The sequence below is a fragment of the Vitis riparia genome, chromosome 7 (genome assembly GCF_004353265.1).
Source record: "Vitis riparia cultivar Riparia Gloire de Montpellier isolate 1030 chromosome 7, EGFV_Vit.rip_1.0, whole genome shotgun sequence".
NCBI lineage: Eukaryota > Viridiplantae > Streptophyta > Magnoliopsida > Vitales > Vitaceae > Vitis > Vitis riparia.
In genome coordinates this window covers 18,163,721-18,235,809 of record NC_048437.1, presented here as the reverse complement: position 1 = coordinate 18,235,809, position 72,089 = coordinate 18,163,721, and the positions used below count along the sequence as shown (strand labels likewise).

Genomic DNA, 72,089 nt, shown 5'->3' with positions numbered 1-72,089 from the left:
TTTGCAAAAAATGAATGAATTTTTACAATTTTATTTACAAAAGTATTTCAATTTGTTTTCATTTAAGAAAAGTGATTTATACAAATTATTATATATATATATATATATATATATATATATATAACTTTATTTGCAAAAGAATTTTTAATTAAAAAAATTAATTTTTGGGATATTTTTATTTACAAAACAATTTTTGGATAACTTTTATTAAACAAAGAAATTTTTGGACAATTATTATTAAAAAAATTCAAATTCTATTAAAAACAATTTTTTTTTTCTCAAATCATTTTTCTGAATTTTTATTAATAAAAAAACTTTCTTTTATTAAGAAGAATATTTTAAAATTATTATTTTATTAAAACATATTTACTGAATTATTCCTCTTATTTAAACAAAATTTCTGATTTGTTCGATATCCAATTCTGTACACACTCAATAAATATATACAAACGAATATTTACAAAACTAATAATAATAAAACCAAATAAAAGTAGGAAATAAATATGTATCCAAATAAACTTACAATAGGTTCAATGTCTTCCTACAGCTTTTCGAGTCTCACTTTCTTCTATGAAATTTCGTACTCCATGTGTCATAAATTCGTACTCAACCAATATAATTGCAAAATAGGTCCATGCAAAAACAAAAATAGTACAAATATAAATATCCAAAAATATGTAGAGTCCAAAATAATTATTCAAGCCCAAATTCAAACCTCAAATTAATCCAATAAATTTTAGCAATTAAAAATGGACCCAAATTGACAAATATAACCCAACAAAAATATCTCCATGCCAATAGCCATAGTGCAAAAATTTTCAATTAATTACCAAAATACAAGCAAAATTAGTCAAGTCCAAATACAATAAATCAAAATAAATCCAATTAGGCCTAAATTTAATATCTCATAATTCAAACCTAATTTAATAAACAAACCCAAATTCACAACCAAAATTAAGCCCAATTTAATATCCAATAAATATACAAGCCCAAAACACAAAGATCAGCCCAAATCATAATCAAAACCAAACTCAATTTAATAAATAAATAATAACAATAATAATAATAATAATGGAAAATGATTGTGAGGAGAAAGTGAGGGAATGAGAGAAAAGGGGAGGGGATCATCGGCAATGGTCATCGGTGGCGACTAATCGGTGATCCTACCCTATCGACAATAGTGAGGGTTGATGGGTTTGTGGAATAATAATAATAATAATAATAATAATAATTTAAAAAAATAAAGTAAAAAAAAATGGAGAATGAGAGGAAGAAGATGAGATAAAAGGAGAGAAGGAAGGGTTCGAGTCTCTTTGGAAGTCGGGTATGGTGGAGGAAGAGAAAGGGAAAAAAATGGAGGGAAAAAAATGGAGGGAAAATGAGTAGGAGAAGAAGAAAAAAATTGGGGAAGAAGTGGGGGGTTCCCGGTTGTCCACAATGGGTGTTGGGAGAGGGAAAAAACAAAAGGGAGGGAATGTGAGGAAGAGAGAATGGGGCCGACTGTGTGTGTGTGGGAGTTGGGGAAAGAAAAAAACTAAAAAAAAATGAGAAAAATGATAAGAGAGAGAAGATGGAAGAGATGAGAGAAAGGGGAGGTCATGTGGAGGTATGGGTGAGAGAGAGAGAGAGTGGGTGGGGGTAGTTGGGGGAAGGTAGGAAGAGAGATGAGAGATGAGAGATGAGAAAGAAAAAAAAATGAAAAAAAAAGAAAAAGAATAAAATAAAAATATAATAATAATAATAAAAGTAATAATAATAATAATAAAATAAAATGATATAATATATAAAATAAAATTAAAAAACTAATAATTAAATGGTAAGTGGGCAAAAACAAAACATATGTAATCGAGATTTAATTTTAAGAGTAAAATTGGGTTAAAAATTAACGTAAAAATAAAAATAGAACAAATTTTGGGATCTATAAATATACCTCTTTTCAGTAAAGTTCACGAGTAAAGTGAGTGTATACACAAACGAAACGAAGTGGGCTATGCTGAAGAAAAAGAAAGACCATCAAATTTGTCATAGTATGACACGAACTCTCTTAAACCAAAACAAGAACAAAGAGGCTCTAAAAACCTACAAAAAAAGTCGATAACAAAAACTCCTAAAGTGCCTTTAAAGTTACCCTATAGACCTAGACTACTCCTGAAAAATCTCCAAAAATGACTCAAAAATTGATATCGAAGTTGAGTAGTAGTCGAACCAACGAAAAGCATAGGAATGAGTACAAAGGGAAAAACCATACGTGTACCATACGAGGACACAAGACATAGAGTATCTAACAATACAATCAAAACACATACTACGAGCTCACAGAGCTACTTCCTGCACAAAAGATGAGAAGAAACTTTAGAATATCATAATGAAATGAGAAACACATATGCAACAAAGAGATAAGTAAGGTGGAATGTGAAACTATGATAACAAAACATGTAATGCTAGTAATAATGAATATCAAGAGTTGTGACTCTGAATGACAAGACTGACTCTAAACACTAAATTGAGAAAAGAAAGGCTTTGGAAGCCAAACAAAAAAGCTAACTCTAAACACTAAATCAGAAAGCCTACAGGTGAAGTCCTACGGTGGTGATACAACTGAAATGTCCATAGATGTCAATCTATGGTGGTGAAACTCTTAAAGGCCCAAAGATAAAAATCTATGGTGGTGATAATCTCAAAGGCCCAATGATGAAAATCCGTGGTGGTGAAAACTGATCAAGACCCATAAATGAAAATCTATGGTGGTGAAAACTGAAATGTTCATAGATGTCTGATCTATGGTGGTGAAAACTGATCAAGGCCTATAGATGAAAATCTATGGCGGTGAAAACTAATCAAGGCCCATAGATAATAATCTTTAGTGGTGAATCTGAAATGCCCATAAATGTCTAATCTATGGTGGTGAAAACTGATCAAGGCCCATAGATGAAAATCTATGGTGGTGAATCTAAAAAACCCATAGATATCCAATCTGTAGTGGTGAAACTGAAATACTCATAGATGAAAATCTATGGTGGTGAAAACTGAAATGCCTATAGATGTCTGATCTATGGTGTTGAAAACTGATCAAGGTCCATAGATGAAAATCTATGGTGGTGAAAACTGAAATGCCCATAGATGTCTGATCTATGGTGGTGAAAATTGAAACAAATGCTCATAGATGAAAATATATGATGATTTAGGATTTTATGGTGATTGAAAACAATTTGTGAAATATAGTAGGAATTTGTTGAAAACTTCTATTTTAATGTAAAAATAAAATAATTAAATTAGTTTATTTATTAATTTTAATTTTTAATATTTGAGTGTGTATTACGGTCAATTCAAAAACCCTGTAAATATATGACTACATGGCCGAAGTTTACTAATGATGGTCAATGGAAGCACCTACCACCCGAATTCCTTATTAGGATATTAAAATGGATACAACCCTTTTTTAATTAAATAGCCGTCGTCCACCAATTTCTACGAGAAAATGGCGAAAATTTCAGAAAATATCACGGATAATTGAAATCGAATATATATTTTTCTACGAATTCCCAAAAAAAAAAATCGAGGATAATTGGAAATAAATCTGATCTGCCCGATTTTCTCGAATTCCCGAATTATATATATATATATTACATAAAATACCTATCTCCCACCGATTTTCAAAAAAAAAAAAAAAGGCTGCCAAAATTCCTGAAAAAATGGGAGATAAATTTGATATATCTTTTTCTAAGTAACTGCTTTTTTTTAAAATATTTATTGATTTTCATGGGAAAATTGGGGAAATTTGATGATAATTTTCATAATTATTATATATATTTTTAGAAAAGTGATATGAAAAAAAAATTATCATAAAATAAGAATTGAGTTTATAAAATATAAATTTTAAATACTAATTTAAAAATAATTAATATTTTATATATTTTTTTAATTAAAAGTATTATCTTTAATCATTCAAATACTATTTTTAATGATCTATCTACTATCTTTAATATATATGCTATCTTGAATTATGAGTCCATAAAACTTTAATTATTTTTAAAGATTTTCTATTTTATAAGTATTTTGAGATGTGTGTGTGTGAAAATACGTTTTTCGATGTTTTATACATGCCCATGATAACAATCAAATTAAGTATACCAATGTCAAAATTAGAAAGATGGAGTGGATGAAGTATATCATCCGTTAAAAAAAATATTTTAACAAGATTACTTTCAAAAACAAGATGCACCCATGGTATTAATATTGTAAGATTTGAGGAGGGGAGGCCAAGTAGGAATAAACAAAACTATGGGTCAAAAGGAAAGAAATAAGGGAGAGATGAGGTGCATGTGACGTGGGGTGTGGTGGGTGACAAGCCAACTCCGCCTCACCAAACCCCTCGACCAATTAAATATCCCACCTGACCTACCAACCCAACACCCCACCACCACACTCCTCATTTCGCCCTCTTCACCTTCAAACTCTCCCCTATTCTTTCATCCTATAGTCATAACACCAGCATCCTACCCCTTTCTTTTCATCTTTCACTCTCATTGCCAGTAATGGGTGAAGGGAAGGTCTATACTTTGGCTGAGGTCTCTGAGCACAACACCCCCAAGGACTGTTGGCTTATCATCGATGGGAAGGTATATTTTCTTGTCTGAATCTAGTGGTTTTTTTTTTTGGATTTGGTTAAACCCCATAAGGTTGGATGATTTTGGAACAGATTGGATCTGGGTTTGGGTCTCTTGTTGTTGGTCTTGAGATCTTTGGATGGTCCAGGGAATGTTCTTCTGAATATTTCTTTTGTTGGTCTGATGTTGGGTTGTTTTTTTTTATTTTTTAATTGGATTTCTGGGTTTTTGTTTTCATGGGTGTTTTTTGTTTGATTAGTGTGTAATTGTGGTTTCTTTTTCATTCAGTATATTCTGATGAACTTTGATCTTCCCTTTCTCTCAGTTTTAATGTTTGTGTATGTGGTGGGACTCAGGATTTTGATTAGTTTAAAATGGGAAAATCTTGAATCTTAGTACTCAGATCTGTGTAAACATCTTGTTCTTTGCTTGTATAAGATCAGGTCCCTATAGTTGGTTGGTCCAAACTCTATATGGTGGAAAGGAAAGATGCTGATATTGATTTTATCTCGTTGATCTTTTGCACTGTATCACTTTTTCAAAGTGCCTTTTGTTTTGTCTTTTTGGTCCATTGCAAGTGTTGAAAGGCAATTAATATTTTATTTTTTCCTTTTGTGAGATTGAAATTTTCTAAGTTAGGACTGTTGGTAGACCTTGCATTACTTAAGATACAATGCAGGCCCAATCATGGTGCTCAAAAACACAAATCATGAATCTGCATTTCAGATGCAAGGTTCCTGATAGTGGGAAATATGAAATATGGAATCTTGTCCAACCATTGGATCTCCTTCTTAAAGACTCAGTCAGGAAGTCTTTGTTTCAGATAAAAAATTGCCAAACCTTTGACTATTGGGATTCATAAGGACTTCCATCAGTGGGAAATTATGAAATGTAGAATCTTGTTAAACATTGACTATGGTGCTCAAAGACCCTTTGGGATTTCATCAAAGTTAGGGGACTGTTAACCGTCGGGAATCTCCCAATTGTGGAAATAATGAATATAGAATCTTGTAAAACCATTAGGCGATTTGCAAATGAGAATTATCTAGTTTTGTCCTTTGCGTTTTTCACATAATTAGACCGATGAGGATGCATCTATTTATTTATTGTGAAAACCATTTTCAATCTAGATGGGTATTGTTATTTCTGATATTGGTGTTTGGGATATTAGAATATTAGGGTGAAATGTCTCTTCAATTTAATCGGTATGGGAAAAATTTGATGAAATGTTGTATTTATGTTTATATAACTTCGTAATATGCCATTGCTTGCCAAAATGTTTTTTTAGGCTATAAAAAACTCCTTACCATTCCATCGGATGCTCATTAAAAAGCTAGAGGATAGCTTTTGCAGTAGAATTGGAAGAACCTAGTTAGAAATAGTGTTTGGCATGGTGTTAGTAAAATAATTATTTGATATCTCCATTCAATTTTTTAAATTAAATAGTAGCACGAAAAACCATTAATTAAGCGAAAATGCTATTCAAATTCTTACGATAAACCATTAATTGTTATTGACTAAGGAAAAAATGCTAGTTTTTAGGGGATGGGAACTATTAGATAAAATGATTTAGTTGGCTTCCCATTTTTCTCTTCATTGGAACAAACATTTTACTTGGATTATCGTTATTCTCATCATTGCTACAGACATTAAATTAAAATTGGTTAGATTAGATTATCCATAATTTTACTTGGACCCTGGACAGCTAGTTCCAATTAAAATTGCATTTTTGGTAGGACATGATTCAAATTATAAATCATTAGGTTATTAATAAATTATAGGATTCTTCTCATAAAGGGCTTGCAACCTAGAATTCAAAAGTGTTTGAAAACAGGCCTGCCTGCTTGATGTTCTAGTTAAGGCTGGTCCCGAAAATCTTATTGTGCTGCTGATTAGGTAGTTTCTGGAATCATGTGCTTTGGATTTAATTATGATCTGCCTGTTATATTGCTCTTTGTTAAATGAGTCAAGTTCTAGAGACAAACTGAATTATTTGAATTAGTTGTTTTGATGATTGTTCTAGTGTTTCCTATTTCTCAAGCTCACTAAGTTGAAGTACATCTTAAGGGTGCTTTTGGCCGTCCCATAAAAACTGAATTGCCTTGTTATGATTTGTTTTAAAATTTGACATTCATAGCCAGCCAAATAGCAGAGGTGACGAGGAAATGACAGTCATCAAGAAAAATGATTGTAAAAATTTAATAGTGCAGTCTATGAAATCTTGTAAATAATCCCATTCCAACATTCTTGGTAGTGGCTCCAAGTTTTCTAATGGCCTCCTAGCTGATGCTTTAATCCACTTCTCATCCCTACTTGGATAGAGGGGGCACACAAACAAGGAAGGAGTTCAATGCTTTAACGAGAGTAGCATGGCCCCTTTGCATAGTTTTAAAAGGCGTATTTTGAGCGTGCCTAGGCCCAAGGCGCAACCACTCCCTAGTTATAATGCCTTGCTTGTCAAGACATGCCTCTTATTGAAAAGGCATGCCTTGTCTACTTTTCCTTTTTAAACACGTTTATTTTTTAAATTTATAATTGTATATTAAGTTTATATAATTTCCTCCCTTTTTTTGTTGAATGCTTTTAAATGTTTGAAATGTTAAATTTTTTATTGATTGGATTAGATTTTGGATCATATTTCATAAAATTGATATGCATCCTAAGTCAGGTTTCATGTCACTCAGGTGCCCGCCTTGTATTGCACCTAAGCTATAGGAGACTTTTGTGTCTTAGGTGCACCTTATGCCTTTAAAAACTATGCCCTAACACGAGTCTTTATTACCTACCGCTCTTCCTATGGCTTTTTAGTAGAGGGATGAGCCCAGGAAGAGGTGCTAGTCACCTTGACATAGAGGAATATTTTTTTTTTTTTGTATAACCGAGGAACCTTCCATCGCCAAGCCCTTAGGACTCTCCATGGAGGCCAAACCTCGAGGTGCTGACCGCCCCGCAACAACCAGTACCGAGTAAATTTAGGATATCATTAGTGGTAGGATTCGAACCCAGGACTATGTGTCACTTACTGGAATCACATTTCCCAATGTTCGCGTTGATCAAATGGGCTACCCTAGTGGGTCCTCAACATAGAGGAATATAGGTCAGGGATGGATAGAAAATGAGAGGTAGACAACCCCTTTATTCTAGACTTTTGGAAGATGTGCTAGTCACCTTGGCATAGAGGAATATTTTTTTTTTTTTTGATAACCGAGGAACCTTCCATGGTCAAGCCCTTTGGACTCTCCATGGAGGCCCAAACCTCGGGGTGCTGACCGCCCTGCAACTACCAGTACCGAGTAAATTCAGGATATCATCAGTGGTAGGATTCAAACCCAGGACTATGTGCCACTTACTGGAATCACGCTTCCTAGTGTTCGCCTTAACCAACTGGGCTATCCTGGCGGGTCCTCAACATAGAGGAATATAGGTCAGGGATGGATAGCAAATGAGAGGTAGGCAACCCCTTTACTCGAGACTTTTGGAAGTTTGGGTTTAACTTCTATACTATTCTAGATACCATGACTTTTTTTATGAGTTTTGCTACCATTTTTTTTTCTTATTCCCTATTTCCAATTCTTGTATGCAGTCTCATAGTTCTGAACCTATAGGTCATCGTATTTATTTTCTTTCTAGAAGTGCAGTAAATGATCTAATAATAATGTAATGGCTACTTATTTTACTTTCACAATTTCTAAGATTCCCTCTCTACAATAGTTCAATATGCATCTTATTGAAAAAATAGGCAATAATTACTTGTAGGATTGACACTATCACTTTGATATGACGGATGAGACTGTTAGTCCAAGTAGTGATGATGTTTTCAGGGTAGGACTTTTTTTAACCTTTTGTCAACTTCAAGGTAAATATTAAAACGGGGATCACTTTGTCTCCTCTGCATGAGGAGTTCTGAACCAGTTAACTGTACCTCATCTTTTTTAGATCTTGAATGTTGTATTTGATATCAAATGTTCAGAGTTTATGAGAACGGTTTTGAGCTATGTTGAAGCACCCACAAGGTCCTGTACTCTGAAGGTCTGCCAACCCAAATATGGAGGGTGATTAACTTGAAGTTAGGAGGTTCAATTGTGCTACCTGTGTTTACCATGTTAAAAGTTTGGCTGCGTGTTGTCTTTTTCATTTTCAATAATGACAAAATCTGTGTCTTAATGTGTCGGAACAGGTATATGATGTGACAAAGTTCCTGGAGGACCATCCTGGTGGTGATGATGTTTTGTTGTCAGCTACAGGTATAATATAATACAATCTTCAATGTTTTCTCATAAAACTTCTTGTTTATAATAAAATGGTTGGGTTGGGTTCAGATTTCATCAAGTTTGTGACTGGAAATGAAATTGTAGATCCCATACAACACCTCACCTCAAATGTTGATCCATAGGCAGTGCCTGATACCTTGCAATTCAAAACTAGGAAAAAAGAAACACTTCTGATATTTTCAATATTTAGTGGACCCAGAACCATCACAAGTATTGACTGTGTCCATCACTTTTGGACCCGCAAATAATATGAATTGGCAACCCTGTTTTATTGATGTGCCTTATGTGATGTATGGTTTGCAGGGAAGGATGCGACAGATGATTTTGAGGATGTTGGCCACAGCAGTAGTGCAAGAGCGATGATGGACGAGTTCCATGTTGGTGATATTGATACTGCAACCATTCCCAGCAAGGTCAACTACACTCCACCCAAGCAACCCCACTACAACCAGGACAAGACATCAGAGTTTGTTATCAAGCTTCTCCAATTCCTAGTTCCCTTGATAATCTTGGGAGTGGCTGTTGGCATCCGCTTCTATACCAAATCAGCTTAAGGATTGAGAGCTCATGCTGAGATGGAGAAGAGATCAACAATAAGGTTTATTATATTAGTGAACAATGACCTCTTGTTATTTCTTTTCATCTGGAACTGTTACATATCAAGGGGTGTTAGGACATTTGACTTGTCTCTGGTAACGAGTATGCGCTTGTTCCCTTGCCAATATTTTTTTCATTGTGAGATCTGAATTACCTTTCTTCATCCTCAATATGCCATTGATAAAAGAACTTCCTTATTATAAGTTGGTGCTTCTTGGTGATTTGATTTGCCTTCATCACAAGGACCTTAGACCTATGACAATTAATCAAGAAATGGCATGCAGCCACATAAGTAATTAACGGCTGCTTATATGCTTGGGGTTTGCTTGTGAGATCACTGTTTCTTTTTGGGGGCTTACCTCTTATGTTTTGCTTGTTTGCTTCTGTTATTGAAATCACATGGTATATTAGTTATTAGATGGTGTAGTTTGAAACAATAGCCCCAAGCTTGATTTGTTGTCTAGCTCACATGAGCTTGACTTTATTTGTGACCCTGAAAAAGGGTTGATGTAGATGATTCAAAACAGCTGGAAAGTGGTTGTTTCTTGAGTGTGAGTGAGTTCATTACAGATTTCTGTAGCTGTGTCTCGGGTTTATTTTGATTAACATATAATTGCTTTAGGCAAGGTTTAAGTACATAATAATGTGTAACTGCAGCTGGAGATGAAAACTGTTTCTTTTATTGAAAAAGGGGATTCCAATAACAGTTTTTGGAGAAGGGCTTTTAAGTTAGATAGCACCCTAAAAAATGTGTACTACTTTCAAGCATCTTATAGTTGAAATGGTAAAAGTTCTTTAGGCATTTATAGAAATTGTATATTATTTGTCTTTAGCATTTGTTTCTTCTAGTGAAATCTTCTGACCATGATCCAAATAGAAACAATTAAATAATAGTGTGGATGATTCACATAAAGTTAAATAATAGTGTGCATGTATCACATTGTTGAAAGGGTTACATCAAGGTGCTTATTTTCTAGAGATTATCTATTTGTCATTGTTGAAACAATGGAACCCAATATTGTTGAGATGGTTTGACTTTGATTATTGCCTCTCCAAATTTAATTTCTTTAAGGGGTGATCCTTATCCATGGATCATCTTCTTTATTTTCAAATGTTTGATTTTGATTATTAATATACTTTTGATCAAGTTAAACCCATATTTAAATCCCTTGCTTGTTTATTGTTTGTTTTTTTCCTTCTCAAGCCCCAATTTTGATAAGAATCTTTAAAGTTCTGTATTCAATCAAAGACTCAGGAAACCTAGAAAAAAAGACTTGGAAAAGGATGCCAGAATGGAAAGGGAGTGAATACAATCATACAAGACACGATTATGATGGTTAGCATTACTAAAACCAAGCAAGAGCTTTGGTAGCAACTATGGATATTCAAAAGCAGTAATCTCTTCTGCTTGGCCTTATGGTTGTGCTGCTCTCATTTTCTTAAGGATTTGTTGGCATGGTCACAACTTTTGATGGAAGTGTTTTCTAAAACCATTTCTATGAATGTGAGATTTCTATCTAACATGTAAAAATAAATAAATTTAGGCTTTTATTTGAGAGGTTTTTAAAAACAATTGTGAAAAGTAGTTTTTTAGAATTATTTTTAAAAATTATTTTTAATGTTTTATTGAATAAAAATATGTTCAGGAATTTAAAATGTTTTTAATTTGTTTTTTATATTCTTTAATTTATTTTAAAATTAACTTTTATTTTTAATCCTTCTTCATATTGTACAATTACTTTTTAAAACAATCTTTAGAAAACAGCTGGACTATGCTCTTAGAAAATACCTTATTTTATGTTTTTGAGTACAAAAAACTACTTTCTTTTAAGCTTTCAAAAATGTTTTTTTTTCTAAAAAATAAAATAATGTTTTTGAAAACAGCTTCTGCAAAATCATGAATTTTAAGCTTGAATCTCTTCTGCTTTGATCTAAGAGTTGAAATGAGTTTTTAAGCATTCCAAAAAAATCCCAATATAATAGTTAAAAGGTTCATCCTAAATCATTCCAAATATCTGATGGACATGCACCTATGCAGTGTAGCTCCAAATGTTACTTGAAATATACAATATTCTAACATTATTAACATAAGATAAGAATAAGAGCCTTCAGCCAATGCCCAAGGCTATAACCAAGTGCAAATCCACATCCAGAACTTGAAAAAAGACAAAGTTTGAACAAGATTTTAAACTAGAGAATTCTTAGAATAAAGACAACACCTTCTCCAAAGATCCTTTCATGGAGTTCATCACCTTTTTGTCACTGTGTGACACAAGGGGCTTATAAGATAGGGAAATAGCCTGCTTGATATTCCTCCACCATTCGACTCTATTCTATAGTAGATGTGAGAAAGAAACTGAAGTTTGATAATGGAGGACAGGATGAAGGAGAAAGGTGTACTGAAATTGGTGCACCCGGGTAGGTTTGTGGAGATTCACACAGAACCCATAACTGCTGCGGAAGTCCTTAGGAAGAACCCCAGGCACAGCATTACTCGCCCTGATGTGTTCAGGAATCCATGGGTTGTGGTTCAGCCTGAGGCTGTTTTGATGCCAGGAAGAGTGTTCTTTATTGTCCCTAATCAAACAATTTATCGTTTGTTAAAAGCCAGTGGGCACTGCAAGCAATCAGCTCCCTTGCCACAATATGATTCTCCAAAAGCCACCCATGATCTGTGCTGGTTTCCCAAACAAATTTCACCACTCAGGGCATGGGCTGGGATAACTCCCAAGCACCAAACCCCCAAGCAGATCCTTCAGCATCAGGTTCGAACCATGCCTAGGAATGGGGTGATGAGTTCCTGGGACCAAGACTCTGATAAGAACCTCAGAGGACATTCTCTAGTTGAACCATGGGGCAGGGAATTTGGTAAGCACAGACATTCCCACCAAGAATTTGAACGGGAACCTCTGTTAGAATCAATGGGTGAGATCACATCTTACCATGCTGAAGAAAATAGTTCCATGATCAATAACTGCAATGTATCACAGCCTAAAACCAAAGAAGGTGAACTCAAGTATAGACGTCGTGAACAGGCTACTATGTTGAAATCTTGTTTAAGGAAACAGGATAGTGTTCGAAAGGCACTTAGTCCAAGGGTAACATTTGTCTTGCCAAACAAGGATGATAAGAAATGTAGGAAAGATACCCTGTTTCCAAAAGAATTTGTGTTCTTCATTGCTTCTGATAACTGAAGATCAGTGGATTCTTTCATTACCTTGTCACTATGTTGCACACCTGTTCATGTGCCTATATCTGATAATGTGGTTACTCCTTGGAAGATGTTCTTATCTTCAGTTGTTTGTCCTAGGGCAAAAGCGAATCCTTAGGTTGTCATAAGGGTTGGATTGTTTCTTTAATCTAATGTTTTGATATTTGGATGTTCTTACTTGTGGCCAACTCCAAGGGAAAAATGCAGCCCCACACACACACACGCACACACGAGTAACGAAGCTTTTGGTCTACTTATTGTACTGTGTACTTTCTTCATAAACACTACTTATTGTATTGTGTACTTTCTTCACACACACACAACTTATTGTACTATGTACTTTCTTCCCTATGTACTTTTTTCACACACTACTTATTGTACTATATAGTTTTTTCACACATGTAGGCACATACGCACGAGTGATGAAGCTTCTAGTCTACTTACACTTTCTTTTGTACATGTGAGCATTGTGATTTTCTTACAAACACATACACACACACAAGTGATGAAGCTTCTAGTCCACTTACACTTTCTTTTGTACATGTGACCATTGTGATTTTCTTACAAACTTCTATTAGAGTTTTTGCAGTCAAGTTTTTTAGCGATATCTTCTGAACAATTCTTGAAACCACACATAGGTCTACTTACACTTTTTTTTGTACATGTGAGCAACACACACACACACAGGTCTACTTACACTTTCTTTTGTACATGTGAGCATTGTGATTTTCTTACAAACACACACACACACACATGAGTGAAGAAACTTTTGGTCTACTTACACTTTCTTTTGTACATGTGAGCATTGTGATTTCCTTACAAACACACACACACACACACACACGAGTGATGAAGCTTCTGGTCTACTTACACTTTCTTTTGTACATGTGAGCATTGTGATTTTCTTACAAACTTCTGTTAGGGTTTTTGCAGTCAATTTTTTTAGCTATATCTTCTGAACAATTCTTGAAACCACACACACACACACGGGTGATGAAGCTTTTAGTCTACTTACACTTTCTTTTGTACATGTGAGCATTGTGATTTTCTTACAAACACACACACACACACACGAGTGATGAAGCTTCTGGTCTACTTGCACTTTCTTTTGTACATGTGAGCATTGTGATTTTCTTACAAACTTTTGTTAGGGTTTTTGCAGTCAATTTTTTTAGCGATATCTTCTAAACAATTCTTGAAACTACACACACACACACACAAGCGATGAAGCTTCTGGTCTACTTACACTTTCTTTTGTACATGTGAGCATTGTGATTTTCTTACAAACTTTTGTTAGGGTTTTTGCAGTCAATTTTTTTAGCGATATCTTCTAAACAATTCTTGAAACTACACACACACACACAAGCGATGAAGCTTCTGGTCTACTTACACTTTCTTTTGTATATGTGAGCATTGTGATTTCCTTACAAACTTCAGTTAGGGTTTTTGGATTCAATTTTTTTAGCGATATCTTCTTAACAATTCTTGAAACTATAATAGGAGCTCGATTACCCTCCAAATATCATATTTTTTGGTCTGTGACAAGGAGAAGATTGATAATAAAGTATAGCTCAGTTAATAGTGTCATTGACCATCTGCCTTGAGAACAATGACTATGTTACAGTGGGAGAATGTACATGCCATTACATTCTCGATCTGGAGGATAAAACCATGGGAAACAAAAGTAACTTTCGTTATTTTCCTTAGGGTTCTATTTCTATGTAATTGACAGGCTAACAGCCCAAAGGGATTTTAATGTTGAACTTCGATTTGAAGTTTCAACAATATTTTCTAGGACAGTTATGGCCACAGTGATGACCCTGGAATTCAGAAAATCTTCAGCTATCAGGACAATTTGGAATCTGGCAACCTAGGAAGTGAGTGGGAACACAAAGTTCAGCACTAGCGGATAATTTGAACAAGTATTAAAAAATGGACCAGACTGTAAGGATAAACGCATGTTAAGAGAAGGAAAGTATGAATTGTCAACCAGGAACTAGTTGGGAAATTGGGATTTCAGTAATCATTTGGATGTCATTTACAAGACCCAACTTTCAAATCACTGAAAGTTGAGTGATACAACCTGGTTATATAAGATCAGTTTTATGGGTTGATACCAGAGCCAAATTGAAAGTTGTTTCAGTAAAACAACTGTAAACAAGCTTTTCTTGCATATTAACGTTGAAAGATTTCATTCTGACTATGTGGAATATAAACAATATCAAAGTTAAACTCACCAAAATCAATCACTTCCAACAAAAAGACCCTACGGTTGGTAACTCAAAGCACCATAACTCATATACAAGGTGGGAAAAAGAAATGAAAAATGGCGAAAAGGAAAAAAAGGTCATCAAAAGCAGGACTTCCAATTACTCAACAGATATAGAGAAAAGAACCTGGGTTGTGTAAATTACCTAAACCATGGTTATTCAAGTTCTCTCAATAACCTTAGAATCTGTTCTTTGTGAATGCTTCGAGGGAGAACTCGATCCTCTTGAAGAACTATGTCCAAAAAAGTTCAGCTTACCAATCTTCCTTGAAAAGGAACTCATGAAGTTAAGAGAATGAGATTTCTCCATATCCCTCTTCATATGAACATGCTCTTTCTCCAGATCATTTAATCTCATTCGTAACCGAGCTAGCTCAAGTTTTAGCTCTCGGTTTTCTCTCCTTAATGATGCATAGTTGTCTCTTGGTGACATTGCTGCACTGAGAGCACCACTGCTGATCCGCCATGACTGGTGCACTGGCTTCTGGTCCTCATCTGCATAAGATGTGCATAAGGCATTTCTGAGCCGTAACTGCTCAAAATAGAGGACTTGGACTATAGATTGGAGAGGGAGGCGCTCGTTTTGTGCAGCATGTGCGCCAGCTTCTTGTGAGAGCTTTTGGAAATCAATCAGTTTGGAGAGCTTCTTCTTGTCTGGATCAGATAAACCTTGATGGGCCTGAAATATGTATTCATAAAAGAAAAGAAATTAAAAGACTGAAATCTAATAACTAGGATATAAGGACCATTTTCTGTCCTAGTAAAATATAAAGGAAAACCTAAGTGCAGGAATTTGTTTCTTTCATCAACTTTTTTCACCTTCAATCCCTCCCTAACAAAGCTAATCCCAAACAGGAGGGAAAAAAAAAAAACTAATTAATGTTAAGCTACCAACTTCATAAAAGCTTAAGCTCTCGATATTTCGGGATTATAACTTTGATACTATGTTAAGCAACTAACATTTTTTAAGACTCAAGTTATTAGGATATGGCTAATATGGCCTAATAACATATACCAGTCTAACAATAAATATGTACGTACTTTTAGGTAGATATCAATGGCTCGATATAAACCATCATGAACAGTACGTGCATGTGCTGGTAAAGTCTCTGCAATGACCATGAACTTTGAAAGCTTGAGGTTTGCATCAGGGGCAATTTCAGCAAGGTAATTATCCACTAGTTTTGAAACTTTGAACAATGCTGTTTGGGAGGGTGAAGGAGGACTTTCAGATTCAAAAACAGAGGCATCGTCCATATCTTCTTCACTGTCATCTTGCTGAGAGAAATTTACTAAAATTCTATGCACTGTGTCAACATCAAATAAGGTATCACCAGCATGCCGGAATGATGGGATCAAAAGATCGTCCAGAGTAGCAATATCCAATTGGGACCCGATTCTCCTTTCAAGATCAAGCCTACTAGCAACTGAGCAATCAAGCATCACGGCGCTTCGTAAAATCCCAAATAGAAAACTAATGGGAACAGCAAGTTTTTCAACTGGCAGAAGGCTGACAATTGTCTCAACCACGAGTCGCTCGTGCACACTTGAACCAGCAACCAACTCAACTTTCTGCTGGCCAGATGGATTCCATAAACTGGATTTCTTTGTCAGTTCCTTCTGGGCATAGTTCACAAGTGACGCACCAATGCTTTCAGGGCGGACTCCACGGCACTTCATGGCTGTTATGACTTTCTGATACAAGTCAATGCGAAGAGCAGAAAGATCTTCTATCCACCAGTCCCCATCACATTTGGCCTGCCGGTTCATGTGAAGCCTCCCAGAGCTGCTATACTCCAAGCGCGAGAAACTTGAAGCAATTTGCTCTACACATGCTTTGGAGGCTATTGCATCTATACATCGGCCAACTATCTTCAGCTCATCGGCAAGAGGGAGTAGGTTTTCACATTGTTGCAAAACTTCCACGCACATTTCAAGGTTCTTGCAGACAACACTTTCAAGATACTCTTCAGCACGGGAACCAAGATTATCTTTTGAAAATTCCTCAGTCATCTCGAGGTAATCTGAAACACAACATAGCTGTGCAACATTTGCAGAGGTGATTTCGAAATTAACACCATAGCAGAATTTTGCTGCCAACTCAAATGACTCGGCACCTCCAGGTAGACTGAGAAGCTCAATCCTAGAATTTTCAGAATCCCTGCGTTCTGCTACTAATTTCCGTATTCGTCCACTTCGAGAGACGAGAGGGAACTGCATCAAACAATAAGATAATCATGAATTTTTATTGCAACCAAGACTCTGGATATCTCAGTGGAAAGAACAAATCAACAAATATCTGCTAACCATTGACAACCAAATCAGGACATGCGATAAATTTTAATATTTTGGAAGAGTATGGTATCAAAGGGACTGAATATTCGATACTTTTGCCTAAGATCATCAATTCCCCAAACCAAAAAATTAAGGAAGGGGGTGGCAGAAAGAAAGAAAAGAAAAGAAAAGAAAAAGAAAAGGCAACCAGTGACAGCAAATGGTCAACACTTTTTTAGCAATGATCATGTAGTTCTTGTCCCTAGTTACTTATCCATGGACCATTAGTTCTAATTATCCTCTCTTCCAAATCATTTCTAGAACAGTTAATCAAGCACTCCACATTAAATCATAACCAAAAGGAGTACAAGACTGGTTTTTGAAAGTTCTATCCCAAGTAAACTAAAAGATTTCCAAATGCTCCATTTGGTTGCTAAAAAGAACTGAAGTAGAAGGGGGAAAAAACAGCAATCTTAAAACCATCTCAAGCTGGAAGGTTGTTTTAAGATATCTATTATCTTCCTTTTTCTTCTTGGTGTCTACAGAAAAAAGAGCAGAATGAAAATCTGCTAGTAAATTGCAATCTCATATTGGTTTATACTTGACCTTGAAGGTCTCTCAGAACTTCGGATAATAGTAAATATATCCGAAGATACCTACTACAAATATGAATATGAAGCAGAACAAATATAAGCATATTGGAGAAAGCTGAATATGAACGACAATTGGGAAATAATATCTTTCTTGTGTTTTAGTCATCCCTAGTGAAGAAAACCGCCAACAGTAGAAGCAAGAGCATCATGAAATCAAAAGGTTGCGCCACGTACATGGGTATAGGTTTTTGGAACTCAAGAAATTAGAGAAAGCAGAAATACAAAGTATATTACAATTCCAAAGTAACAGAACTTCATAGGGTTTGTTTTAATTTATGATGAAAGAAAACTAAGGTTTTGAGGAAAAACTTCAAATTTTTTATAGAAAGAGTATGCACAACCTTTCACTAAGTGTACCCCAATTTAAATTGTTCAGGCTTCTATAATCTGACAACCATTCATGAAGAATACAGATATTGTAAAAAACTTCTGAATATTTGCAGGATTCTCAAACTATTATGAATAATACCAGAATGAAATAATTCTCCTTTTCGTTTTTCTTTTCATAACATGCATCTCATTTTCTCCACTTGAATATATTGTATGGATTTCCCAACTTGTTTCCAAGTTTTTCCCCAGTATTCTAACTAACAGGAACGAAAAGGAGTACAATTATGATGAAGTGAACATGAAAGGAAAGTAATAGGAACAGAAGCCATAACAAAGTTACAAAAAGTAGTTTTGTCTATTTAAGAAGGAAGGTCACCAATCAGATAGGGAAGGTATGAAAAGATTCATCATAGAACCATGCAGAAACTCACCTTATGTAGTGCAAACATCCCTCCACTCACTTCTATTGTAATATCACTTGGAACATCCCGAAAAATCCTACAGAAGATAAACAACCAATTACCGACAAAAAAGGTATTTGTGAAAAATGATTATCATGTAAACTTCAAGATCAGCAGAATAGTGTCACTTGGCTTCTGCAGGATACACTACACCTAACAGCCAACAAATAAAAAGAGATCCATACAAGAAAGATCTGAAGACAACTTGTATGCATATTAAATCATGGTAGAATGTCATCGTCAACTAAAACAGTGCTTATGGAATTTGTGGTGTTGAACACACTGTTATCTACATCTCAGAATTAAAAAAAATGATTAAAAAAATACACAACAGAATATAAAAAAGGGTGAGTAGAGATCACTATGGCATGCCTTGTGCCTTCTAAATTTTTTTAGACTAATGAACTCTTACAAAAATCTATTCACCAATAGAAAAACAGGAGAGGCATCTAAATGGTGTGTTCAATCATGGTAGAATGTCATCTTCAGCTAAAACAGTGCTTATGGAATTTGTGGTGTTGAACACACCTTTATCTACATCATCAGAATTCCAATAATTATTAAAAAAAAAAAATGCACAACAGAATATAAAAAAGGTTGAGTAAGATCACTATGGCATGCATTTTTTTAAAACTTTTTTTAGACTAATGAACTCATCTGAAAATCTATTTACCAATAGAAAAACAGGAGAGGCATCTAAATGGAAGAGAGCATGGTGTGCCATTAGAAAGATATCACTGCAGCATATTTGAAGAATCCTATTGCTGGTGTTACAGAGTTTTGAACATTCGAAGGATCTGAGAAGATGTAGGGACTCATTTACTAATCCAAACAAGAAGCACAAGACAGGGATTAGGGAAGCAGAGCAAAGAAATCTTCATTCACAGTGGGGCACTTCTAGCTATGGTGAAGCAAGAATATAATATTGGATGAAGATGTGACTTCTCTCTGGTTATATCAGAATTAGCTTATATTTAGTGAGAACATCCGAGGCAGTAAAACTCAAAATCAATCATAGGTGCATGGGTTTAATAATGGATTAAACAAAGTCAAGGCTTCCGACATCATTGAGTGAGATAGAGACAAAATGCAAAAGGGTATTCAATGATATCGCCGAATGAATTGAAAATACTTCACATGGTGTCAAAACGAGGCTAGGGTGGACTCTATCATCACAGACATTTTGCAGTTACTAAACATACAAACACACCATGGACAAGAAATATGTTTGGAAGCTCAACTGTTCTACTCAATAAAAGGGTTGATCCCCACTACTGGGGGGTTGGCCAAGAAGTACATTTGAAAAAAGGAAAAAAGGAAAAGAAAAAGGAAAAGGAAAGAAAAAGAAAAATAAAGGAAGGGAAGGGCCACAAACTTTAAGCTCAATAAGAAATAAGATCTGTATGCAAAGCCTTTTAACTTGGATCAACCAGAAAACCATGGAAGTTCCCACTACCCGCTCGATCTTGCAACAGAAGTCCAGAATTGGATTCATCAATATGCATCAATAAAAGCTAATTACATAACTCAATATCCCTGTCCCATCAGCATCCTGACAACATAATATATCGATAAATAAATACAAACTGTAGACAAAATGCAGAGCATAACACCTCTTTTTCCTTAATGTTAGAGCCCTCAAGCACAAATAGCACAGCTCATCAAGAATATGCAAATACTCATATTTGAAAAGAAAAGAAGAAAAATCTTCTGGTTAACCAGCAGGAACCAGTTACACAAACATCCAGGAACAACACCACCACAAGACAGAACAAAAAAACACCCCGTAGACCAATAAGAAAAAGATTCGAAGTTCAATTGAATCCGAGCTCAAAACATCAAAACCAAGCAATAAAATGACTAGAGAACCAAACTTTTTTTATAAGAAAAAAAAAAAAAGGAGAAAGAAAAAATTACCCAGAAGGCCAACAACAAGAACATCAAAAATTGAAGTGAACTACAACATCAAAACATAAAAATGGTGACAAACAAAAACATTACTCTAACAGTAGTGAGACGTGAGAAGTGAGAACTAATCATAAAACCAGTGTAAGAAATCAAGAATCCTTAGAACATCATAACAGAAAAAGACTAAAAACCAAACAAAGAAACAAACCATTCGTTGCATCGCTGACGTGAACACTTGGCCAAGGACAGCTGCTGCTGCTGGTGGTGCTGGTGGTGGTGGAGGTGGTTGTTCTTGTCCATGGGGAGAAGAGAAACCAAAGGGGGAGAAAAATGGTATTTTTAGAAAGAGAAAAGAAGGGTGGTGGGGTTAAGAGAAGGAAGAGAGAAGAGAGACAAAGACCCAGTTGGAGATGTTGCTGTTGGTGAAGCTCTTTGGCCATTTTCGTCAAACAAGTGATGTTCAAACCATGGATTGCAACTGTCCAAAGCAATGGGTCTCATTGGTGGGTCATGCTTTGCCTTTTCTTTTTGATATATCAACAAGACTACAACACACACGCCTGAGTTGCCCATCCATCTGCTTCATCTACTACTACTGATACTACATTTTCCTTTTTGCTTTGTTTAATCTTGTAAAGACCCAGGAAAACAGGACTGGGCTTGTAAGTTGTAACTTTGCTCATGAAAAAGTCAAGAAACCTCTCATCAGCAACAGGAAAAGAGCAAGAAAAAAGGGAGGGAAAAAAGGCAGTTTATTTAGTTTGACATATTTTACGCTTTGTCCCCAAGACTTATAATTACAATTCCTTCCTTTTTTCACGAAATTGACATTTCCACTCAAAAAGTTCTCACATTTCTATCATGCCTAATTATTTGCATTCTCCCCTTTCTTGGGATCTGCGATTGCCATTTGGGTGTCCAAACCTCTTGATTTTCCCACTCTCTCTCTATCCCCCCCTGTCTCTCTCTCCCCTCAGTTGCTGGTTCTTCCATACCTTGATTTCCAAGGAAAATTATTCTTCCTGTTTTTTTTTGTCAAATCTTTCGTTGATTTGTCTCTCTCTAATACATAATTTAATGCCTTATTTTACAATCCTTTACATTATGATTAGATTGAAACCAATTCTGATAAAAATATTTTTGATTTATAATTAGAATTTGGATGCAATAAAAAATTACTTTACAGGTGTCTAAAAAGAAAAAACCTGTTTTCATACACTTATATAAAAAATGAAAATTTGGGAATCGAAGTTTATAAAATATAAATTTTAAATAATTACTTAAAAATAATTAGCATTTAAATATTATTTTTAACTATTCAGATACTATAGGTACTATTTTTAACCAATAAAAAATTCATATTTTATAATTATTTTTATGCGAATGTGTGAAAATACAATTTTTTGCAATAAAAAATATCAAAGAAATAAAAAACACTAGTAAAAAAAATATTGGTTTTACCATAAAAATATACAAAAAAAAATTAAATATAATTAGAATTAATTAAAAATTATATAGTAGCATGTAAAAAATAAAAATAATTTATTAATTTTCTTATACTTTTCCTCATTCTACTAAATACTAAATAATAGGGTTAAAATATAACTCCAAGCACTTAATAAAACATTGGACATGACAAATCTCAAAGGAATCAAACTTAAAGAAGTGAAGAATACTTGGAAATGGGAGTGGAATATATAAAATAAATGAGTAATTATATGGTGGTTTGATGGGTGTTGATGGTGGTGTCCACTTTGATCAAAAATGGGAAGTAGCATCCAACACTTGGACACAACAACCCAACTACTCATCCTGCTCTCACCCTTATAATTTCATATCATATCATAAACTTTATATATATGTATATATGTATGCCCACATAGCACTAGAAGACATGTGAAGAGCTATTATTAATTTCTTGGCTTCTTTTTTCTCATGGCTGAAATTTTTTATTGCACTAGTGGACCAGCAGACCAGTAGGTGATACTTTAAATTAAAATTTTATTTTAAATGAATTTTATTTTTGCTAAGGTTTAGTCATTTTATTTAAAAATTAATTGCTTGTTAGTAAGATCGAGTTAATCCTCTAAAAGCCATTTGAGGTTACATCAAATTGTATAACTAATGCAATCCAATCCGAGATAATTACAAAGACTAATGTCAAATTCCAAACCTAACAAGATTGCAAACCGATACTATCGTAATGTCAATGCTAAAAAGTGGGATTGTCAACTCAAAATACGAGGACTTTCTCTTAGTTTTTGCTTTCCAATATTGAAGTTGTATTTGGTTCTTGAAAAACTTTAAAAAAAAATTAGTGAAAGAAAATAAATGTGAAATTAATAAATTATTTTATATATTTTTCTAAACTATCACTCAATCATAGCCCACCTCCTCTTATTAACTAATTTTAATTATATTTAATTTCTTTTTTATTTTTTCTATGATAATTCAAATTAAAAAAATATTCCTTGATTTTTTTTTCCTTAAGATGTGGTACAACATATTATCTTTATTTTGTTAAGAAATGCCCCCCAACTTGATGACCTATAAGGCTATAACTAGCATGATTGTGGTTGTAAGATCACCTTTTGGTTAGAAAATATTTAATTGATGAAAAAAAAACAAATTAATTAAATGTGAATGTCAAAAGAGTAGTCAAAACTCCCACTTTAGATCTCCTTGTGTTTGACATTGCAATTGCAAATGTGAGACATCTTTGTCACTTCTTCACACAAAACATTATGTCCTATAAGGTTTGATAAATTTTACTTTCAATTTACCATTTTTCATTGGAAATATTGCCATTTTATTTCTATTATTATTATTATTTTATTTTCTTTCCTATGATTTTTTTATATATATATATAAATTTTTCAAGAACCAAAGACTAATTATTCATAAAGGGAATTATTTTATAGAAAGATTCATGGGATTTGACCATACAAACTTTTGCCCACATTGAATTTAAGGTTTTTCTTTTTAACAAAAGAATAGGAATGTGTGGTTTTGTTCATACCAATGACTTCCCAAAGCATGCAGCATAAAAGCAAGGGAAAAGGAAATATTAGCTTTAGGTGTTTCAGATATGGTGGGGCTGCAAATCCCTTTTCTTTCTTTTTGAAGTTGATGGGTTGGGTTGTAATTACTATTAATAACCCATTCATTATTTTTTGGGTTACAAAATTAAGAAGCTAATTAACAATAAGTTTTTTTTATTATTTAATTTTCAATGAATTGAGAGGGGGGTTTTTTTTTCTAAATTTTGAAAATAATTTTTATTTCTTATATTTTTTATACAATCAACAAGAAATTACAACAATTGAGGATCTTGTGAATAGGGATGATAAAAATAATAAATCCAAGAAAAATGTTAAAAGATTATAAACATCATGCTTCCAAAAAATACAAAAAATTTAAGTTAAATGAAGCATAAATTAAAATTAATTAGTTTATGAAACTTTATGCTACCATCCACTTTGCCTCCATTACTTTATTTTTAATGGATTTGTGGAGGTATTGGTCTTCTTATCCCATAGCATAAGTTTGGTTAGGGAAAAAATTCCACTAGTGATCTTCCACTATAATTCAGCTATACATAAAATAATTAGCCTAGTCTAAAGAGAATGATTACTCAAATTAGAGACTTTTCCCCCTAATTTTAATTTCCACATAAAAATTTAGAACCTAGGATGTAGCTAAAAGGATTGAATCTTAGGCACCTAACTCCAATAATTCAAAAAATTAGGGGAACATTTGTGGATTACAAGTTTTTAGTACTCCAATGAAGTGATTTTATCCCTTTTTTTTTTTTTTTTTTTTTTTTTTGCTTTCGTATTTTTATCACTTTTCCCACTAGAAAGAAAACAAACAAGGAAAAGGTCAAAAAGGAAAAAGGGGAAAAAGAAAGACTCAAAAACTAAGATATGGGGGAGAGTGGGTGTGACCACTTTTTGATAATTTTATATGATTACCCACCACCCTCTAGCAGGCCATGTTGGGTGATTATAGGTGGGCGCTCATGCTTGGATCCACCACCCACATAATTACATTCTTATCATATCATATCATTTCCTATCATATCTTCCACTATCTCCACCGTTCCTTTCATGTAAATGGGAACAAAAAATATTTTGGGTTTCAAGTCAAACTTCTTGGCATCTAAGGATATGGAAGGGCTACTTGTATATTGATATATATATATATGCATGGAGGAGGGTCCCCCTATGAGATGGGGAAGTGTTGATAGGTCATGGGTCATGGCAAGTGAAGCTTTATAGATTTCCACTTCTTTGACTAGCTGGATTGAGTTCATATTACTTAATGTAGGATTACAATTTTGATTTGAAAGCCCTGATGTCCAAGTTCTTTGATCTCATCTCCCTTTTTTATGCCAATTTTTATTTTTATTTTTATTTTTATTTATTATTTTTTTTTTTTTGTGATCTAGATGGAGATGGGATGGGGAAATGTTTAACTTTTTTTCTTTTCACCATTTGGGATGATAACTGGTTTATTTTAAGAATTTTTTTTGGACATTTTTTTTAATGATATTTTTGTTAGAAATGTCCTTAAGAAAAATGAATTGCTGTTTGAATTTAAATAAAATAAAATAAAATAAATAAAAAAAAAAGGATTGTTTGGTTGAGTGTTACACAATAATGAAGTGGTTTTCAAGAATTTTTTCAAATGGTTTTCTAGGGTTTTAGAAATAATTTTAAAAGCTTATTGAATATCTAATATTTATAAGAAAGTAATTTTAGACTATAGAAAAGTTTATAACTCTCTCAAAATCACCATCAAAACAAGTTAGGGGAATAAATATGCATGGCAAGAGAAAATTGATGAGTCAATAGAGGGGCAAGAGACAAAGGGACTCTCACATTAGGGAGAGGGACTAAATAAACACTCTTGATCTTTAAAATAATAAAGAAACTAGGAACTATTAATCATTAGATTGTTCTTGTGACACAAAATGAACCTTTCTTAGTAGGGGAAAGGAATAGTGATGGATTTCTATGGTGTTGGATTATTTCAAATTAATCTGAACAATCAACAGATTGAACGTTTGACACGAAAACTATTGTATGTTAACGTTTTAGTTTGATTTCTAGTGACATATTGAAAGGAAAGATGTTATATGTGATACTTTGAATCTAGATGATTGCTTAGAGCCCCTCACCTGCATGATTTGATCTCTTTCTCATTTGTCGAGTCAAACTATAATATATACCGAAACTTTAACAACTCTTTTACTTTATTTTGGATGAGTTTAATTTCACTATTTTCTTCTCTTACTGGTATATGAAAAGAATGCATTTGATGGATGCTCAGGTATTGAGAAGGAAGGAAGCTTTCAGAGGTGTATATAAAGGTGGAGATTAAAATTATTATTAAAGTGATAAATATTAGTATAATAAAATTTTTATTAAACTAGAAATAATTTTAAGAAAAAATTTCATATTCCTAACTTTCACATTAAGGGTTTTTTTTTTTTTTTTTTTTTTAAGGTTATAAACTTTTTTAATTAAATTAGTCAAATAGGTATAAAAACTTATATTGAACTTAAGAAAAAGCTTTGGCTTGTAATTAAATATAAATTTCAAATTATATATATATATATATATATATATATATATATATATATATATATATATAAAGATGCCTTTTATATTTTTTTCTCACCTTGGATGCCCTCCAAGTAATTGTTCACTGTATTCTTTTCGGACATGGTTTGTGAAAATACTTGAATAAGGATAGGGATATTCCTTTTGTGTTTTTTTTTTTTTTAAATAAACAATATTATAAAAAGATTTTTTTTTTAAATCTAAATTATAAGCAAGGCAAGTGGTAAAATCATCAAATAATAATATTATTTGAAACTTCTAAGTATTTTTTAACCCAACATCAATCTATTTAAATTCTTTATATTATACCAATTTATCCCCATAAGTTTTTTCTCAAAATTGTACCCTCAATTGGAAACACATTAACCTTAAATTTAATTTTAAAAAAGTTTAAGTTTTACGCAATTTGAGAATTGAAACACAATCATACGTGGTAATTATTATTTCTAGTACGCTTCCGAGATAGTCATCCTATATATATTAACTTGAACAACATCTTATGATATTAGTCTTTCAATGCTAGTACCTAGTCTTTATCGAACCTCGCTTTCAAGGTCCCATCAAAGTTCTTTTCCTACTCCTACATTAGTACTTTTCATTACCGACTATTTGTCTTGACTGATTCATCGTTACCTTTATTGTCCCATAGTTCATTTCCCCTCACATATTCGATCATCTTGAAAATAACCAACTAACTATTAGATGCTAATTAGGTCGTCAATTTATTATCATGTCTGTTGTTTCACAATCCATGTCTCTCTCGTCTTTGACCAACTTGAGCTTAACCATCCTCTGCTAATAAATGTTGGTCTCGAGGGCCATATGCTAAACCCCACCAAACTAAATAAATAATATTATATATGCACATATTAAAGATTTTTTTGTTAAAAAAAAAATTAACTATATTATTATTATTAAACCTAGTAAATAACATGTCAAGAGAAGTCTAAAGTGATGTTATCAAAATGCATATGACCCTTAAAATTTCCAAACAGCTAGTTGTTATCATTGAAGATGTATTTTTGATATTAAATGTAACTAAAAGTTGCAAAAAATACATTTTAATATATGAAGAAAGTCATTTTCAAGAGGGGTGGAAAATGTCAAAAATGAATTCTTCCTAAGAATGCAACATTCCAATGTGCAAGCTGTAACCATTGAAAATGTAGCATGATCAATGTTGAGTCACAACTGACAAGGGCACTTGCCTTTACCCTAGATGTCGACATTTTTTTTTTTTTCCATTTCTTGATAAATATTCTAAAACTTCATCACATGCATCCATGTTAAAACATTATACTCAAATTTGATCCAACGTACTATGATAGATACTTTTTACTTGTTTGTTTTTCTTTTCCATAATAAGTGGGGTTGATGGTATTATGAGATTTTTTTTTTGGTATTCACGCGTGCCTAATTGAATGGGTTTGGAAAAAGTCTAAAAGTACGTGTTTGAAATATAAATATATATATATATTAAGTTTGAGATAGATTCAAAAATTACCTTCTAGTTCCATCCGATTACATATATAATTAAATAAAAATAATTTAATTTATTTTTTATTTTTCAATTTATTTTAAGATATATAAAATAAAAATAATTGATTCCTGGTAAAAATATAATATAATATTTATTTATTTACAAATTATATTTAAACTTTTTTATTAAATAAAAAAAAGGTTAAATGGGGTAAGAGATGTGGGACCTATCTCTTAGTGATAATAAGCAAGTGTTTAGTAAAACTTAATATTTATTATTTAATTATTTAAATTGACTTTAAATTAAATTATTTTTTATTTTTTAATTTAAAACTTATTACTTAATTCTCATTTTAAGTATTAAAATTAACTTAAAACATATTTTGAATAATTAAATTGATATATTTATCCTTATAAATTGTTATTAGGGTAAAAAAAAGTTGAGTAATAATAGAGATCATGAAATAGTAAAAGAGATTATGGAGATAATTAAGGTAAATGAGGGTAAAAAAGTCAAATAAAGATGTGAACTTAATAAGTTAATTGTTTTTACTTAAAGTTACTTTTTACTTTAACTCGTACTATTAAGTTATTTTACTAAGCATATTTAATTTACTTAATAAGTTAGATTAAGTTATTAAATTATTAAGTTGGTTTACCAAACATCGGATGTAACTGAAAATTTATTTTTTAGTTTCTTTCAAATTTTTTCTTTCTTTTATTTTCTTGTCCTCACATTTACCTTCAAAATTTTCAAAAATCAAAATAGGGTAAAATTCAAACTTCGATGAAATCTACATTATTATAGAAGTAATTTCAATCAAAAATGAAAAATTAACCTCATACTTAAAACCTTAATACTATATTTGGTTCTAGAAAGTTTGAGGGAAAATATAAAAGAAAGAAAATAGAAAAAAAAAATAGAGGAAAAGAAAAAATGAAGAAAAATAAAAAAAAATAAGTTTAAAGTCAATAAATTAGTTTTATATATTATTTCAAACTCATTTAACTTATTTAACTCTTTTATATAAAAATTAAATAATTTAAAAATATATAAATTTTTTACTAAACCTAATTATATTTTACTTTCTTTGATAAAATTAAACATGATAAAATCATTTTTCACAATTTTTTTTCTATTTTTAGTATTTTTAAATAACCAAACATGCCCTAAACAATTTTTTTTTTTTTTTTTAAAAAAAAAGGTACCCGTGATGAATAAATAGGGAAAGGAAGAAGGCAAATCTAAAACTAAAATCAAAAGGCAAGTGAGTTGAGGAGTGAGTAGGGAACAAAAACAGTGGAAACACAAAGGGTAATGGAAACAAGAGTTGACATGACATTCAATGTGAAAATAAATCATTAAAAAAAGTAAGTGTATGAGGGGTGGGGATGGTCCATTCCCTTGTGGATGTGGTCATGCATTGAAGCTTAGTCCAAATCAATCCCTTTGCATGCAAATTTATTTATTTTTATTTTTATTTAATTTTATTGGTGGGAACATAAAGTCATATTCTCTCTAAAAAAAAGGTCACTTGTTGGGCTCACATCCACTTCTCTAATGCCATTGGCACGTGATCTCAATTGCCCAATGGACCCCTCTAGATAATGCCTTTGTTTGGTTGCAACCCCCAATAATACAACTACATTTCTATTCTCTTTTTATTGACAAGATGTATTTATTATTATTATGAAAATGTGACAATTGAATATGAATGTTTCTTAGTTTCCTTTTTTATGTCACCACCGACATTGTGAACACGTTTATGACTGTAGTTACTTTTTGTTAGGTGGGAAAGGAAATGAGAAGTGGAAAGAAATGACTATTTATATATACATATCTATATATATTTTATCTACTAATTCATAAAATAAATAATTTTGAAGAAGTCCTTTGATTCCATTTATAGTTCTCGAGTCCACTAAGGTGTTGAATCATAAACAAGATGACAAAGAAATAAATAGAAAATAAAATTTGAAGCAAAAGAAAATTTCTAAGTATCTAAAAAGGGTTCATTGTTAAGATGATTCACTACTACGCATTTTATTTATATGACAAGGAGGATACATTTGTATTTTTATACCACGATAATCATGTATAATAAAGTTTTTATACATATTTAATAAGCAACAAGCTACAATGGACAAGTGGTATTGTTGGCTGATGATGTGGAAGTGTTGGTATATATCATGTCTTATAGTCCTCCTTAAGCGACTGGAGGACACTATTGCAATGAATTTGGACCTCAAATACTAATATCAAGTGATAGCCAAGACTTTAGTTAAACAATCTACAAGATGACACATCTCGGATTTCTAAATTCGAATCTCTTAAGGCTTCATTCTTACATGATATACCTTATTTGTAGCCATAGAACCATCACTTATTTTATCGCACTAAATTAGTATATAGGTAGGAAGAGGAACTTTTAAGAGGGATCATAACCAAGTTAATTCAATCGCTTCAAGGGCAAAGGCTCTATACTAAGACTATGTTGGATCGAAACACCACATGCTACTTTTTGGATGACCATGAAATCAATCAATCTCAAAGATAAGAACAACAACTGTTAACCGACTTTCGATCACATGGATAGGAGCCTTGATTAGCATTTGAATATGCGGTTGCCTTTGACGTGGTTTAAGGGCAATACCATAGTCTATGGTTCCTTTAAGGTACCACAAAGCTCTTTTATCTACATGTCAATCAAGCATAATTAGACTCTGCATATGTTGACTAAGCTTGGTCACATAGTATGAAATGTCTGGCCTAGTTAAGAACAAGTATTGTAGGGTACTGACCGATCTACTCTGTTGTCCAAAATACTAAGCCTTTTACGTAGCAACTCTAATTAAGAAAAACTGGAAAAAGAGTCACTATGACTTTTGTAGTGCTCTTGGTATCGTCCTTAGGAATCGGCTTATGCAAATTATCAATATTAGGATAAATGAATTGTTTTTATTTGAATCCTAAAGTGAAAAACAATATGTGAAATAACTTTTATGAAGTGAAACTAAGTAAAAGAAACTAAATTAATAACAAAATGAATATTGATTTTTAATTCAATTGATTCAAGTTTGGGGTTTTCCACAATCTAACTTAAGGTATAGAAATAGAGATAACAATGGTTTCTTAAGTAAAGTGATCTTAGGGTTTTAGAATCCTTAGTCGTTCGAGATCAATCTTGAGTTCTATAACTCAAAACTACATCCAAAACCTAATATTTTATTTTTAAAATAAATTTCTAAAATAATCAAATGAATGATATTCATTATTGGTTTAAGGTTTGGCTTTTTAACCCTTTCTACTTCTTATAACTTTGTTTTGGGGCAAATAACAATAGGGAAGACCAGGATAACTAATGACCAAGAGTTACCAAGAATCACTAGTATCAAGTAATAACCTACCGTATCATTCTATAAACTAACTCACAAAGATAGGATAAAAAATTGATAACTTGTAATTCAACCAATAATTAATCACGTTGTTATAATGATTTACCCATTGTCCCTATAGGTTTTCATGTTTTAAGCCCCAAGTTGCCTTTTTAGTCTCTCATGGGGGTAATGTCACGTTCACTATTCATAATAGGGTAAAAGTCCATAATTTGAATCAAAAGAAACTAAAAACAGTATATTCAATAAAGAAGAAAAGAAAGCAAACCAAAGTTCTTGTCTTCTTCCCCACAATGTTGTCAAACTCTTAAAAGATGATCCAAGATTCCTAAAAACTAGAACTAAGAGAGTTTATATAATATCATTAATTACCAAACATGTACCACACTCTCATTCGCCACTTATTATAAAATAATTACCTAAAAATGACTAAAAATTAATAAAATGGTGATTTCTAATTGTGTGAGACCTACTTAGGCGAATGGAGTGTCGTAGATGTAATTCCTGAGGTAGAGGAGGTGAAACATCAAAGTGAAAATGGGTGAGTTCGAAATTGAGGTCATTTCTAATTGGATTTCAAATTCATAAGTTGGATTTCAAATTCACAAGTTGGATTTCGAATTCACAAGTTGAATTTCGAAATCATTTCGAAATGGTCCTTCATCTTTGTACAATTGTCTTCAAATGGCCATAACTTTTTCATTTTAGCTTCGATTTATACACCGTTTAAAGCATTGGACTCTTGACTTCCCAAGCTTAACGACATATAGTATGTCTAAAATGGACTCCAAGAAATAATCCAAATTTATCCTCAAATATAGAGTATATGTTGCCACTAGATTTTGAGTTCTAAATTTCCATACAACTTGATGAATCTTGCTTCATGCCTCATTTTCCATGTTTGCTTGCCTTATTTCTTACTCCATAATAGTCATTTCTCATCTTCCAAACTCATGATATCCTAGTCTTGCCTTTCCTCATGGTCCGTAAGCCTTGACTCACTTATTTCCTCATTTAACCCTTTCTTGATCTTTCAAAATTTAAAATGATTCAACTTGCACCCTCTTATTCCCTTGAACTTGAGATAAATCTCCAAAATACAAATTAAACTCATGGCTAGGGTCTTAGCATCAATTTAGGTTAAGTTGAGTGATTTAAGTGTCCTTCGGTGCACAAATCATATCGAATATGTGCCATTAGAGCACATATTTTGGCTCCATTTAGGCATCAATCACGCTTATGAAAGTAGTAGAATTTTTCATATTTTATTTTTCTTTTCCTTTACTATGGCTTGATGGTTTCTTTCTAATTGTCATTAATGTTGGACAAGATTTTACATTTTCTATTTGTGTTTCTCAAAGAGATTAGTCACATACTTGGATTGAGTGAGATATAAACTTGTTACATCATGATGGGCTTCAATGCCCGTAAAATATTGAATTCCTTGGTTTTTTAGAGCAAACTCTTTATTCACAAATTAGTTTATTAAACATTTCATCATTCCTTATCAATAGGATGTCATTACATAGATCAAAAGATAAATAAAATTGTCATTTTAATTGAAAATAGAGATAAAAGTATCAAACCTTGAATTTTTAAACCTCATTGTATTATCTATATTGGGATAGATCCCTTAAAATCAAGACATGATGTAACAAAGTTAGACATGAGTTTCCACTTTTCTATTCATCATTTGCATTTATATTGATTTGAGCATTCAAACTCATATCACTTGCATCGTCCATGACTTGGGTGCATTAAGAGTTGCACAAAAGATACAAGTGATGAGTTCCTTACAAGATGATAAATAGTTCATATTTGGTTCATAGATTTAGGCAATCTAGTAGAAATTGTAGTACACTACCTCGTAATTGGAGGAATGACTTGTCTTGACCATTGGGACAGGTTTCCTATGATGAGTGCACTAGTGTTATACAATGGACAAGACCTACAATGAATCATGGCGTAAGGCTATCGGGTTGTCATGATTCACCAAGCTATTATGTTGCATGAACTCTCAACCTTGAGAGGATATTAAGTTTGTGTTGAAATCAACAAGAAGCTTTAACCCATTGGTAAGAATGCGGTCATATTGCAAACCTTCCATTTTGTCCTCTTGGCACATGTTATCCAAAGTTTACCCTTATTCGTCTTATGTTACCTTATTGTACACTTAGGATCTTTTTACACGCTTTTATTGAGTCTCCATCGATGGTCCACTGTTACTCAATTGATTACTATTTTTAGATCTCTTTTGGAGTTATATCTTGGAGGACTTTTTAAGGATTTCTAGTGTGATTGCTCAATGACCTTTGATTTTGGTTTAGGATTTTGTTTGATTTTGATTGTTTTTTTAGTGCATTTAGATTTGACTTTGTTTTTCCATTGCATGATTTTAAAATATTAGATGAGTTTTGGATTGATTTTTTATTTTTGATTTTATGTGTTGGCTATTTTGATATTTGATTGCATGTGATGGATATTTTAATTTTTAATTGTATGAAATTGATTTTTTATTTTTGTGTACATGAGTTTGAATTTAAATTTTTAATTATATGATTTTGATTTTTGATTTTTAGTTAGATGAAAATGATTTTTAATTTTGGATTGCATGTGAGTGTTTTTTTATTTTATTTTGCATGAGGTCACTTTTGATTTAGATGGCATATAATTTGCATTTGGATATTGATGCATGATTTTTCTTTGTGAGATCATGAAAGAGTAGAGACTTGAAGTAAGTTTTGGAAAATCATTTTAAAAGGGAATAGGAACAAGTTTTACATGAGGGTATTCACTTAAAAGGCAAGGTTTGGTTAGATGAGAAGTGTGTGAGTTGTTAGGAGAGTTCTCGAAGGTGATATACAGCTAGGAGAATAGAATTCTCTAGAAGGTGGGGTGCATCTGAGAGTGTGTGAGCGGAGTGAACTGCAATGGAACTTATCACATGTTCTCTATGTTATTTTGGGGGAAGGATCACTAGGTAACAAGTAATTGACACTATCACTATGGATCAAGGGAGTTTCCATAATTCCATCAAGCATTTTTTCTCGAGTTCTAGAAGACTCTGCTAGCAAGGCATCATCCGGAGGAAAATCACCATGAGCAAAGCATCTTATCATCACGCACCAGTTGAGGAACTCCATTTTTGGGTGTGCATCATCTTATCATTAAAAAGCTTTTCTTTTTTTTTTTTCTATTCTAGACAAGGTTGTAGGATAGGATCACATCAAGCTTATAGCCTCTACTAGATTGCCTCAATCCATGAACTGATTATGAATAACTTATTTACTTACAAGGAACCCATAACTTGTATCCTTTGTGCAACTCCTAATGTACTTAAGTCATGTACAATGTAAGAGATATAGATTGAATGTTCAAGTCAAAGTCATTACACTAAAGGGATAACAAGGGATAGTTGAGTCTAACTTTGTTACATCATATCTTGCTTTTAGGGGCTCAATCTCAACATAAGGAACCCATGACTTATATCCTCTATGCAACTCCTAATGCACCCAAGTCATGTATAATGTAAGAGATATGAAGGTATATGCTCATATAACCAATTAACACATGGGAAACTAAGAAACACATATAAATAACTTTATAAATGAATTTCAATCCATTACATTATGTCATACTTTCTAGGGCTCAATCCTAACACTTAGGACACACACATCATTTCTAGTGCCTTCTATGTCTTATGAGTTATTGGGAGGCCCATAACTTCAAGCAAACTACTCTTTAAATAGAGGACAACAACCAACACAATAGTCTTTAGTCTATCCCAACCCATTTAAGATAGGTTAGGTTAATATTGAATCTAGTTTCATTAGTCTTTTCAGTTGCAAGGATTGTTTTTTTTTTTTCTTTTTTTTAAACAAGTTATGTCCTAAATAGGTAATCATCCAAGTCATGCCCTTTCTCTTGGGAAAACCTAGATTGCTCTATTCCTAACCCTATATCAATAAGGTGCATGTAAAAAACTTTCCATGGCTCTCTAGATCCATGCACAACAAAGACTATTGCATTTAAAAACCTTGACCTGTAGACAAGATGCTTTACCTGTGATTTGGACATTCCCAGATCAATTTTAATTTGATTAAAAAGCTTCATAGATGTCATAGATCTTGTAAACCTAACAATATTTTGCCCAATAGCCCTCTTTCTTGGATTTAAGCACTAAAGGTAGTGGAATCCTCTTTGGAAGAATAGAGGCTAGGGTTTCTTTTTAGAGCTTGAATAGTAAGAGTATAGAATGAAGCCTTTGTAGGTAAGGAAAATGCAAATCTTCCTAGGCTTTCTCTAAATCCTATGCACAACGAAAACAAGCATATTTTTATAGAAAGATTTAGATTAAGTGCTATAGAATACAATACCTCAAATTTGAATGTTCCCAAATCTATTTCTTTCAATGTAGATGAAGATCAAATCCTCTACAAGTCTCATACACCTAAGATATTCCATTTGAGTTCTCCTTTGATCTTGGCATACCAAAGATGAGTGTTTGGAAAGGTGGAGGCTATGACTCACTCTTCTCTCTAGATGGTGGAAGATGACTAACTTGAAAAACCTAACCCCTAAGAGGGTATTTATAGGGTCCTTTAATTGAGATTAAGTGACTTGAGCCTACCAATGGTTTGAGTCACTTAATCTAGCCTAAAATGAGTCCTAATTGATTAATTAACCTCACATGGTCATTTAATTAATTAGTTAGCTTAATCTATAGAGTCAATCGAATCCTTATAAACTATGCCAGTAAGGTATATGATCTCAAACAAGGACCATTGAAACCCATGGGACAGTACCAGCTCCCTTAAAATCCAATTCTAAAGTTGATTTAACATCCCACTAAAGAGAATCAATTGCATTCCAATATCCTATATAAATAACAATAAGACATTAAGTGCTTAAGTTCGTGACCAGGTATTCATTGCATTAATTCTCTCCATGATCTAATGCCCATGATTTAACAAGGTGAAAGTTATTAGCCTCTCAAGACTTCTCATACTATTCTTGAGTTCTAGATCTTCATATTGTGTATTCAACTAACATATCTTAACTGTTCAAGAACTTTTGTTAAGTTCCACTTAAGGAACTACTATGACCATAATTTACATAACATACCTCCTTAAGATCACCCAAGAAGACACTTTGTCTCAATCCCATGAAATATCATGATGTCTTTATTTATAATACCTATTACCATTGGCTTCCATCAATAATGACCCAATCCATAAAAAAATATATGAACAACTTTCGATCTCACTTGTAGGTCAAAGTCACTGCTAACTTTAGCACAAGTTCAACATTCTCTCAAGGTCAAGAGACAACATAATAAAGCAATTTGGTAAAGTCATGACAACTTGATAACCTTATGTTATAACTCATCGTAGGTCTTGTCCAATGTGTAACCATACACACTATTGCACTCATCATAGAAAACTCATTCCAATGGCCAAGACCAATGGTCCTTACAATTAGGAGGTGCACTATAGCCTCCAATTGGTTGCCTAGGTCCATGAACTAGTTGTGAACAAGTCATTTACTTACAAAGAACCCTTTACTTAGATATTTCGTGGAACTCCTAATGCACATAAATCATATACAATCCAAGTGATGCAAGAATAGCCTTAAATCCCTAAAGCGAGTTTATATAAGCTTACATATGAGCTTAAACAAGTTGAGCTCATCTTAGGCCTGAGTCACTTAATCCAACCTACCTGAGTTCTAATTAATTTATTAGCTTTATTGGGTTCCAATTAATTAATTAACCCAGTTAAGAAAGATCATTCATAAGATCCCATACAATCTTAAGTTTTCACCAAAACACCTTTATGTGTACATGAGAATTAGGAAACTAAAAATCCCTCAACAAAAGTGTCATCATAAAATATGAGCTCAAGTGGGATCACTATGACTTATATTAAAATATTAGCTTCCTTATATTTAATTTTAAAGTTGACTTAACATCTCATTACAAAGAGTCAACTACACTCTAGAATCATATGATATTAGAATGGGAAAAACTTGGGTCTATGACCCGTTATCCATTACATGTAAACTCCCCATGTACTAGCATTCATAATCTAACGAGGTATGTGCTATCAATTTCTTAAGATTGCATCTTCAATCCTTGAGTTACAAATCCTCTTATTATATGATCAACTGACATACTTTTACTCACAAAGAGCATATGCCAAATTTCAATTAAGAAATCACTATGACCATAGTTTTCTTGATCATATGTCCTTGGGATCACCTAAGGGAACACATTGTCTCAAACCCATAAGATATCATAGTGTCTTTATCGAAAATACTTGTTGTCACCAGCCTTCATCAATAATGACTTAATCCATAAGAAATATATGACCACCTTAGGCTTTTACCCATAGGTCAAATCCATAAACAATTTCAGCACAAACTCAGTATCCTCTTAAGGTTGAAAGTTCATATAGTATAGTAACTTGGTGAATCATAACCACCTGATAACTAATGTCATGATTTACCATAGGTTTTGTCTAATATGCAACCATATACACTAGTGCATTCACTATGGGAAAACCATCTTAATGACCAATATAAACCATCTATCTAATTAGAAGGTGTACTATAACCTTTAATGGATTACCTAAATCCATGAATCGATTGTGAACTACTCATCATCTTGTAAAGAACTTATGACTTGGATCTTTTGTACAACTCCTAATGTATCAAAGTCTTATACAATGCTAGTGATATGAGCATGAATACTAAAAAAATAATTAATATAAACAAGGATAATAAAGGGAACTAAAATAAAAAATAAATAAATTTATTAATGAAACTTTATTCTATTACATCATGTCATGCCTTCAGTGCCTTTATCCTAACACTTTCACAATTAGAATGATGACAAATTTCTATTGTAGAAAGTTGTTTTGATCAAGTTTTACTGGAGAGATATAACTCATGACATTGTCAAATAAAAAGGTTTTGTTAGCAATGAAGGATTGAGATAGGTCAATAGTAGGTGAAAATGGAGCTAGGTTTGCTACTGTCAAGGTTAGAGAGGAAGAGGAGGTGGTTAAACCTATTTGAGGTCCTGAGGATGTTGAGTCAACCATAATTAATGGTACTTAGTAACTTTGATACCAAGATAGAAAATAAAATTTAAAACAAAGAAGAAAATTTTGGATATTTGAAAATGGCTCAACATTAAGAAGGTCCACCATTGCTTATTCGATTTATACGACAAAAAAGATACATTAAGGTTTCTACACCACAAGAATCATGCATAATAAGGTTTCTATACAAGTTTAATAAGCAACAACTTATAGTTGACATGTGGCATGTTGGCTATTGGGATGAAGGTGTTGGTAGCAATATCATGTGAAAACAAAGGTGAAGAATTTTAGATCATTATCCTTATTTTACTTTATTAATAATGTAAATGAAGGAATTGAAGTTAGTAGGGTTTCGACTTTAGTGCGATGGTGATGCTTCAACATCATTGATAGAATGGTAGACAAAAATCGAGAAGATGATAATTATTAAATTTGGAAATGAGGGATGTGACTCATTTTCTTTAAAACAATTAATTTAAATTTAAATTTAATAATAAGAGAAATAAAAGTTCAAACAACTTTAATACTTCTTGATACTGTGAGACTTAGAGATGACTAATGTTAATGTAAAAAAAGTTTTTTTTTTTTTTTTTTGGTTTAATCTTTCTCATTTGCCCTTTAGGGGAGAGTGACATGAAGGAATTGTCTTATAAGTAATCCCATCCAAAAAGTTTTACCAACCATTTTCTCTTGTTGCTTAGCCGATGGACGATATGAGGCCTCTTTATGTTAAAAGGCTACATATAAGGTTGTGGGTGTGCTTGCTAAAGGAAATTAACATGATTTCTTTTATTTATAAAAATAAAAATAATGCACATTTTCATCTTTCAATTGTTTATATTTATAAAAAAAAAAATTCACTTTTGAGACATTTTGAGACATAAAAAGTAATATCTTAGGACTTTTTAAAGGTGGTCATTTTCAAAAATGTTTCCTAGAAGAGTTTTGAGAATGCGATATGTGTTCTCTAATTTTCATTGAAATTTTGGGCTTGGACCGGAGGTGGGCCTAACATTTGCCGGAATCATTACTATTTATGCTCAGAAATGGGTAGTAGTCAATGGTCAGAGACAGTCTTTCAAACTTTCGATGGGTTAAGGAGAAGGGACCCTATTTCAGAAATTTGGCCTATGGGCTGCCCAATTAATAATTTAACATCCCTATAAGCCCAGATAAGGAGGGGTCATTGTAGTGGGATTGAGTGGAAGAAAATGTATTTGGATATGGGAAAAATGTGAGGGAATGGAAATAAAAAAGAAAAATATAATGAAATAAAAAATAAAATGAATATATATTTAAAATTAATAAATTATATTTATATTTTTTAAAAAAATTATTTCACATATTTTTTCTTTTATTCACTTATTTTTCTCATAAAAAGATTAAATAATTTAAATATATATAAATTTGTAATTAATTTTAAGCATATTTTATTTTTATTTTGTATTTTTTAAAAGAATATTTTTTTTTTCTTTCTTTAGTATTTTCTTTCAGCCACATATAACAAGCAGAAAGGTTACTGGGTTTTGGGCTTTTGAAATATCAATCAATGTTTGCAATTTTTAGTGTCAAAATCATAGTTCATGTTTGAAGTTGATTTTTAGTGTTGAATATCAAAATGAATTTCTCATTCTAGGTTGAGATATTTATGTCAAAAGGACAATATAATTCAAAAAAAATAACTTCCATTTATTGAAAATAGAATATATATATATATATATATATATATATATATAAATGCTTAGTGAAAGTTATTTGATCAAAAGTGTTTTTACTTTTTTTAATAGTTAAAAACTTTTATTTTTTAAGTATTATAAATGATAGAAATATTTCTCAGAATCACTATTAAATGTACTCTTAAAATGATTGAATAGGTGTTTGTGCCTTTTTTTTAGTTAAAAAATTTAAATTTTAGATTATTTAATTATTTCTTTTAGAACATGGAAGATAAAAATAAAAAAAAATAAAAAATCAACACACAAGACAAAGAATTTTCACGTGAAAAATAGATTAAAAAAAACTAAGAGATCAAAGACCTCAAATTTACAATTTACTATATAAGAATATAATTCACAATTTTACTTAAGAAATGATATCCATCTAAGATTTACTCTCAAGTACTTATATTATATTCCACATTTGTAACATAGTACTTGTATACTATGAATGGATCTTACCTTAGGATGCACGTCTCCTTCATAATTTGATAGAAATAAATATAAAATTCTAATGGACTCAAATTAGAATTTTTCAAAATAAAAATCAGTTAAAATATGGAAAAAGAATATTTTTACATATTGGATTCTTTCCGTGAGCACTTAAGTGTACTTAGAGTGCTTGAGCAATTTTTGTGTGTGTGAGCCTTTAGGTAGCACATAGGTGTTCTCCTTAGTGCTTGAACATTGGAGGAGATTTTTAGAAATCTTTCAAAAATCCTTTTTACTTAAATATAAAACTAAATCCATACCATGATTATTCAACACTAATTTGTCCTTTTTAGACTTTTTTTTTTGGTACTTACCTATATTATCCTAATTGATTAAGCAGTAATTTCAAATCTTCAATGAGTATGACACACTCTAAAAAGAAAGCAGAATGAATGAATTAAAATGATTAATCTTAAATTATATAGATTAAATTGTATCACTACTTAGATATGTAATGAGGATTAAAAAAATGACAAAAAGTATTTTTATCAAAAAATGATCCTCGGGTTTTGGTTTTAGTTTTAATGGGAGTTTCGTTTGTTGGTTAAGTTCTCACCACCATTATTCTTTTTTTTTTTTTTAAATGATTTGGTTCTCGTTGAGAAATGATTTCTATAACACATAAAAGAAAAGGAAACCATAAATTTTAGCAAAATAGCACCTTGATAAATTAATACATGATACATTGATAACCTTGATTAAATAATATTTTTTCAGCCTTGACTTGATGTCTAGCGCTAAATTAATTTATGAAGCTTATATATTATTTATAAAGTTAAAATATTATCATTGAGTTAGGTTTATGATGACCCCAATATCAACCCAAATTTAAAAACATTTAAATATAAGTGTTTATTCTAAATAGGTTGATCACATTGTATCAAATTTAAATTTACAATGCCTTTAAATTTTTTTTTTATTTTTATAAGAAAATTAAATAATAAATAAAATAATATTTCCATATTTTTCTTTAAGAAGTTAAAAAATATAAGTTATGAATAATGCAAAAAAAAAAAAAAAAAAAAAAACTTCCATGTTAGACTTTTGTTGCTTGGCTTAAAAAAATATTATTATTATTATTAAAAAATGGCCCAAGCCTGCTCACAATTTGGGTATTGATGATAATAATAATAATAATTAGGCCCTAAAAAATGGCCCAATTCTGTTCACAATTTTGGGATGGGTTGGGACTTGGGGGTATGGGACCACCTTTTTCATTTTTCATTCTTTTAATTTTTAATTTTTTTTAAATAAAAAAATTTATTTACAGGCATTTGCAAGATTTAATAATAAATTACTTAAAATTTGAAAAAGGGATTTATAATTATGGGAAACCCATAACAGAGATCATCTGCAGTCGCATTACAGAGGAAGCCATGGATTTGTCTTCGTGGCTTCGTGGAAATATAAAAAAAACAAGGAAGTCTGATTCAGTGAAACGTCAAGAAGAGGTTCTTGGAGTGACAGACCAATTAATTGATACTGTCAAGTCCTTCTCCTTTCATACCTTCAAGAATTTCCCTCTCCAAGGTACTTTTTTTCTTCTACTTATTCTTCCTCACGTTGTTTGGCTCCCAGGAAATCTCTAGGAAATGGGAGCTTTGGAATGATGAATTCCTTTTGGGTTTCCAACCGTTTGGTTGCTGAGAAAGTTTATTTATTTTTTGCCAAGGGAGTTTCTCTTACTTAAAATTTTGCCGTGTTGTGTTTTCTTGGAAATCTAATGGAGGATTTGTGTGATTTCATGTATTTGACAGATAATTTCAGTTTAGGTTTTGAAATTGCGAGGTCATAATCGGTTTTAATCGGAAATATGGGGATTTGATTGGGTTTGGTGTAGGTGATCAGGGAACATTTTGGCAATGATTCTCTGTTACCTAACAGAGGGGTCTTTTTGCTCACATGGCCTGTTTGGTTTGCAGAGAAAATGCTTAATGCTAAGAGTTACTAATAATCCTGTCTAAACCTAGATTTCTTTTATTTTGCTGAGTTTTCTTGGAAACCAGATTGAGGATTAGTGTAATATAATGTAGATGAGAAAGAATTTTAGTTAGATTTTGAATGGTAAAGTGATAATCTCATTCAATTGGAAATGGGGGGATTTGCTTGACTTTTGTGCAGATGATCAGGGAATTAATGGTGGTGATAATTCTCAGGCAACTTCAACTAACATTGGGAAGGATCTTTCTGAATGGCAGGAGCGACACGCAATGCTTGTGCTCTCAAAAGTGAAGGTTCAAGCTTATTTTAGTATTCAATATTTAATTTTCAGTTATGAATTACTGAAACATGAAACATAACTTTCAAACTGGGATATACTATATATACTCATCTATTGATCGAGTTACTAGTTGTGTGCATTATCAGATATATATACTATATATACTTATCTCTTGATTGATTTATTAGTTGTGGCATGATAATGCACTTTGAGTTCATGAGTTATGGCTGTTGAGGTTAAATAGGGAGAAAACATTAATGTAAACTTTTTATAGGTGTGCTGGGAATTTGCTGGAAAAAAAATAGTAATTGAATTACTGGAGTGATAATGCAACTAGAATATTGAAGTTAATGGTTAACCTCCTCCAACCCTTTCTTTCAAATGCTGATAATATGCATCTGATCATCTTGTAACTAGAGGTTAGGAAAACCAGTGGAAACTATTGTTTAAATAAAAATGGAATTAGATTCAGTAAGGTTCATTAGTGTTGACATCTAATTTTGTGCTGCGACATTGACTAATAATAAGTGTGTTTCATGAATCCATTTTGACATGCATGGTTAGTGACACATGGATGGCTACCCAAAAATCATACCATTAGTGGTCTAACTCCATGTAGCCCTCCATTTCCACACAGTTACTACAACCAATGGCTATGGATCTCCTTCCTGTGCTAGAATATGGTGGAAACCTTGGGTGGTTGCCCAAGTTCCTTGGATTCTCACAAGAAGTGGATGCTGAAGGAAATTCTCCTACTTTATCTAAAGATGGAGGAAGCCGCCTCATAAGGTGAATGAAGGAGAGGCCACTCTCAACATGCTACAAAGGCAGTGACCATCTCGTTGAGGGTGGAATAGTTTGTGCTGTTGTAACCCTGCTGTATCCAGATTGAAAAGGAAAGGGGGCTATCTCTTTCCATTTTTATTGCTTTTCCTACTGAAATGGCTGGCTGGTTGGCACATGAATTGTCTCATTGGCTCATGGGTTTTAGCTTAATTGGCTTCCATTTAGAAAATCCCTGTGAATAAACTTAAAGGATCATAGCAAAAAGGGGGATTTGGTTGATTGAAAAGCTGTAGCTTAAAAAGCCAAGTCTTTGAGATTTTTTGTTTTTTGTTTTTCTGATTTTTAAATTTTAGGAGTCTTTCTGGAGACTACTACTATACTTTCCATTTCCTTATCACTCTTCAATATTTTGTACTCCCCTCTCCAACATGGACACCTAAGCATCTAAGTGGTCAACCTCGTTTTCTGTTAAGAATCCTAGTTCAAACAATTTGCTAATCTCAATGTTAATGGATAAGGCTTACTATATGTCATGTTGTGATGAAAGTTGTTAGTGTCCTTCGTTGGTGACAATCATGAAGTGTGATGGTCATGATAACTTAAAAGTAATTAAAGCTGTTGAATATAATGTATTTATAGTATATAACCTTTCCTTGTTAATATAGGATACATGTATGGTAGTTAGGACTCCTAGCCTTGTATATATATATATATTTCTCAATTGTAAGTAGATTAATTACATTAATGAGAATTAAGGTCTTTCTTCTTTCTCTCTCTCAACATGGTATCAGAGCCAAGGAAGAAAACCTAATTCTTTCCTGTTTCCCGTGTCATCAATTCCGGGAAACCTTCCGGTGACCGTGTTTCATTCCGGTCACCTTCCCCATCTCCCAATACTTTCCGGTCATTCGGATCGTCGACAGAAACAACTCACCGCCGGCGAACTTTTCCGGCGAATTTTTCCGGCGACGTATTTTTCCGACACCGACCATACCAGAAGGAGCGCCTGGAGGAGATCTACAACTTTTGTGAAGGCACCGGCACCAACAAAGCATCCACGCGCCGCCCACGCGCACATTTCTGTCCGGCGGCTGCGTCTCACGCGCCGGCGCGTGAGGGCGCGTGAGGGATTTTCCGGCGACGCGCCTCCTCCAGCAGCCTCGCCTGACGCCGACCAGCCTCTCTACCTCCCTGGTTCTCCCATTCGAGCCCTGCACGTACCTCTTTTGGGGATTTTTGTCTCCGTCGGCCCTCCAAACAGTCTTTCCGGCGAAGCTCCGACTACTTTTTCTCTACTCCAATCCCTGCACGTGCCTTGGGAAGTGTTCTTCTACCTTTCTGGTGGTACCACGCCGCAATCTGAAGCCGTATTAGGGCTCTCTTCAATCCAAACATACTTCATTCTCCAGATAAGTAGATATGACTACTAAAAATTCCATTTTTTCCGCTGTTATATCTGGATCTCCTATGATTACTTCGGAGAAATTGGTTGGCAGTGACAATTATCTTTCCTGGTCTGCCTCTGTTGAACTTTGGTTTATGGGTCAAGGATATGAGGATCACTTGATTACACAGGAGGCAGATATCCCTGAGGTTGACCGCGTACAGTGGAGGAAGATAGATGCACAGTTATGTAGTGTCTTATGGCAATCGGTTGATCCCAAGATTCTTCTTCATCTTCGGGCCTACAAAACTTGTTTTAAATTTTGGACTCAGGCCAAAGGATTATATACGAATGATATCCAGCGTCTTTATAAGGTGGCTTCTGCTATTGTCCATCTCAGCCAACAGGACTTGGATCTATCTACTTATATTGGCCAGATTGCCTCTCTTAAGGAGGAGTTCTTGACTGTGATGCCTCTTACTCCTGATGTTGGGGCTCAACAAACACAGCTTGACAAGTTCTTCATGGTTCTTACTCTTATTGGCCTCCGTCCGGATCTTGAGCCTGTCCGCGATCAGATTCTTGGTAGTTCATCAGTTCCGTCCTTGGATGATGTGTTTGCTCGCCTCCTCCGTATCTCCTCCACTCAGACTTTGCCATTTGATAGCACTTCAGATTCTTCTGTGTTAGTTTCTCAAACTAACTCTCGAGGAGGCCGTAGTGGTACCCGAGGTAGAGGTCAACGTCCTCATTGCACCTATTGCAATAAACTTGGCCACACTCGCGATCGTTGCTATCAGTTACATGGACGACCTCCTCGCACTGCCCATGTGGCCCAGTCCTCTGATTCTCCGCTGCCTCAAGCTCCGAGCTCTTCCGCATCTCAGGCTTCTGTTGCCTCTGTTGCCCAGCCTGGTAATGCCTCTGCCTGCCTTACCCACACATCTTCTCTTGGACCCTGGATTCTAGATTCTGGAGCTTCTGATCACTTATCTGGTAATAAGGATCTTTTCTCCTCTATTACTACTACCTCTGCTTTACCTACTGTTACCTTAGCTAATGGTTCTCAAACTGTGGCTAAAGGTATTGGTTTGGCCCTTCCTCTGCCTTCTCTACCTCTCACTTCTGTCCTTTATACTCCTGAATGTCCTTTTAATCTTATTTCCATCAGCAAAATCACTCGTACTCTTAATTGCTCTATTACCTTTTCTGATAAATTTGTGACCTTGCAGGACCGGAGTACGGGGAAGACGATTGGCATAGGACGTGAGTCTCAAAGCCTCTATCACCTCACCTCGGATTCATCTCCTGCAGTTTGCATTTCCACTGATGCTCCTCTCCTCATTCACAATCGTCTGGGCCACCCTAGTCTCTCCAAGTTCCAGAAGATGGTCCCTCGTTTTTCCACTTTATCGTCGCTTCCGTGTGAGTCATGTCAGCTTGGGAAACATACTCGTGTCTCGTTCCCAAAGCGTTTGAATAATCGGGCAAAGTCTCCTTTTGAGCTTGTCCACACTGATGTTTGGGGTCCTTGTCGGACTGCGTCTACTTTAGGATTTCAGTATTTTGTCACTTTCATTGATGATTATTCTCGATGTACTTGGTTATTTTTAATGAAAAATCGAGCTGAGTTATTCTCTATTTTCCAGAAATTTTATGCTGAAATCCAAACCCAGTTCAATGTTTCTATTCGTGTGTTACGCAGTGACAATGCCAGGGAATATTTTTCAGCCCCATTTACTTCGTTTATGTCTCATCATGGGATTCTTCATCAATCTTCTTGTGCTCATACTCCTCAACAAAATGGGGTAGCTGAACGCAAGAATCGACATCTTGTTGAGACAGCTCGTACTCTCCTCCTCCATAGCAATGTTCCTTTTCGTTTTTGGGGGGACGCTGTTCTTACCGCTTGTTATTTGATTAATCGTATGCCCTCCTCTGTCTTACATGATCAGATTCCTCACTCCCTTCTCTTCCCTGACCAACCACTTTATTTCCTTCCTCCTCGTGTCTTTGGTTGTACTTGCTTTGTTCATATTCTCACTCCTGGACAGGACAAGCTTTCCGCCAAAGCCATGAAGTGTCTCTTCTTGGGATACTCCAGACTTCAGAAGGGTTATCGTTGTTATTCCCTTGAGACTCATCGATACTTTATCTCCGCTGATGTCACCTTCTTTGAGGACTCACCATTCTTTTCCACCACTTCTGAGTCTCTTCCTGTTTTTGAAGTCTTGCCTATTCCCATTGTCTCCCCACCTGATGCTATGCCTCCTCGACCACTTCAGGTTTATCATCGTCGCCCTCGTGTCGTTGCTCCTCTCCCTTTTGCTGAGGCACCTGCTGACTCACTTCCTATCCCTTCGGCTTCACCTACCCCGGCTCTGCCTTCTCCTAATGACTTACCCATTGCTGTTCGGAAAGGTACTCGCTCTACTCGTAATCCTCATCCTATTTACAATTTTTTGAGTTATCATCGATTATCTTCACCCTATTCTGCTTTTGTTTCTGCTATATCCTCTGTTTCTCTTCCAAAGAGCACCCATGAAGCTCTTTCCCATCCAGGCTGGCGACAGGCAATGGTGGATGAAATGGCTGCTCTGCACTCTAATGGCACTTGGGATCTTGTTGTTTTACCCTCGGGTAAATCTACCGTTGGCTGTCGTTGGGTTTACGCAGTTAAGGTTGGTCCTGATGGTCAGGTTGATCGCCTTAAGGCCCGCTTAGTTGCTAAAGGCTATACTCAGGTTTATGGTTTTGATTATGGTGACACATTCTCTCCGGTTGCCAAGATTGCTTCTGTCCGTCTGCTTCTCTCCATGGCTGCCATGTGTTCTTGGCCTCTTTATCAATTGGATATTAAAAATGCCTTCCTTCATGGTGATCTTGCCGAGGAAGTTTATATGGAGCAACCTCCTGGTTTTGTTGCTCAGGGGGAGTCTGGTTTAGTATGCAGGTTACGTCGTTCTCTATATGGTTTGAAACAATCTCCTCGAGCATGGTTTAGCCGTTTTAGTTCTGTTGTTCAAGAGTTTGGCATGCTTCGCAGTACAGCAGACCATTCAGTTTTCTATCATCATAACTCTTTGGGGCAGTGTATTTATCTGGTTGTTTATGTGGACGACATCGTCATTACAGGCAGTGATCAGGATGGTATTCAGAAACTAAAGCAACACCTTTTTACCCACTTTCAGACCAAAGACTTGGGGAAACTCAAGTATTTCTTGGGAATTGAGATAGCTCAATCCAGTTCTGCTGTGGTCCTTTCCCAAAGGAAGTATGCTTTAGACATCCTAGAAGAAACTGGTATGTTAGACTGTAAACCGGTAGACACACCTATGGATCCGAATGTCAAACTTGTACTAGGACAGGGGGAGCCTTTAGGAGACCCCGGGAGATATCGACGGCTCGTAGGTAAATTGAACTATCTCACCATTACTCGTCCAGACATTTCTTTTCCTGTGAGTGTTGTTAGTCAATTCCTACAGTCACCATGTGATAGCCATTGGGATGCTGTAATCCGCATTCTTCGATATATCAAAAGTACACCAGGCCAAGGTGTGTTGTACGAGAACAGAGGTCATACTCAGGTTGTTGGTTACACAGATGCAGATTGGGCTGGCTCACCCACAGATAGACGTTCCACTTCAGGGTACTGTGTTTTTATTGGAGGTAATCTAATATCTTGGAAGAGTAAGAAACAAGATGTAGTGGCCAGATCTAGCGCTGAAGCCGAGTATCGAGCTATGGCTTTGGCAACATGTGAACTCATATGGTTGAGACATCTTCTTCTAGAGTTGAGATTTGGAAAGGATGAACAGATGAAACTCATATGTGATAACCAGGCCGCATTACATATTGCATCCAATCCAGTCTTTCATGAAAGGACCAAACATATTGAAGTTGACTGTCATTTCATTAGAGAGAAGATCGCATCAGGATGTGTTGCTACAAGTTTTGTTAATTCAAATGATCAACTAGCTGACATCTTCACTAAATCTCTCAGAGGTCCTAGGATTAAATATATTTGTAACAAGCTTGGTGCATATGACGTATATGCTCCAGCTTGAGGGGGAGTGTTGAATATAATGTATTTATAGTATATAACCTTTCCTTGTTAATATAGGATACATGTATGGTAGTTAGGACTCCTAGCCTTGTATATATATATATATTTCTCAATTGTAAGTAGATTAATTACATTAATGAGAATTAAGGTCTTTCTTCTTTCTCTCTCTCAACAAAAGCTTTGAAAACTTCTAAAGCAAAAGTATAAGGGGAACCTTAACCTTTCTAGCTTTAGGAAATTGTGGCTTTCAGCACCTGATTTTGGGACTATAAGGAAGTGGTGGAGTGTGGCCCAAGTCATTGGTTGGAAGGTTATTCAAAAGCTTGGTTTATTGAAAGCTTATCTTAAAGTGTGGATTGAAGGCTTCTTTGGTAAAGTTGGAGAAAAAAAAATCATATGGTGGCTAATAGAAGGAGGAAAAAAAAGCTGACCGCATCTATTTATGTGGAGTATGGTTGTATTTTAGAGAATTAGTATCTAATTTATGTGGAAATTTTAAGGTTCTTTGATCTCCTTTATGAGTGAAGGAACATTGAGAGGTTGAGGATTGAAGGTTAGATTTGTTGCCCATATCAAGTGTTGAAGTGGACTTTCTAGGAGGAAAAGATTTGATGGACCATTTTATAGATTGATAGGAAGAAAGCTCCTTGAAAAGTTATTCGGGCGAAGTTATCTTGGAAGTTTTTTGACAAATTCTACCATGGTGGGGTTGTTAATAGGAGTCCCAACTCTTCATTGCTCTTATCCATAATGTGATCTTGTTGAATGATTTGAGGTTGGTAGAAAGTTTTTGTGGGTTCATTACCATTTTCTACTTTTGGAATTGATGGGTTTATCTAACCTTGAGCTTATCTTCAAAATACTTGGGTTAGTTTTAGGTTTTAACATCAACACCGACAAGATTGGGTTAGCTAGTCTCAATGTAAACCTATTATATCGTTTTTTGTAGATTTTTAGGATATGAGCCCATTGCTTACTCCTAACCTACTTAGGCCTTCCCATGGGTGGTAATGTTAGAGAACCCTCTTTTCAAGGCTGAGTAATGGAGGAAGTATGTAGGAGCCTTGATGGGTGTAAGAAGTCTTTGGGCTTGTTTATGATTCTTTTTGACCCCTTAGAATCATTTTTGTTATAATTTTTTCCTTTTTATAAATAATCTATTTTGTAAATGAAAAAAAAAAGAAAGTGATTGCCTAATTATTTAACCCACTTCATTTTGAGGTATAGGTAAGGGGTGGTTTTCCCAAAATGGATTTTCAAGAATCAATGGTCTCTTCTTACATGACATATTGAATTGTCTAGCATCCGTCAAATAATTTGTCAAATACTACCTTTGGTTCTCACATTCTTTGATTTAATTTCTTTTTACATTCTTCTTCAAATATTTTTTTTATAATATTCATTTTAAAATATAAAAAAAAAAGAGAAAAAAAACCTGCTACTATAAATATTTTTTTTTTAATTCAGTTAAAATAGAAACATGAAAATACTCCTTAAAGAAAAGAAAAATGAAAATAGTGAGAATTGATCTTTGAATGATCGATTTATTCAATTAATGGTTGATTTTTGGGTTAAAATAAAAAAATGATTAAAATTTTGACATGCCTATTTTGGTTATTATACACCTTCACACATTTTGGTGATATAGTTTACCACATGTAAATGTTACTCTTGAAAGTTACAACTGAATTTTCTTTTAGTGTAATGAAAAGTGATTGTCCTAAGTGTTGCAGTAATACTAAATTGACCTTTTCTTGCCTTTGGGAGGATAATCCTAATTTAGTCTTGATTGCAATAAACACTTGTATCATCTCCCTTTAAGGTGCTTGTCCAGTTAGCATTTAGAACAAAAAGAATTTAAAGAGACAATTTGTGGGTCAAAAGTTAGTGTAATAGAGAGACACAAGGATCAAAGAGATCATTTGTGGTCAGAAACTAGTGAAATAGCAGAGAGACATGATCCGGAGAGACCATCTGTGGTTAGAAATTAGTAAAATAGAAGATAGATCATGTGATTGGGAGGTATCAAGTGTCTAGGCTGAAATCTGAGGGAGGCTTGGGTGGAGGGATGAAGCTCATAGGCAAGTTGGCATAGTTTCATAAGAGTAGATATTGGTTGCAAATTAATTGATGTGACGTAACTTTGTAATTAGAAACTAGATAATTGTCCTTAGAATGCTATCCCTATGGCTCTTGTGATTTTACTAGTCATGTTCATTGTTTGGAACAAAACAATTATGGAACCAAACAATGTTTCTCTTGTAAAATTGAAAAACTCTTCAATGCTTATGTTAATGAAGTGTTTTGTGAAAATACAAAGTATTAGAATAAAGTACATAATATATATTACGCATACCTTGCTGTTGTTTGCTTCATTTGTTGCAAGTGGGTCATTTATGAAGATAGCAACCTCCAAATGATGGAAATTACATTGGTTTTTTTACCATTGGTATTATTTGGCCTTTATAAATCAAAATATAAATATCTAACAATATATATTGGAATATAGATAATTATTTGGTATTGTTCATTGGTATCATTGGTATCATTATATAATATTCATAAAAAAAAAAAAAGAATAAAATCATTGGTATTATTATATAAATATCATTGGTATTTTCGCTTTGAGAATATGTGGTTGAAGGAGGAGGGGATTAAGGACCTTTTAAAAGACTAGTGGCAAGGGCTCATTTTCAGGGGTTCTAGCAGTTTCATTTTGGCAGCAAAGTTGAAGGCTCTTAAGGGTATCTTGAAAACCTAGAACAAGGAAGTGTTTGGGAAGGTGGAGGTGAATAAGAGATTGGCTTTGCAACAGGTCAATTTATGGGACACTCAGGAGAGGTCTAGAGCCTTATCGGGGAAGGAGGGAGAGGCAAGAAAGGAGGCCAGGCAGGACTATAAGAAATGGGTTCTCTTGGAGGTAAAAATCTAGAGAAGTGTGGCTAAAGGAAGGTGATAGGAATATAGGTTTTTTCCACAGGATGGCGAATAATCACAGAAGGAGTAATTTGACCAAGATTAAAATTAATGGTTCTTGGATAGTTGAGGAGAGGGAGATCCAGGGGGCTATGGTTAGTGTTTTTCAACACCTGTTGTTGGACGTTGGTGGCTGGAGACCAAGTGTGGATGGGCTAGTCTTTGACAGATTAGAAGGGGAAGAAGCAGCTAGGCTAGAGGAGCCTTTCTCTGTTAAAGAGGTTGTATCGGCTCTTTTTGACCTAAGTGGGGACAAAGCTCCGGGGCCAGATGGTTACTCCTTAGCTTTTTGGCAATCCAGTTGGGATTTGGTGAAGGAGGAGGTGATGCGTTTTTTTCGAGATTTCCACGAGCATGGGAGGTTTGTAAGAAGCTTGAACTCTACCTTCTTGGTGTTGGTCCTAAAAAAGGGAGATGCTGAGGACCTGAGAGATTACAGACCTATCAGTTTGGTGGGAGGGTTGTACAAACTGTTAGCAAAGGCGTTAGCTAATAGGTTGAAGCAAGTGGTGGGTAAAGTGGTATCCTCTTCTCAAAATTCTATTGTTGAGGGGAGGCAGATTCTGTACGTAGTGCTAATAACTAACAAGGTTGTAGATTCTCTATTGAAAAGTAATGAATGTGGGGTGATGTGTAAACTTGATATAGAGAAGACATACGACCATTTAAAATGGGATTTCTTGCTCCAGGTGTTGAGGAAAATGGGGTTTGGTGAAAAATGGGTAGGGTGGGTTAAGTGGTGTATCTCTATAGCTTCTTTCTTGGTGCTGGTGAATGGCACACCGATGGGCTTCTTTAACAGCTCCAAGGGGGTTGAGACAAGGGGACCCTTTTTCACCTTATCTTTTTGTAGTAGGTATGGAGGCCTTGAGTTGTTTGATCAAAAGAGCAGTTAGTGGGGGCTTTTTGACAGGCTGTAGGGTTAAAGGGAGGGGTGGTGAGGGAGTTCAACTCACCCATCTATTGTACGCTAACGACACGCTGATTTTCTGTGGTGCTTCCAAGGACCAATTGGCTCACCTAAGTTGGGTGTTGATGTGGTTTGAAGTCATTTCTGGTTTAAGAATTAATCTGGATAAAAGTGAGATCATTCCAGTGGGGAGGGTGGAGAATTTGGAGGTGCTCCTCAAGCCCTTATCATTTGACCGTCTTACATGGCTAGCCACTTACATATAAGAACTTAACACATAAATAATTGGTACAAAACATATAGGAATTATGGCTTGCTATATATAATTTTTTTTTTTCAAAAAAAAAAAAGAAAAAAAAAATGACAATGACAGAAAGAAATTTATTTTTGATGATATCTTTGTTTAAAAATAGCCCTTGAGGCCTATCTCAAGTGGTAAAGGGATGAGGAGGGTTTGTGGGAGGTTCCAGGTTCAAGTCCTAATAGGGACACTAATTTACCTATTGAAAAAAAAAAAAGAAGGGAAAATGACTTTGTTTAAAAATAAGTATTTTGAAAATTTTAAAATACATATTCTAGTGTTAAAAAAATGCAACTATTGTAAAACAATGAATTATCTTTGGAAAACTTAACCTCATTTTTCCATCAAATATGCACATAATAAAACAATTATAAAAATAAAGGTTTTTATTACTTTTACTATTATTTAAAGATGAATATGTTGTTACAATATCCATATCCATTTCCATTTTTTATATGAATATCCATGTCCTCTTCATTTCAAATAAAACTAAATTTCCATTAAATACCCATTTACCCATTTTGAATTGAATACCCATTACCCATAATTTAAATTCCAAGTAAATACCCATTGAAGCCCAAGTATACAACAACCCTTATCCATTACCAATTCTATATCCATTTCATACCGTTTCATCTTTGAATTGAAAAATGCAAATTTCATCTCTAAATTGAAGAGTAAAGATGCATGGGAAATCAATGATGGATGAAGTAGTGGTAGGAGAGAGCATCTCAAAATGTATGCTCTTGTTTAGACTCTTCTCTCACTCCTCTCCCTCCAATCTTGTCCATGTTCACAACTCTTCCTCTTCTTCTTTCAACGTGTCGCTTTGGCAAATTGCTTTCTTGATCACCTAGATTGCATTGTCTCAGAGTTGTCTCAATTGTGTTACTCAAATCGTCCCATGACTATTGATTCCTCTCCAAGTTGGCCAAGTCGTTTTGCAATTAAAAAAATTGTTTAACTCAATTATGGGTATCATAAGGGTGACGACCTAGTTGGATTTGACTCGGTCTAGACTGGTACAAGATTTTAAAACTTGGAGATTACTATCCTAAGAAGGACCTAAACTTGCTATAAACGAAGCAGCCAACTGTAAAATAAGGATAATATATTCGATGTACTTTATACTAATACTCTTTTTCAACAAAACTCGTACTTCATATTTCATATTGATACTTTCCATTCCTACAAAATGAGTCATTGACTTTAGCATCAAAGTATTTTTTTTTTTTTTGTTTTGTAAGTCCTCCTTCACTGCTTAGATTAGAAGTTGATAAAGACTCAAAAGATAAACATTGTTGGTTCCATGGTTTTATGGTTCCAAGATTTGCCTTATGGTTATTGTGGATTGAAGATAGAAATTCTAGGTCCGCAAACCAACCTCTTTTTTGTAGCCTTTTGTGTAGCTCTTATTTATGTCTAAAGATTCTCTTATTCTATTCTCTCTTCTATAACTCTCCATATTTGGAACCTTAATTTTTGATAAGATCTTATTGATTTGGAATCCTTCTTGAATGGAAGGTGTTAGACCTTAAACCCTTTGAGCTATGGATCCTTCTTTTGAGCCCCTTCTGATGTGATACTTAGACCTCTTTTCCTCTAGACAAGGTTATTTGGAGGTTGAAACTCCTTAGAAATTCGGAGCCTTTACTTGGTTAGTGGCTATGAGAAGGTCAATGCCAATGAAACAGGCTATAATACAATTGGCTTGGATGCTATGCTTTGTTCATATAGAGTGTGAAACTGTTGAACATCTTTTCCTTCACTATCCTCTTGCCTTGAAGTTGTGGTAAAACTTGTTTCATTTGACTAGTGTTTTGTGGTTCCTTCATCCCTTCCTAAAAAGAAACACAAACGAAAGGGTGCCTTAAGCTCGAATTTGATGGAATTGGGAATGGGTATTGGCGTTTTGTTAAGTGAAATATGATGGTGGGATTGTTAGAGCTTGCTCTAGGCTAGCTGGAATTGGGTTAGTCATTAATAGGGATACCTTAATTTTGTCACGGAGTTTTCTTTATTAGGTTTGTTTGTGGGCTGGTTGCTTGTTTGGAAGCCATCATCTTAAGCTTCTTTGTTTTTCCTTTCCATGGTGTCATTAACACCATTTTTCCTGTTTCCTATTAGAAATACCTTATATTAGTCTTTGGGAAGAAATCACCCTCAGTATATGGAAGATACTAATATTGCTTAAATTCTATTTCTATTATTTAAAAGACATTATAAAATTTACTTTTAGGTGCTCCATTGGCCAGCTCAACTGGTAGTACTTTTAGGTGTCCCATTGGCCAGCTCAACTGGTAGATGCTCTTACTCCCATGTGATAGGTCTCAGATTTGAACCCCAGACTTACCGGATACACAGTTATGTGGGGGAGGGGTCGTGTATTAGTGGTCTTCCCTGGTTCTGGGAAGCAAGGTAGTCTGCCTTCAGCAGTAGTTCTCTTGTGCATTTCAAAAGATTTCATGTTTCCCTTTTCAAGATAAGGGAACATTTTGCATCCAAAATTAAGATTAAAGAGGCATACCTTTTCAATTGGATGAATTGGTTTTATATTACTATTTTTTAAGTGTCTCTAAGTGGAATGTTATTGGATTTGTTTTGTGTCGTCTCTCAGAGATTTTTCAAAATATTTTCAATACAGTTTTATCTCCAAGACTTGATTCTGCTCATAGACCTGTAGTGATTCTTCTTCTTGATTCTATAATCTTTTCAATTTTTTCCCAGGAACTTTCGCAACTTAGGTATAGGCTGTGCCCTGGCCACTTGAAGGAGCAACAGTTCTGGAGAATCTATTTCATGCTTGTCAAAAGCTATGTGGCAGAGTAAGATTTATATGTTGCCATTAATTTTGATAAATAATTACATTATTATGGAATGGAAGCTGTTGGCATAATGTTACCTCATGACTTGGATTTCATATTCTGCATCTTCAATTAGTAAACCAGATACTGATTCTTTTCATTAGTCAAGACCTGGCTCCATGAGAAAAAAGGACCATTCAAGTGCTTGTTGTGTTGCTCTCCTTCCCTTAGTTCAGTAAATGTGCCATAACAAGCAGAATATTTGCCTTTTTTCTCATCTCAAGTTTTAAACCCTAAATATCCACTACTTATTAGATGGAAAGGAACTCAGTGGCCTTGATCCATGGAAATGGATCATTTTTGCATTTTAAAAAAGCAACTTTGTTTCTAGTTCTCTCTTTGGTTCTGAAGATGCTGTATTTCACAAACTGAAGTAAATCATTTAGAATTCTTGTATTTGGAAACTATTCATGCTTATTGTTGCCCCTGGATCTTGGCTCTGTTGTTAAATGGGTGGATGGTGTTGTAGTAGGTCTAGGGTCAAATCTGATATTGTATGTGCATGAAAAGAAATCCATGCCAATTATTAGCCTTAAGGTAATTTAGTGAATTCACATATAAAAGGTTATAGGGATAAGGATGGTATGTTTATCACACTGCTTTGGCATCTTTGATAATATTTATAATACCTTTTATTATCAACAAACATATCAATCATATGTTGGTCATGGAAATTGAATGGTGTATAAATACTCTTTAAGTGCATGGAAGAATATGTTTGGTCATATGCCCAACTGGCATCTGAACTAGGTTTGAAATCTGTCGTTCCCTCATAACCAGGATATCCATTTTCGAAATTACTTGAGATTAAATTGGAATCGCATTAGGATTTCAAGTGGATTCTAATTGAGGCTTTAAAATGTATGAGTGCCAGGGTTGTATGAATGTATCATGGCTGACCAAGTACTTTGAAAAATTTGTGAAATCATGGATATTCTGAGTAACTAAGAAGACTTGAAAGCATAAGGACCCAATAGCTTCCAATGAAGGCTTGGAAGCATATAGATGATGTCACAATAATGGTGTATGGCAGTAAGAGTGTATCTTGGTTGACCAATTAAGAAATGGCAGATAAATGAAGAAAATCTTATGTGTGCTCGCGCATGTGTGAATATGTCTGCATGCAAGTGTAGACAAATTCATTTGTGAAAAGTCATGGCTGTCACCAGTTGTGAACATGAGGAATTAGCTGAGATGGCTGGATTATGTGCCACAAGGCCAAGGCCAAAGAATGTGGATCAAGCTTGCCACAAAAGGGGTTAAACAAAGAAATACAACGAATATACATAGCACGTGTCATAAGCCTCAAAATGGTAAACAAGAGTAAGTGACCCCAATAGAAATTGTTAAAGACCTAGCTTCTCTTCTTATCCAAAATGTAACCACCTGATTGGCTGTTCTAATAAAAGAACATACAATGGGCAAGATCATGAATCTACCTTATCCAAAGGGCAAGCCAATAAGGACCTCTGCCACTCAAGGAGAGCAATGAATTACAACTGATGAATCTCCTCTAACATTAGGGTTCCTAACAGCAATGAATCTCCCAAAGTGCTAAAAGCTCAGCATCAGTGGCACAACATGTGCTAGCCTCTTTACAGGAACCAACATTCCATTCCCTTTATAATCTATAAAAATGCCTGCAGAATTCAGTTAGTCTCAACATTTGAATTTGTAGCCATCAAAACTTAATTTGAAGAATGAGCACAATGCATGAACTTGTACAGCTTCTTAAATTCCATGCAATTTGTAACTTGGGTTCGACTTCACCAAATATATGTGACTAATTGTAAGTTGGAACTAAAAGTTATGGTTTAAAATTCAAAAAGTTTATTTTGTGGATTTGACAATGAACCTATGTATTAAAGTGTCATGTTTTGTTGAAGGTAAATTTGTCAAAATTCTGGTATTCAATTTTTGGTGTGTACAATATTGATAAATGCCAATTATTTTGACTTTTTTAGTGTTTCTATATTTATTGTTTTTTTGAAAATAAAAAAAGAAGGATTTTATTCATTGTGTTTTTGACAAAATAATAAAATATTTATAGTGTGCAATCCTACAAAATTAGGAAACTAAATTATGCAAATAAAGTTGACTAATTCCTAGAAATCCTCCTCTACTAATATGGAAAAAAAAAAAAACTGGAAATACACAACTATATAATCTTGGAAATCAAGGAATTATACAACTATACAATCCCTGAAATTGGGGAATTATTTCCTTGGTATTTTCAATCAAATCTTGGAAAGTAGGAACTTAATTCCTTAGTATCTTCAATTAGATTAGTTAACACTCCTCAAGTTGGCAAATAGATATCATTAAGTCTGGGCTTGTTAGTTATTGTCTAAAATGAGTGTCTTGATAGACCATTTATTAAGATATTAGTAAGTTGCCTATCTATTGAAACATAAGAAGTACAAATTAATCCACTATATAGCTTGTCTTTGATAAAGTGTTGGCGATTTCAACATGTTTTATATGATCATGTTGAATTAGGTTGTGAGTAATATTGATTGCTAATTTAATATTGCAATTAAATTTTATAGTCTCCTTCTACTTCACTCCTAGATCACCAATAATATTTTCCAGCCAACAGTGGTTCATAGATTCCTTGTGCCATGGCTCTGAAATCTACTTCGACATTGGACCTGGCAACTGCATCTTGTTTCTTACTTTTGCATATCACCAAATTTCCACCAAGAATAATATAATACCCAGAGGTTGATATGCAGTCTACTATTGATCCAGCCAAGTCTGTGTTGTTGTAGGCTTCTGAACTGAACTCTTCATTTTCTTAAAGGAGTATTCTGTTACTTGGAGTGGATTTTAGGTATCATTTGTAGCCTATAAGTGAGCTTCTTTAGGGGAGTGCATGAACTGGTTTACTATACTCATTGTGTAGGCTATATTAGGTCTCATGTGAGACAACTAGATGAGTCTCCCAACTAGCATATAGTAACATCCCTTGTCTATGGTTGCATCTTCTAATGCTTCTCCAAGCTTATGATTTTGTTCAATAGGTGTGTCAATAGGTTTATATCTGAGCATCCTGATTTTTTTGAGATCAAGATTATACTTTTGTTGGGAAATAAAAGGACCATTTCTTGAATGAGTCACTTCAATCCTAAGAAATACTTAAACTTACTCAAGTCTTTTTTCCCAAATTCTTGGGTCAATCATTTCTTAAGTTTGTCCATTTCTTCAATATCATCCATTGCCACAATTATATCATCCACGTAAATAGCTAAGGCTGGAATTTTACCAGTTATTAATTGTTTAATAAAAGGAGTATATATATTTTTTTTTTTATTGGAAACGACACAGAGATATATTGATAGAGATGAGAAATCCTCCGGCCAAAGAAAACTAAACTACAAGAAATTACACTGTAAAACAAGCGAACCCTCTATAATGGACCATTCCTTATGGAGTACATACCGCTAACTAGTCAAGTTGTAACATATTAAGGGGAGTTCCCTTAAAAACCTTGGAACAGAAAGCCCAAAGAGAAGCAAGGAAAACAATAGAGTCCCAAAGATACTCTGAATTCCTAGCTTTATCCTAAAAAATCCTCGCGTTTCTTTCCCACCACACAACCCGAATTAGAGCGATGCTCGCAGCTTGCCACAAAACTACCCCCTCTTAGATGAACCAAAACCATTAAATTTGATGGACATCATGTCAAAGATGCTCCTCGAGGGGACCCAATCCGTCTTAGCTAACTGAAATAATCTGTGCCACAACCCAATCATCAAGGAGCAATGTAGGAAAATGTGATCTGTTGATTCCCCATGCTTCATGCATAGAATACAAATATCAGGACTAAAGGCTTTGTAGAGTCTTCTCAATTGTAGCATGTCATTAGTATTCACCTTCTTGTGTGCCACTAACCAAACAAAGGACTTCACTTTGAAAGGGACTTGAGATTTCCAAACGAACTTAGAAGGAAAAACCTGAGGAGAGCCAGAAAATTGAGATAAGGTTAGAAAGAAAGATTTGACTGAAAAAAACCCTCAAGAAGATAATGGCCAAAATCTAGCATCTGGAACCGAAGGAGATAGATGCAATCCATCAAGTGACCGCATGAGGCCTTCTAAGTCCTCTATCTCAGAATCTGAAAGGTTACGGCAGAAATTAAAATTCCAAGAGAAAGGACGAGTAGAACCGAGAACTGAAGAAATAGGAATATTTTTATGCAAGACTACTCTAAACAGTCTTGGATATTGGGTTCCCAAAGGTTGGTCCCCCCACCACAAATCTTCCCAGAGCCGAATTCTTTCCCCATTTCCTACCACAAACCGAGTAAACAAGGAAAACTCCTGAAAGACTTGTGCAATAGCCTTCCAAGGACAGCGATGTGACCATCTTACTAAAATAGCATCCCAACCATTAGAGTGTGATTCATAAATGCTTAATATGACCTGATGCCATAGAGCTAAACCCTCTCTAGGGTACCTCCACAACCATTTCCCTAAAAGAGCGAGATTCCTCAGAGAAATCTTCCCAAAACCCAAACCTCCTACTGCCTTCGGTTTACACACAACATCCTAACTAACTAAATGATCTCTTTTGCCTTCCCCAATCTCTGACCATAAAAAATCCCTTTACAACCTCTCGATTTTTGCAGCCACTGAAGTGGGTAACTTAAATAAGGAAGGGAAGTAACAGGGCATATGGGTGAGGCAAGATTGGATAAGAGTTATCCTTCCACTGAAGGATAAGTAAGCCTTTTTCCATCCATCTAATCTTCTTGAGATCATCTCAATCACTAGATCCCAAAAGTCACACGCCTTGGGGTTCCCTCCCAAAGGAAGACCCAGATAGAGTATAGGCCAACCAGAAGTGCAATCAAGCATCTCAGCCAATCTTGAAAGATGATTTTGATCAAGATTGATGCCATAAATATTACTCTTGTCAAGGTTGACCTTGAGCCCAGAAATGTGTCCAAACACTAGCAAAAGACTCTTGAGAGTCTGCAGATCTTCCTCCCTAGTGTTAGAAAAGAAAATGGTATCATTTGCAAATTGCAAATGGGTCACCCTAGTTTTGTTTCTACCCACCTTGAAACCCTCCAACAAATTTCTTTCCTCTACTCTCAATGGCATCCTGCTCAATATATCTGCGACTAAAGTAAACAAAAAATGAGATAAAGGGTCACCTTGTCTTAATCCTTTAGATGCCTTAACCCACCCTTTAACGCTTCCATTCACCAAGACTGCATAAGATACCGAGGATAAACAACCACTCGTCCATTTCCTCCATCTAGGACCGAACCCCTTCTTCTCCAACACTTGATCCAAAAAATCTCACCTCACGTGATCGTAAGCCTTTTCAAAGTCAATTTTGAAGACGACACCTTCCTCCCCTGATCGTCTTCTCTCATCCACTATCTCGTTGGCTATGAGAACCGCATCCAAAATTTGTCTCCCTTGAACAAAAGCGCCTTGAGTAGAGTGGATGGTTTCATGTAGAACCCTCTTAAACACCCTGAAAGCACTTTGGCTATTATCTTGTAGAGGCTAGTGATCAAACTAATGGGTCTAAAATCTGAGATTTTCTTTTTCAAACTCTTTTTGGGTAACGGAACAATGAAGGAGGCATTAATGCTTTGATTGATAATTCCGCTCCTGTGAAACTCTGCAAACACTCTCACTAAATCTTCCTTGATCACATCTCAACAATCTTGGAATACTGCAATGGTAAAGCCATCAGGCCCTGGCGCCTTGTCGCTATTCAACTGAAAAATGGCCTTAGAAATCTCTTCTTCAGTGAAAGGGGAATCCAACCTTAACGCGCTCTCTCCCGAAATAGGGGACCAATCTAATCCTTCAACGCTCCAAGACTCTCCTATAGGACTCACGTAGAGCTTTTGAAAGTAAAGCAAGATTTCCTCTGTGATACTCTCGGCATTATTCAACACTAAGCCCCTTTCATTCTCCAACACCTTGATATATTTCCTATTTTGCTTGCCATTAGCCACTTTGTGAAAAAACTAAGAGTTACAATCCCCTTCCTTAACCCATTTCACCCTAGCTTTTTGTCTCCAATGGATTTCTTCCCTCAAAATTAATTCCTCTATCTCCCCTTTTCTTAAGACTCTTTGATTTAACAGATCAGAATTGAGACCCCCTACTTGCTCAATGGCATCAAAGTTAGCTAAATCATTGAGGATATTTTTTTTCTTTTCATTAAGCTCTCCAAAAGAAACCTAATTCCACTCCTTCAATTTGGCTTTAACAGATTGTAATCTCCTCGTGAACTTGTGGCCTTCCCATCCATTTCCTTGAAAACCTCTCCACCAATTTCTAAAGTTCTCCTTGAAACTAGGATGTTGCAACCACATGTTCTATGTTCTCAAACCTAAAAGGTGTTGGGCCCCACATGAACCGGTTGGTATCCAAAACAATTGGCCAATGATCCGAGGTCCTTCTAATAAGGGCTTCTTGAAGGCCTTGGGGAAAGAGCTGCCCCTACTCATTTGAGTAAAGAAAACGGTCCAATCTCTTACACACAGGAGACTCTTGCAAATTTGACCAAGTGAATGATGCGTTCCGAAGAGGTGGATCAAATAATTCACATTCTCTTATAAAACTATCAAAGTCTTTCATGCTTGAAGTTAGACTAGAACCCCCCAATTTTTCTGAACTTCTCCTTATGACATTAAAATCACCGCCCACGCACCATAACGGGAAACATAGGCCGTAAATGTCAAAAAGTTCCACTCAAAAATCCTTCTTAAGTGAGAGACTGTATGGGCCATAAACTACGGATATCCAAAGAGGTCCACAACCGTCCAAAGCAAACTTGATTGAGATCGAGAAAAATCCTATTACCACATCCTCACTACGCAGTTTTTTTGAGTCCCAAATGATCAAAATCCCACCTGAAGCCTCGCACGCCGGAAGAGCAGCCCATTCCTTATTTTTGACCGTCCAGACACTACCCACAAACCTTTTGTCACACTTCTCCTTTTTTGTTTCCTGAATCATCACAACATCCAGATTCTCTGACCTTAGAAAATCTCTAACCACCCTTCGCTTATTCCTTGAACCCAAACCCCTGGTGTTCCAGTTGATAATTTTCATGGAAAAACTCACAGACCCTAACCCGCCAAGCCAAATCCACCAGGTCTCAATTACCTGTGGAGCAACTGTTCTTCCTCCTGGAATAAACCTTAATATCCAGAGAGCATAAAACCTCTCGCTCTTTAGCCATTTTCCTAGGGGACAGGCCATCAATAAGGAATTCGCCCGATGGGGATACCACAGTATTCCCCTAGCTACCTATCATCAGGTTGGAATCCTCCTTAGGTGAGCTAGGTTTAGACTTACTGGGGTTAAAACTATCGGACAACTGGTTTGATAAAGCAAATTGATTCTCCTCCTCATCACGGATAGGAATGCCAAGATATTTTTGATAAAAAGAGCCAACAATGTCTTTTTTAGAAAAAATTTCAGAAGTAACTTGATTTTCTGTAGGAGATTGAGAAACAGAGACTGAACTAGGGAGATGTGGACCAGAGGGACTCGACAAAGGAAGTTCCAGACTACAAGAAGGGATAGAAGAAGACTCGGGTGGCTGAGAAGGAAAGGACATACATACCTCCATGTTTTCCACTCCTGGAATTTCGCAAATCCCCTCAAAGATGAGTCCTTTACCTCTGATTTCTGAACTAGAAGGTAAATCCGTGACTGATGAACCACGAAGATCGGACCCCACTCGGCCCAAAAAGCCTTCTTTGTCTTCTTTGAAATGGGGATTGCGTGGATCCACCTCTCCTCTTGATGTCGAGGTCCCTTCCCTCATAGGCCGCTTTCTGTTCCTTGACAAAAGATAGTGAAAGAGAGGACTCTCTCTTAATCTTCATTCCATCGGAGATCCTGTCCCAAAATCCTCTTCCAAACTGCGAACTTCGCTAAACGACGATGATTTCCCGAGGAAAAGAGGCTCGCTGCTACTCTGATGTCCTTGTCGACAATCAACACTTAGAGGGAAGAGGGTGGTCCACATCTTCTTTGAAACTATCATCTCCTCCTTCTACATAGAGCCTCTTGTCTGATCCACTAGAGCTTTCCCCTTTCTTACTGCATCATCTTCTTCCCTTCGAGACCGACCTTTCTTACCAGAGGACATCGTTCCTCCTAAACTTTGGCCCAACCCCGACAGGCCTTTTAAATTACAGCCCACGATAGCGTCTGAAGGTGGGCTAGGGTTGGAAAGAGACTGGGCCTTTAACTCAAAGGCCCAACCATCCTCTCCAGAGAAAGCCTCGACGCCGGCCCTCACTTCGACTAGACCTTAAGAGCGTGCAAGCAGCGTGACAGCCTTTGCAGAAGAACCATCTCGCTGGAGTGTTGGAGACGATAACGCTACAGTCTCGTGGACTTGAGGATCAACTTGGACAACGTGAAGCCCACGATTCTTTGACCCTCTCTGGGCCTTAACAGGCTGGGCTTTAAACAAGGGCTCAGGCGCTGTGGGCCCATTGAATATTTCTTCTACTGGGCCCAGACTACTCCCTCCCCAACCATTCTCCCTTTTGGCCGCCAATTTTGTGCTTGAACACCGATAACGTGACCAGGGAAGAAGCCTCCTACTGTAGCACTCATTATCCCTAATGCTACCGCGTAGCCCCTCTGCATTTTTTGACCACTGAGAGACGCAACCTCCCGCTTTCAACAACTCGTCCCTACTACGGGTTGACTCAGACGTGACAATGTTGTCTTCATCAACTTCTCCGGTGACTGAAACTGCGACTGTAAATGTCCAGGCCCCATCTTCCACCTCAAGCAACGCTGGTAGCACGACATTTGGTCTCCACCCACAACTTCACCTTCGACAAGTCTACCAGCTTCAGTGATTCCCTTGCCACCTTTGTTTCGCTTCCCCACTTCTTTAGAATGAATTTCAACTGATCTTCATCCCACAAGTGAAAAGGAAGACCTTTCAATTCTAACCAGCCCCTTTTGAATTTTCCGAAAACAACCATATTTTCACTTGGCGACCATCTCCTCAGGAGAACAAACCTTCCTTTCACTAAAAGTCTTCCCCGCTCTTGGAACCATTCAGCTCTCCTTGCTGAACCCACAAAGAAACACCCCTTGAAAGTAGAAATGGGAGTTATAGACACCATTCCTTTCGTGCCCATCATCCTCGCGATAGCTTTTCCTTTGTGAGTCCAGTCTTGAACTTTTTCTTTTCATTCGCAAATTACAGCTCTGGCCCATTTTCCAGCTGACAACAGAACTCCATTCCTATGTCCATCCTTTGCAACCACTTCTGCGTATGACCGGCAACCTCTGTAAATGCCCTTACTCATTTGAGTATCTCCAAACGTCTCCTTCGAAGCTCCTCCAGCTTGATCAGAATACTCTTGCACTGAAAAAATCGCCTTCCTAAGGTCTTCCCACCCATTGCCTTTAACACCCTCGGGGACGACAAGAATTAAAGGTTTCCTTTTTGTAACAATTTCTATAATTTTCATGAAACGCCCTCTATTGTTGAAACAAATCTCCATCAAGTGAGTCTTAGTCTTGCCCCTAATCTTTCGTATAAATCCCCTGGAAGCCTCCAACTCCACAACTTTCTTCAAATGCTCCGTCAACCAATCCAACTCCTCCTTTCCAAATCCTATTAAGACAACAAAACATTGGCTCCTTTCTGTTACTGATACCCAAGTTCCCCCATTCGATCCTTCCAACTTTACCTGGAAAGACTTTTTCTCCACTTCAAACTTTTCAACCTTCATCCTTGTGATTTCAACTTAGATGGATGTTGCCACATTAATAAAAGGAGTATGATCCCCCTAGTTTGTTGTACTTCCAGTTTCTCATGGTTTAAGCAAATCTTCCAAACCTTGCTATAGGAGATTGTTTTAGGTTATGTAATGCCTTTCACAATCTGCATACTTCATTAGCCTTGAATCCATCATTGTCTTAGAGTTGCTTTCATGTAAACCTCTTCTTCTAGGTCACCATGCAGGAAGCTGTTCCTAACGTCAAACTGTTGCTAAGATCAACCAAGATTAGTTCCCAAGGACAACAATACTTCTATAGTATTCATCTTTATTATTTTAGTGAAGGTTATTTGATAGTCCACTTCATATGCCAGATTGTAGCCTTTAGCTACAAGTTTAGCTTTGTATCTCTTCAAGGTTCCATCTATCTTATATTTTACAGTAAACAACTACTTACACCCCATTGGTTTCTTCCCTTTTGATAATTCAATAATCTCATGTCTTTTTTTCTTTTTTTTTTCAAGAGCACTCCTCTCCTCACCCATGACTACTCTCTAATTCTCATTCCTAAGTGCCTCTTGAACTGTTGATGGAATTTCAATAAGATTTAATTGGTTAATGAAGGCCTGGTGTTGTGAGGATAATTTATCAAAAGAAGTGAAGTTAGACGTAGGGTGTTGGGGTGCATTTTCTAACTCCTTTCCAAGAGGTATCGACAAATTTAGGTCTTTAAACATTGGTGACAAAGGAGAATGAATGACTAGGGTTAGATTCAGTATCTATCATGGGTTTAGGTTCTTGGGTTTGCATTGAAACAGGGTTCAACAATCTTCTCCTTGAATAAACTTATAGTGCCATGATCCTCAGGTTCAGAAGTGTCGATCTCTGTAGGAGTAGATTTGATAACTATGGAAGGAGTTGTAAGGGACAAATTTGGTGGATTAGGTAAGCTCAAGTCAGCCTTATCTTGATTTAATGATAGAGACTCCTCCTCAAGATGAGGATAGGTGAAGAAGGGATGGTTTTGAGTAAAAGTGACATCAATGGAAATTCTCAGCCTCTGTAGGAGTAGATTTGATGACCATGGAAGGAGAAATTCTGTAGATTAGGAAAGCTTAAGTTAGCTTGATCTTCATTTAATGATAGAGACTCCTAAAGATGAGGATAGGTGAAGAAGGGATGGTTTTGAGCAGAATTGACATTAATAGAAATAAAAAATTTCTTGGAAGTAGGGTGGTAACACTTATGCCCCTTCTTTATTGGTGAATAACCAATGAAAGACACATTTACGAGCTCAAGTATCAACTTACCATGACTTTGAGCATGAATATGGACAAAGGAGACACATATGAACACTTTAGGTGAGATCTTGCTAAACCAATGATAATCAGTGAAGAATTCAGAGAGAACATTTACTAGGGCTTTGTTTCCCAACACTTTTGAAGGTAACCAAATGAATAAGTAAGCAACAATTAATACCGCTTCCCCCAAATATGATTTAGGGACACTTTTTTCAAATAACAAGGCATGGGTCACCTCAAAAAGTGACAATTTTTTCTTTCTGCAATTGCATTTTGTCATGGAGTATTTGGACACATTGACTCATGTTTTATTCCTTATCTTTCTAGGTAAGAGGATAAGATCTGGTTAAAGTATTCTTTCTTGTTGTCAAATTGGATACTCTTTATTTGAACACTAAATTGGGTATTGATCATCTTGTGAAAGGTAGAGAAAATAGAAATAGCATCAAATTTGTTTTTCAAAATGTATAACCTAGTGACATTGAGTAAAATCATCAATAAAAGAACCTAACCAACGAGCTCTAGTGATATTTAAAATCTGAGAGGTCCCTAAACATCAATATGAATTAATGTAAAGGATAAGATGATCTATTATTGCTCAAAGGAAAAGGAATTCGATAATGTTTGGTCAAGCGACAAACTTCATAAAGAAAGTCATTAACATCTAAAATTTGAAATAATAAAGGAAACATAGTTTCTAACAAAGTAAATAATAGATGTTCTAAACATACATGATGTAGCCATATTTGAACTTTATTTTATCAAAGCTTGAAAGATGAGATAATGGTATGCGACCATTGCCATTATCACTCCTTACATCAAGATAGTAGATCTCCTTTTGTTCTCTAGCCTGACCAATCGTCCTCGTTGTATCCACATCCTAAAACACAATGGGATGGGAAAAATGTTACTTTACAATTTAAATCTTTGGGAAACTTGATGAATTGACAAGAGATTTACGGAGAGTTTAGGAACATGTTGTACAAATTTTAGGGAAAGAGATGGGGTAAGGATAATTATCCCTTGTCTAGCCACAGTAACTAAACTTTCGTCAACTACTTTGATTTTTTGGTTTTTGGGACATGGCTATAAGATGAGAAATGATGAGAGTTGTGGGCCATGCGGTTAGCATCACCCGAGTCTATAACCCAATTTCCATGCCAATAATCTTTTAAGGCACTAAAAGAACTAGTCATGAAGTACTTACTTGATCTAGCCAAGGTGTATGGTGTGTTGGGCATATTTAGAGAGGTGAGAAAACTCCGAAGTCTTTCAATTTCTTTCTTTTTTAGTCCCATAAACTCCTAGTTGTTTGAATTCTCATGGTTGGATTTCTCCTCTAAAAGTGTCATATTTGCTTGGCCTCCTTACTATTCGAACTATTACTGGTTTCAGTTTCCACCATTCCTATCAAGCAATTGTGGTTTCCCATGTAACTTCTAGCACATCTCCTTTGTATCCCTTGTTTTCTTGTAATGAGTATACCCAAGGTTATCCTTATTACTTGACTACTTGGATGCCTCTCCTCTACAAGAATTTGTGCTAGGTCCCTTAGTTTCTTGCAATGAGTATACTAGAGGTTATCCTTGTTACTTGGCTGCCTGGATACCTCTCCTCTATCAGAATTTGTCCTAGGGATTGGACCACTTTGAAAGCCCCAAAACAACAAAAGCAGACCCTTCACTTGCTAGAGTGCCCAATGTTATGCTTCTTCTCCCTTCTTCAGCCCTTATGATTGAAATACCTCATTCGAGGATGTCAGTGATTCCTTCCCAAGTACTTGAATATGTACCTAATCATATTCCGCGTTAAGTCCAAATAGGAATTAAAATATCCCCTCTCTTTTGATAAACTTAAGAAACATAGCATATCCTCGCTATTCTTTGTTTTAAGATTTTGATAATAGTCCAATTCAAACCATAATCTCTCATACACTCAATCATGGACAAAGCCCCTTACTTTGTAGAGTGCATTGTGGTCTTTATCTACTAAATCTGAGCAGCATCTTGGACTTTAGAATTGGTTTGTTTCATTGTCTCCTAGATTTCCTTTGCCATGGTTAGGAACATACATGCTCCACTGATCTTGGATTGCATCGTGTTTTATAGCCAAGACATGATCACTGAATCCTTCTCATTCCATGCAGCCAACTTGGGATCATCTTCACTTGGCATTGGTCCAATCGAGTAATTGAGCTTGTCTTTTCACTTCAGGAACGTGCCCACATGTTGAGACCATACCAGATAGTTTTAACCATTAGGTTTGAATGAGGGCCGAAGGTTTTGGAAGTCATTGGTAGGTGTTTGGTTTTGGAATGCATTGTTTGAGACTGGGTTTTTGAGATTTTTGATGTAGTGGACTGTGAAATAGAGACAAATCAATGGTAAAAAAGGCCATTGAGAAGAGAAAAAAAATGGTGACAGCAATGAAAACCGCTTGAGGCAGGGAAGAGCAGGAATGAAGGCCACTAGAAATCAACAGTAATAAAGAACATTGGGAAAAAATATTGGAAGAAAACTTCGAGACCTTGAACAAGCTTTGATACCATGAGGAAAAGAATGATTTTATTTATTGCATTTTTGACAAAATGATACAATATTTATAGTGTAGAATCCTACCAAATTAGGAAACTAAATTAGAGTAAAAAAATTTGAATACTTCCTAGAAATCCTCTTCCCTACAAATGATAAAAAATAATAATAATAATAATATAGCAAAAAATATACAACTATACAATCTGGAAAATCAAGGAAGTATACAACTATACAATACCAGAAATCTGAGACTTAATTCCCTAGTTACCAATGTTGTCAGAAATTAGGGGGTTAATTCCTTGGTATCTTCAATCAGATTAGTCAACAATTTTCTATTCTAATCTTCCAACATGTATGTAGTTTATTTATGTATGTGCGTATTTTTCTGTCATTATGTTAAAAAAATTTATTTTACACAATGTAATATGATACACACAAACAAAATACCATATGATTCATAAGTCGACAACTATGAAGCCAGGACTAAATACAGGACCTTACCTAACCTATGTAAGGTGGTTAGGTGAAGAATACCAATCTGAAGATTTATGAGACGTGATTAATTGGCACTTAATAGTGTGATGTCCTTCTACCTTGAGTTTATCACGATCTTTTAGGTTATACTCTGACTAATGATTCATTACATTAGATATATATATATATATTCTATCTTGTTGGGTCTTAGGCAAATCAAACTTGTACCAATCAGAGATCTTCTAATTGCTGAGTTTAGGACAATAGCAGGTCGTTCCTTACAAAACATATTGATTACTTTACCAGTGATATACCAGGTACTTCTACTAATCCCGCAGGTTCAAGTTTTCTTTTTGCAGAAGTCAGATCATTTAGAGAAGCAGTACTTCTGCTAGTTTCTTTATGATTTGAGTATTATGGTCAATGCATAGTAATTATAACTTTTACGCTCTTTAAGGGAGGGAAAAAAACAGTGCATAGCATATTATTGCTCACACTATTGTGGTGAGCTGCTGTTCCTGTTACTGTAGCAGTATTATTAGAGCTGCTGTAGCAGTGCTAGATCAAGCCCAGTAAATGCCAAAAAACAAAAGTGGAAAACAACTGAGAAAGGACAATTCATGCAGTGATAGAAGTGAAGTTACACTATTTCTTTAAAGTTTGTTCAAATTCCTTTAGTCTACTTGCTCCGTTTCATTTGTGTGGCTAGAGTTCGACTGTGACATAATACTGAAACAAGCTCTACCATCCAGTTTTCTTCTCAAGTATGGTTTATCCCTTTTTCCTATTTCCCCTTGGAAAAATTGCAATCAAGTCTTAGCCTGATAAGCAGATAATTCATGGAACTTTCTAATTCTGAAGCATTTTCTGCTCATTTAGCATGTGAGGTTGTGGGCTAAAAATTTGCTTTTCTTGCTTTGTTATCAGATATGAGAACTCTTTAGATACTAGCGCATGTGAAGTTGAATTGGCAGAGACAAAGCAACCAATAAATGGACCACCTCCAACTCCTTCAGACGACAACTAAGATTCTCTCTTCATTGGAACTAGAAATGGGGGAGCAGGTATGAGTCATTTTCTCTTAGAAATGAACCTGTCATAAATATATTTAGGCATTTTTGGTGTTAGAGTTAACAAAGTGTTAAAAGTTAATTTTTTGTTGATATTTGTGCTAAGCATTTGCTGATGATATGCTTAGTTTTGTCTTTTTGAATTAAAGACAGGATAAATGGCCGAGAGAAGATATTAGATTTAGAACCTTAAAAGGAATCTGAAGATGGCCTTTGTGGGAAGACAAGCTTGTCAAGATTTGAGAAAACTTTTCAGAAATTTCTGGGGAATTATACCTCAAAACCCTGAAAATCACTCAAATTACCCTGCCTAACAATTTGAATATCCAGCATTTTTTAAAATTGTTTTGTTGCTTTGTAAGTAGTAACAGGAAGATACACAGTTTGAAAATTCAACTAATGAAATGGGTTGATCAATCGATACCTTTACACATTCATTTTCCTAAATTAGGTAATAAGATCAAATTGTCTTGTGTCAACTGTAATGTGATACAATATTGAACCTTATACATAATTGAGCATTAACCATAGTGGATAACTCTTTCGACTCTACCTGAGTAGCTGCTGCATTTTGCTCCATGCTGTGGGATAAGGCATTTGCATATGCAATGTATCTAGAATCATTCTAGATGAATCTACTTTCCTTATCCAAATTAGAAATCAAAATTTAGTATTATTTGAATTTTGGTATCCAAATTCTGGGTAGAACTCAAGCAGAATCAGAGATTAGTTTAGTTCCAGACATTTTCAATCCAAACATGAACTTCTGAAAATATTCAGCTTAGCAAACTATTTGTTTGGTTTCACAATTGCAGCCCCCCTCATATGGTTGGATGTTCTAGCTTCATCTAGAAATATTGGTTTCAAATAAGAATTAAGAATTTCCAATGAATTTTCTCTACTCTCAAGCTCATCCTAAACCCCCAGTAAATAGAAAAACTACATTGCTTCATTCAGTCTCGCTGCTTGCTACCACCATATTAATCTACTAAGCTTTGCTATCATTTTTTATCATCATGATGACCCATATCAAGACAATCTCATATTACTCAACTTGATAGTCTTAGTAA

At 34.8% G+C, this 72,089-nt stretch overlaps 3 protein-coding genes across 5 annotated transcripts; 2 read left to right on the top strand and 1 right to left on the bottom strand.

Moving 5' to 3' along the window:
- Positions 1-4,403: 4,403 nt before the first annotated feature.
- Positions 4,404-9,696, top strand: LOC117918953 (cytochrome b5). The gene is made up of 3 exons (XM_034835951.1): positions 4,404-4,619; positions 8,785-8,851; positions 9,182-9,696. Exons 1-3 carry the CDS (start codon positions 4,536-4,538, stop codon positions 9,430-9,432), a joined length of 402 nt encoding a protein of 133 aa, XP_034691842.1. The 5' UTR covers positions 4,404-4,535; the 3' UTR covers positions 9,433-9,696.
- A 5,127-nt stretch (positions 9,697-14,823) lies between these two features.
- Positions 14,824-21,496, bottom strand: LOC117917252 (BTB/POZ domain-containing protein At5g48800). Of its 2 annotated transcripts, none has more exons than XM_034833461.1 (4): positions 20,790-21,496; positions 18,644-18,710; positions 15,997-17,169; positions 14,824-15,634 (listed from the first exon to the last, which is right to left on the bottom strand). In XM_034833461.1, the coding sequence occupies exons 1-4, from the start codon at positions 20,879-20,881 to the stop codon at positions 15,116-15,118; spliced, it is 1,851 nt and encodes a 616-aa protein (XP_034689352.1). In that variant the 5' UTR covers positions 20,882-21,496; the 3' UTR covers positions 14,824-15,115. The 2 variants fall into 2 exon arrangements, with proteins under 2 accessions (XP_034689352.1, XP_034689353.1); XM_034833462.1 differs by lacking the exon at positions 20,790-21,496 and adding an exon at positions 19,347-19,927.
- A 20,222-nt stretch (positions 21,497-41,718) lies between these two features.
- Positions 41,719-71,456, top strand: LOC117919018. 2 transcript variants are annotated; one of them, XM_034836031.1, is made up of 5 exons: positions 41,719-41,923; positions 42,515-42,627; positions 55,765-55,862; positions 70,877-71,013; positions 71,173-71,456. In XM_034836031.1, the coding sequence occupies exons 1-4, from the start codon at positions 41,770-41,772 to the stop codon at positions 70,974-70,976; spliced, it is 465 nt and encodes a 154-aa protein (XP_034691922.1). In that variant the 5' UTR covers positions 41,719-41,769; the 3' UTR covers positions 70,977-71,013; positions 71,173-71,456. The 2 variants fall into 2 exon arrangements, with proteins under 2 accessions (XP_034691922.1, XP_034691921.1); XM_034836030.1 differs by having other exon boundaries at positions 41,720-41,923; positions 71,169-71,456.
- The last annotated feature ends 633 nt before the right edge of the window (positions 71,457-72,089 follow it).

What these genes read in the sequence shown, in the direction of transcription:
- LOC117918953 (XM_034835951.1), top strand. Translation starts at nt 4,536, where the DNA reads ATGGGTGAAGGGAAGGTCTATACTTTGGCTGAGGTCTCTGAGCACAAC. An exon ending in GGCTTATCATCGATGGGAAG is followed by an intron (nt 4,620 to 8,784) that starts GTATATTTTCTT and finishes GTGTCGGAACAG; the next exon opens with GTATATGATGTGACAAAGTT. An exon ending in TGTTTTGTTGTCAGCTACAG is followed by an intron (nt 8,852 to 9,181) that starts GTATAATATAAT and finishes TATGGTTTGCAG; the next exon opens with GGAAGGATGCGACAGATGAT.
- LOC117917252 (XM_034833461.1), bottom strand. Translation starts at nt 20,881, where the DNA reads ATGGACAAGAACAACCACCTCCACCACCACCAGCACCACCAGCAGCAG. An exon ending in GGATGTTTGCACTACATAAG is followed by an intron (nt 17,170 to 18,643) that starts GTGAGTTTCTGC and finishes TGTTTGATGCAG; the next exon opens with TTCCCTCTCGTCTCTCGAAG. An exon ending in CCATTGATATCTACCTAAAA is followed by an intron (nt 15,635 to 15,996) that starts GTACGTACATAT and finishes TACATATTTCAG; the next exon opens with GCCCATCAAGGTTTATCTGA.
- LOC117919018 (XM_034836031.1), top strand. Translation starts at nt 41,770, where the DNA reads ATGGATTTGTCTTCGTGGCTTCGTGGAAATATAAAAAAAACAAGGAAG. An exon ending in TTGTGCTCTCAAAAGTGAAG is followed by an intron (nt 42,628 to 55,764) that starts GTTCAAGCTTAT and finishes ATTTTTTCCCAG; the next exon opens with GAACTTTCGCAACTTAGGTA. An exon ending in GTCAAAAGCTATGTGGCAGA is followed by an intron (nt 55,863 to 70,876) that starts GTAAGATTTATA and finishes CTTTGTTATCAG; the next exon opens with ATATGAGAACTCTTTAGATA.